Below are 66,377 nucleotides of genomic sequence, written 5' to 3' on the forward strand. Positions count from 1 at the left end.
AGGATTCGTGAAGTTAACGGAAAACACATAGAAAAAGGGGTTGAATGTGTGTGAACGAAGGAGTTTTAAAAACATTTTGCAAAGAGACTATTTCTTTTTGTCTAATGAAAATATTGCTTTGAACACTTGAAACTGTGCACGGTTGGCTCAGAAAAGGATTTTTTAGTTTGATGGTTTATTGTCTGCTTAAAAAGGAGATTTCTTATTGGTAAAAATGTTTTTCTAAGTAATGAGTTGAACAAATGTATTTTTCGTCTAAAAATGGTATTTGTAAAAGGATTTAATTAGTAGACGAACTTTATAATGATATAGCAGTTAAATAAATTTTTGTCTGAACACAGATGAAGAGCGCACAAAGTTTTTATACTGGTTCACTCGACCTAAGCTACGTCCAGTCTCCTTCAACTGAAGAGTTCCACTAATAACAACGGATTACAAGTATTCTTAACAACTTCTGGTTCGTCAACTTTACTCGTCGACACTAGTATTCTTAAACCACTTCTATTTTTCTGAGTATTCTTAACCACTCCTGGTTCGTCAACTTCACTTGTCGACACTAGTATTCTTAAACCATTTCTGGTTCTCCAAGTATTCTTTCACTAGCCTCTTCAGGCTTTTCAAACAATGGATGTTTTGAGTGTGTATGCGACTCTCATAGAGAGGATAATATGGTTTCTACACTCACTAAGGTACACAACCTTAGTTTTACAAGAATATTTGTTTATAGTGTGTATGTGACTCTCGTGGAGAGGATAGGATAATTTCTACACTCACTATGATAAACTATCTTAGTTTTACACAGGTATATAAACTTGAATAAGAAGAGATGTAGGTTTGGTTTGACACTTTCTTTTGCTTATTGTCCGTTGCTTCTCTTTTCTTCTTCTTCTCTTCTCAGGTCTTGATATTTATAGCCTTGTGATAAATCTGGTTGTTGATTGAATTTGAATGTGTCCGTTGAGGCAAAGCTTCCCGTTGGTGCAGATAATCGTTCATTCATGGCTACACAAGTCTTTTTCATTTAATGCATTTGATCTTGCATTAAATGCTTGCTTGCTGAATCTGTGTTACGTGAAGTCCTTTGCGTAATTTGTTCCCTTTTATTTTTGACTTCAATCATGACCTAGGTATGTTTGTCCTTTTTCCGTCATTGTAGTTGTGGAGGCGTTGCTTTTTTCTAAAAAGTAGATATACTTGCCCTAACACACACAACTTTGACTTGTGGATTTGCGCTCTTCTATTTTTCTTCTTTCATATCACATTCTTGATGACTTCATGTACTCTTCTTGTGAATGTGGACGATATGGGATGTTCCTCGTTGTGAATAGTCGACTTCAAATTCTTTTCAACATTCTTCGTTTACGTTTAGAATTTGAGTCTCCGTCTAAGAGATAGACTTTGACTTTTTTATCTCGTCTGATCAGTCGTGAAGATGGATGACTTTTATTCCGTCTAGAGTATTTCTTTGTCTTGTGTTATCCAACGACTGATGCTTGTTTTGTTGACCTTTGTGTAGTTGACCATTGAGCTTTATCTGATGCTTATTTGGTGCTGAGCCAACTTTTTCTTGGTCTAGTTTTGCTCTTTGGTTGATATTTGTTTTGGCCTTGCGTCTGATTTCTTATGTTGCGCTCTGGGTTGTCCTTGACACATCTTCGTTTGATATTTGTTATCGCCTGGCACTGATTTGGCTTTGTTTGATCCTTGTTTTGTTCGTCCATGCTTTAGTTTTGCATGTTTCTTATATTTATCTGAAACAATGACACAGATTAATGTTAACAATATGTATTATATTTGTCATGTTCAAAATCCTCACTGGGAATGGCTTCGTCTGACTCAATAATTCCTCCAACCTGGATTGTACCTGTTGCTGGACAAATCATAACTCTACTGATGAACAGGGGATCTGTTGTAAATATTTGCAATGTAGGCCTCTGGATGTTCATTTACTCTAGATTGCTGCAGAGAAGGGCAAAGATTTGTGTGATGATCAGTTAAAGAACAAATGTCGCAGACCCTTGCTACAAATGTGGATTTTTTATCAGATGCCTGGCTTCAGTTGGGGTCATGTCACCAAGTGCTCTACCACTTGCAGCATCTATCATACTTCTTTCCATGTTATTCAGCCCCTCATAAAAATATTGCAGCAACAACTACTAAAAAGTTTGGTGGTGAGGACAGCTTGCACACAATTTCTTGAATCTTTCCCAGTACTCATACAAGCTTTTTCCATCAAGTTGCCTGATCCCTGATATATCCTTTCTAATTGTAGTGGTTCTTAAGGTTAGGAAGAATTTTTCTAGAAACATTCTTTTCAGATCATCCTAGCTAGTGATGGACCTGGGAGCCAAATAGTACAGCCAGTCTTTAGCAACTCCCTCCAGAGAATGTGGAAATGCCTTCAAGTAAATGTGGTCCTCTTGAACATCAGGAGGCTTCATGGTAGAATAGACAATATGGAACTCCTTCAGATGTTTATGCGGATCCTCACTTGCATGACCATGAAACTTGGGCAACAAATGGATTAGTCCAGTTTTAATCACAAAAGGAACATCCTCCTCAGGATATTGAATGCACAAACTCTCATACATAAAATCAGGTGCCACCATCTCCCTAAGTGTCCTCTCACGGGGTCCATTATGAGGTTGTTAACTAATGTTTTCTGTTTGAAGGCATGTCATGGACACCTAGATCGATAATCAAAAGGCAGTCTAGATACCCTGTCAAAGAACTAGAGTCCTCCAAGGAATCCACTAGAGTTTGAAGTATGCAATCTGAGGCAACTAGGAGGATGATTTCTTTAAAGCTTTTGATTTTAATAAAGATATCATTTCTATTCATTTCTCTTGCTAAAATGATGTGTTTTGTTAATGATTAAGCGAAAATGAAACAAGTCCAAATAAAGGGAAAAAATAAAAAAAAACAAACAATCCCACGTGAGCTCCTAACAAGCAAAAGAGATGAGAAATGCACTAGAGAGTAAAAAATAAAGCTCAACCTAACCTGCGAGGGAAAAGTTGAAAGCACCTTCTAGAGATGACGAATGAATATATATAGATATCCGAGAATGCAAATTACTTATGCAGAACACGCAAGTCGCACACTTTAGAAAAACTCTTTCTACACCAAGGGGGAATTTTCTAAAAATTAAAACACATGAAAATTTAAGCATTCTTTAGCAAAGCATGCATCTATTATTTTCCCAACAAACAAGAAAGAGTCAGAACAAGTCAAAATGGAAAATGCAAGAAAAAGGCAAAGTTCCTACAACAGAAAACCCAAAGCTAAATGAATAAAATAAAATAAAAATAACAACAACAAAAGCAAGACATAGAAAAACCCTCAGCACAAGAGATTCATCCACAAGCAAGGGACAGAGCCTCCCTCCAGCAAGCCATCACACCCAACGATCAAGCCCAATAAGATCAGAAATATCCACATGTCAACCATGGCATCCCCAAGCCATATCAACATTCCACACTGATGAGTCATTATTTTTCCTTATTTATTTATCTTTCTATACTTAATTTAATTGTTGATTTGGGCTTAATCGCTTATTAATTGTACAGTTTTACTGTTTGGGCTTCATTGGGCCAGTAATTTGAATTTTAATTAATTCTTATTCACTTGGTCTAATTTTTGTTTATCAATTATTTTCAGGTTAATTGTGGAGCATTTTTGGGCTTGGATATTAATTTTGGACTTCAAGAGATAAATGCCACGTCAGCACCACTTCACCATATCAACGCCACATCAGCACTTTGTTTTATTTTATTTCATTGTAAATTTGGGTCAGACTTGGATTGGGGGCCCGTTTTGACTTTTATACGGTTTTTAGGACATAGAGTAGTGCATGCAACCACCATATCTGATGTGACCACGTTCAGCTCATTTTGGCCTCTTTTGGTTTTACGTTTTTCTTTGCTCTCTATTCTGGTATCTGGAGTTTTACATTTTGCTTCTTCTCCAGTGACGTTTTTGTTTGCTTTCTCTTCTTTGGTTGTAGAAACTAAACATTTACATTTGAAGAATACAGATTACTCATTTCTTGTTCTCCTTCTTGCCCTTGTATTTTTGTTTCTGTTTTCGTTTCTGTTTTTGTTACTGTTTTGGTTTTAATGGAAGGCTAAAACTCTTGGGGTTGGCTCTTTGAGCAGCTTGTAATCTCTATTTGAGGTTTTATTCGTATATGTATCTGTGTTCTACTTTCTTCTTCTTCATTGAACCTCTGTGTTAAAAAATTTTCAACACCTGTTCATGCTTAGTGAATCAGGTTGCTACACCAAAGTCACAGGTTGCTTAAACTTGTGGAGGTTTAATATTGTATACGTTTGCTTAATTCGTGTAGGAAAATCTTGAGTTAATCTTCGCTTAGTTGGGTAACTCGGATGGAACAAGGATTAAGTTATGAACAGAGAAATCTTTTGAGAACCAAGGATAAGAGAGTTGTAATCTGAACAAGGAGCCAATCCATTTTTCTTGTTGTGCTACTTTGCATTTTATTGTGTTTTAACCTTGATTCTGAACCAAACCACCCCCCTTTTTTTCGTGTTTGATCCTTTGACAGAAAAGAGTTGTCCTTGGGAGACGACCTAGGACAGCTTTCTAGTACTGCATTTAATTGTTTTATTTGACCGGATACGGCTTCGATCAAATTTGGCACCGTTGACGGGGACCATTGGTTTCTGTAAAAGGCTATGTGGCTGTGTGTTATTTGTTTTTGTTGTGTTTTGTTGTGTGTTTTGTGTTTTAGAGTCTCTGTTAAGTTTTGTGTGTTTTGAGTTTATCAGTTTCAGTGTATTAGTTGATGCTTGCATTTTCATGTCATACTGCATGTTATGTTGTGTAATTGTGTTTGTTATTAGTCCTTACAGGTCTAACAAGTTTTTTAGTTGAAGAATTCATGTTGTTGAGTTTCATGCAATTAGAGAACCAATGCAACAGTAACTCAATGGAATAGTAACTCGAGTCTGGTTTTTTTTGGTGCATTTCTTGCCATGTGTTTGTGACAACTAATCTTTATTGCATTCCATAGCTCATTGACAATTATATTGATTCCATTTGGTGTGCTAAATCATTGTTGTGTTGTGTTGAGTTTCAATTATTGCAAGGTCCATAAGTGTAGAATCAGAAAAATCAGCTGAAAAGGATTTCTACTAGATGAATAGTAACTATTTTTTCCAATTAATTGTAATCAGCTAGACTTGTTATTTTTGCCTCAAATTTTGTGTGGTAACTTCTTTCAACTTATATTTTGTGTGAAAAAAACCAGAGGCCCAAAAGGTGGTCTAGTTTTGAAGATACAAAAATTTGTGAAGCTATATTTTTCCAAAACTTCAAACGGCCATAACTTTTGCTCTGGTTATCAGGATTGGGAAAACTTTTTTATCAAATTGTGTAGAAAAATGAGATCTATCAAACCCAGAAGAGGTCTGAGATTGATTCAAGTCAAACAGAAAACATGGGCGAACAACCTTATAATGGACCTCGTGAGAGGACTCTTAGGGAGATGGTTGCACCTGATTTTACTTATGAGAGTTTGTGCATTCAATATCCTGAAGAAGATGTTCCTTTTGTGCTTAAAACTGGACTAATCCATTTGTTGCCCAAGTTTCATGGTCATGCAGATGAGGATCCACATAAATATCTGAAGGAGTTCCATATTGTTTGTTATGCCATGAAGCCTCCTGATGTTAAAGAGGACCATATTTACTTGAAGGCATTTCCACACTCATTGGAGGGGGTTGCTAAAGACTGGCTATATTATTTGGCTCCCAGGTCCATACCAGTTGGGATGATGTTAAAAGAATGTTTCTGGGGAAATTCTTCCCTGCCTCAAGTACCACTACAATAAGAAAAGATATATCAGGGATCAGGAAACTTGGTGGAGAAAGCTTGTATGAGTACTGGGAGAGATTCAAGAAATTGTGTGCAAGCTGTCCTTACCACCAGATTTCTGAGCAGTTGTTGTTGCAATATTTCTATAAGGGGTTGAATAACATGGAAATGAGTATGATAGATGTTGCAAGTGGTGGAGCACTTGGTGACATGAGCCCAGCTGAAGCCAGGCACTTGATAGAAAAGATGGCCTCGAAATCTCAACAATTTAGTACTCGAAACGACAATGCAATTGTCATCAAAGGAGTTCATGATGTGGCCACTGATGCAGATAAAAAAATGGAGAGTAAACTTGATGCATTGGTCAACCTGGTGACTCCACTTGCTGCAAATCAAAAAATCTACATCTGTAGCAAGGGTCTGTGACATCTGTACTTCAATTAATCATCCAACAGATGCGTGTCCCTCCTTGCAAGACTCTTCTGCAGGTTCTGAGGCGCCCCAAGCATATGCTACCAACATTTACAATAATAGACCTCAACACTAGTAACAACAGAATTACGACCTATATTCCAATAGATACAATCCTGGTTGGGGGAATCATCCCAACTTGAGGTGGGGAAACTCTCAGCAGCAGTAAAATCAAGCACCTTTCCAGAACCATCCCTCAAGTTCTTCATACCAGCCCCCTCAACAGAGACCTCCTCCTCCTACAGCTACACCTCCACCAGCTCAACCTTCTACTTCTTCTGAGCCTTCATTGGAGGATTTGGTGAGGCAAATGACCATTCAGAACATCCAATTCCAACAAGAGACCAGAGCCTCCATTTAGAGTTTGACAAATCAGATGGGGCAGATGGCTACTCAACTCAATCAGGCACAGTCTCAAAATTCAGATAAGTTGCCTTCACAGACTGTGCAGAATCCAAAGAATGTGAATGCCATCACCTTGAGGTCTGGAAAACAGATTGACGCACCAGTACCAGCACCAATACTAGCAATAGTACATGTCCTTGCAATTGAGCCTACACTTGAGGTCCCTGTAGGTACTGGCAGAAAATTTCATACAGGTGGACCTTTTTCCAGTGCACACAGTGGTGACTTGAAGCCTCCTATCCCTCTTCTATTTCCACCAAAATCAATTCCAAGCAAAAAGATGGAAGAGGTGGATAAGGAGATATTGGAGACCTTCAGGATGGTGGAGGTGAACATACCTCTACTGGATGCCATCAAGCAAATTCCTAGATATGCTAAGTTTTTGAAGGAGTTGTGCACCCATAAGAGGAAGCTGAAGGGCAATGAGCGAATCAACATGGGAAAAAATGTCTCAACACTCATAGGTAAATCCGTTCCACACATTCCTAAAAAATGTAAGGACCTAGGTACATTTTGTATACCTTGCATTATTGGTAACAATAAATTTGAAAATTCCATGCTTGATTTAGGAGCTTCAATTAATGTCATGTCTCTTTCCATTTTTAAATCTATGTCTCTTGGACTTTTACAACCTACAGGTGTGGTCATTCAGTTGGCCAATAGGAGTGTTTCCCACCCTACAGGTTTTGTAGAAGATGTCTTGGTTTAGGTTGGTGAACTTATTTTCCCTGCAGATTTTTATGTTCTTAATATGGAGAAGGGATTCTCCCATGTTTCTGCCCCAATCATTTTGGGTAGACCATTTTTGAAAACAGCTCGGACCAAGATTGATGTTTATGTTGGCACCCTGTCTATGGAATTTGGTGATATTATTGTTCATTTCAATATTTTGGATGCCATGAAATTTCCTTCTGAAGATCATTCTCATTCTACTTTTCGTGCTGGATTAATTGATGATATAGTTGATGAGCACATTCATGATTTAGATTCTTTTCATGTTAAGAAACATTCATTTTTATCTGAATTGTATAACTGTCTTTCATGCATTGAATCTGAATCTAAATTTTGGAGTGATCTTGATTGTGATGATGCATCTAAATTTGATACTTTGGGTGTTGTACCTCTTGGTCCTGAATTTATAGAGTCAGAATGCATTAACCATGTTGTAGGAAGTACAAAAGAATCTGACTTGCAGGTTAAGGTACAGGCTGCGGAACCCCTTCTCCCTTCTTTGGTTCCTTTTGATGTTCAACCAGCACCCACACTAGAGTTGAAGCCTCTTCTAGAGAACCTAATGTACGCTTACTTGGAGGATGATGAGATTTCCTGTGATCATTTCTACATCCCTTGATGTTGATAAAGAGGATAGGTTGTTGCATGTGCTCCGGAAGCACAAGAAGGCAATTGGTTGGACCCTGGCAGACATTCTTGGCATTAGCCCATCCACGTGCATGCATAGGATACTATTGGAGGATGGTGCTAAACCAGTGAGATAGCCTCAGAGGAGACTTAACCCGATGATTTTGGATGTTGTAAAGAAAGAGGTGACCAAGCTTCTGCAGGCTGGGATCATCTATCCTATTTCAGACAATCAGTGGGTCAGTCCAGTCCAAGTGGTCCCCAAGAAGACAGGCCTCACTGTTGTTAAGAATGAGAGGGATGAGCTCATACCACTAGAGTGTCAAACAGTTAGAGAGTTTGTATTGACTACCGAAGGCTCAACGAAGCAACAAGGAAGGATCATTTTCCTCTGCCCTTCATTGATCAAATACTTGAGCGTCTGGAAGGTAAATTCATTACTATTTTCTTGATGGTTTCTCTGGTTATTTTTAGATTCATATTGCTCCTGAGGATCAGGAAAAGACCACATCCACCTACCCTTTTGGCACTTTTTCCTACAGGAGGATGCCTTTTGGCCTATGCAATGCCGCTGGCACATTCCAGTGGTGCATGCTCAGTATTTTTAGTGATTTTCTTGAAAATTGCATAGAGGTGTTTATGGATGATTTTACTGTTTATGGATCCTCTTTTGGTGCATGTTTGGATAGTTTGGATCGAGTTCTGAATAGATGCATTGAGACTAACCTTGTTCTTAATTTTGAGAAATGTCATTTCATGGTTGAGCAGGGTATAGTCCTAGGTCATATCATTTCTAGTAGGGGCATTGAGGTAGACCCCGCAAAGATATCTGTTATTGCACAATTGTCTTACCCATCTTGCGTGCGAGAGGTGCGATCTTTTCTTGGCCATGCAAGTTTCTACAGGTGTTTCATTAAGGACTTCAACAAGAAAGCCCTCCCACTATCCAACTTGCTACAGAAGGATATTCATTTTAATTTTGATGACAGGTGTAAGGAGGCGTTTGATTGCCTCAAGAAAGCCTTGACCACCACCCTTATCATTCAGGCACCAGACTGGATAGTTCCCTTTAAGCTGATGTGTGATGCCTCAAATTATGCACTGGGGGCTATCTTAGCACAGAGGGTTGACAAATTTCCTAGGGTGATATATTACGTTTCTCGGACATTAGATGTTGCTCAAGCAAATTACATGACCATGGAAAAGGAACTTTTAGCTATTATTTTTGCACTTGATAAATTTCGATCATATTTGCTTGGTTCTCGTGTCATTTTTTTTACAGATCATGCAGCTCTAAAGTACCTTTTGAAGAAGGCTGACTCAAAGCCTAGGCTGATCAGATGGATGCTCTAGCTTCAAGATTTTGACTTGGACATTCGTGACAGAAGCGGAGCACAAAACCTGGTGGCAGACCATCTCAACAGGATTGAGAGAGCTGAGGATGAGGACAATTTGCCCATTCAAGATGATTTTCCTGATGAACATTTGTTAACTATTTCTGTTCCTTCCCCCACCCCTTGGTTTGCAAACATTATAAATTATTTCGTTGCTTCTGTTTTTCCTCCTTTGGCATCTAGAGCTCAAATTGATAAACTTAAGAGTGATGCTAAACATTATGTTTGGGATGACCCCTATTTGTGGAAGTTGTGCAGTGATTAGGTAATCAGGAGATGCTTGCCAGATCATGAGATTGATTCGGTCCTGCATTTCTGTCATTCTTCTGCAAATGGTGGTCATCTTGGCATTTAGAGGAAAGCTCGTAAGGTGCTTGATTGTGGTTTCTACTGGCCCACAATCTTCAAGGATGCGTAGAAGATTTACAACACCTATGAGCAGTGTTAGAGAGTAGAAAGATCCCTTTCGTGGAGACAGTAGATGCCTCAGCAACCCATCTTGTTCTGTGAGGTCTTTGATGTCTGGGGTATAGATTTCATGGGTCATTTTCCTGTTTCTTTTGGTTTTTCATATATTTTCTTGGTTTTTGATTATGTTTCAAAATGGGTGGAAGCCAAAGCCACTAGAACTAATGATGCTCGGGTTGTTGTGGATTTTGTCAGATCTAACATATTTTGCAGGTTTGGAGTACCTAGAGCTATTGTTAGTGATCAGGGCACCCATTTTTGTAACAGATCCATGCAGGCCTTGCTCAGGAAGTATGGGGTTGTTCATATAATTTCTACACCCTACCACCCCCAGACTAATGGGCAAGTTGAGATTTCAAATAGGCAGATCAAGAGGATCTTGGAGAAGATTGTGCAGCCCAACAGGAAAGATTGGAGCAGCAGGCTAAAGGATGCTCTCTGGGCACATAGGACTGCTTACAAAGCACCCATAAGGATGTCTCCTTATCGGGTTTTCTTTGGCAAAGCATGTCATCTTCCTATGGAGATAGAGCACCAAGCCTATTGGGCTATGAAGACCTGCAACTTCTCTATTGATCAGGCTGGAAAGGAAAGAAAGTTGCAACTAAGTGAGCTTGATGAGATCCGCCCGGAAGCCTATAAGAACTCTATGTTCTACAAGGAGAAAACTAAGAAGTTCCATGATAGTTTGATAGCTAGAAAGGACTTCATGGTGGGGCAAAAAGTTTTACTGTATAATTCAAGGCTTGGTCTCATGGGTGGTAAGTTGCGTTCTAAGTGAATTGGACCTTTTGTTGTTACTAATATTTTTCCTTATGGTACAGTTGAGATCAAAAGTGAATCCACAGACAAGATCTTCAAGGTTAACGAGCACCGTCTGAAACCTTTCCTCAGCAATCCTTCCCTGTTGAACGCATTTGTAGAGGAGATGTCTCTACTCGACCCCACTTCTCTCCCACTGCCATGACTTAGGGAGTTTTCTTTCCCCTTCTCCTTCTTTACTTTTATTACACATGTCCAATTCTATTGATTGTTCTAATTGCTCTGATCTTATGTGTGTGCCACATTGGGACAATGTGTGATTTAAGTGTGGGGGGAAACTGTTTTGGTTATATGCTTATAGGGTTTATTTGTTATTTTTGGTTTAGGCCTTATGTTTAGGTGTTATGTACAGTTTTGCATGTTTCTCTTTGATTTCTGGGTTTTGATAGTTTGTAGACACTTGCTTCACTCTTGGATATGAGTTACTTGATATTCTATAGATTGAAATCCTTGGCTTTCTCTGCTTGGCAAGTTGATTATGAGGTTTAAGAGGTTGAATTGAATGTGACAGATTTACCCTGTGTGAGGTTTTGACCCTTTCTCTATTCTTTCTTGTGTGTTTTTCCTCTCGATTGCTTGCACAATATCCTTGGCTTGACTCTGTTTGATATTTATTGGTCCACATGCATGTTTGGAAAGGATTAAGGCATTTTGATTCTGATAAGCTTCTAGGCAAATAAGCCTACCTTGAATTAACTCCTATGATAACCCCTGCTGAGCCTATTTCCCCTTCTTTGTTTGAAGATCATTACAACCCTTAAGTGAAAAACCATGATTACCTTAACCTTAGGGAGTTTTGGAGCTTTGGAATTGTTTTGGGAATAAGTTCTTGAATAAGTGTGGGGGTGTGTGTATGTTTCATTGGATGATATATATTGACTAATTGGTTCCTCATGTTGTACATTTTACTTCTCTGCGCATCTTTTCTTATCTTATCTCATCTCAAAATTTTGTGTGTACTGTTCACAATTTCAAAAAAAATAATAATAAAAAAAAAGTTGTTTGAGGCAAAGGAAAGAGGATTGATTATCATAAAGGTCATTAGAGGTTTCTGGGTTTTCTTCTTATGCTTATTCTTGACTTATTCCCCATTGCTCCTCTGGTTCCTCTGGTTTGTAGTTACTTACCCCATATATTATCCTCTACCCTGTCCTTAACATCATTACAACCCTAAAAGTACCTTTTGATCCTTATGTGCTTGTGTGTTGGGTGTTGATTTTAGAGGCTTGCCAAGTCTATCTATTGCTTGTTTTTCATGAGTGCTCCGAGAGTATAGAGTAGCCTCGACACTTGAGAGATACAGTGATACAGTGCATATCTTGTGAGGCTCTGTTGCTTTTGAGTCACCTCTTGAACTGACTGATTTTCTTGCCATGTTTGGAAATACTTGGATGATGTTCATAGACATCTAGTTTCTTTGGATCTTTGTGTGTTGCATGGTGTTTATTCCCCTCCTTTCTCAGGATTCAATGAGGAGTATGTAACTTTGTCTGTTTGTGTGTTGCTATTTTTGTTTTGTCCTTCTCCATGTGGATTTCTTTGTTGTTCTGGATTTATCCATTGCTCTGCTTCATGATTTTGCCCAGGAGTGCAAAAAGCTAAGTGTGGGGGAATTTTATGAGTCATTATTTTCCCTTATTTATTTATCTTTCTGTACTTATTTTAATTGTTAATTTGGGCTTAATCGCTTATTAATTGTACAGTTTTACTATTTGGGCTTCATTGGGCCAGTAATTTGAATTTTAATTAATTCTGATTCACTTGGTCTAATTTTTGTTTATCAATTATTTTCAGGTTAATTGTGGAGCATTTTTGGGCTTGGATATTAATTTTGGACTTCAAGAGATAAATTCCACATCAGCACCACATCAGCGCCACATCAGCACTTTGTTTTATTTTATTTTTCATTTTATTTCATTGTAAATTCGAGTCAGACTTGGATTGGGGGCCCGTTTTGACTTTTCTAGGGTTTTTAGGACCTAGAGTAGTGCATGCAGCCACCATATCTGATGTGACCATGTTCAGCTCATTTTGGCCTCTTTTGGTTTTACGTTTTTCTTTGCTCTCTGTTCTGGTATCTGGAGTTTTACGTTTTGTTTCTTCTCTAGTGACGTTTTTGATGTGAACCCAGAGGGATGGATTCGTTTTACAGATCTATCTAGGTTGGAAAGCTCATAATTAAGAAATTAAAAGAAAAAAAATATGGATTGAGGTAAGAAATGAAAGAACAACGCCACAATCCCTAAAGATTGATAAGTTGAGGAATATTTGCCACTTTGAATTAGGAAATTCAAGGATAAGAATCAAAAGTAGTTCCTAAGAACCTAGAGAGAGAAAATCCTCTCAATTGGAAAATATCCAAATTCTAAATAATTCATTCTTCTCTGTCCAACATTTTTACAAAAGAATCCTATTTATAAGCTTAGATGGGTAAGATGACATAAATTCCCACTAACACTTAATATCCAGTAGAATTGACTTATCACTAGCCCACTAACTCATTAAATTCCACTAAGAAGCCTAAAACACTAAATGCTGGCCTAGGTAACTTGGAAAGTCATCTGACTTATTTAATAAAATTAGTAAAATAAAAATTACATTAAAAAAATAAGTTAATGGATTTATTTAATTATTCACCCCCAAACTACAAAAATTCCAGCCCATTAATCATTCTTCTTTATCATATGACTTTGGGCTTGTTAGTCTTCAATTTTACCCGGTTGGATTCACATCAGTTTTTGTTTGCTTTCTTTTCTTTGGTTTTAGAAACTGAACATTTACATTTGAAGAATACAGATTACTCATTTCTTGTTCTCCTTCTTCCCCTTGTATTTTCGTTTCTGTTTTTGTTTCTATTTTTCTTTCTGTTTTCGTTTTAATGGAAGGCTAAAACCCTTGGGGTTGGCTCTTTGAGCAGCTTGTAATCTCTATTTGAGGTTTTATTCGTATATGTATCTGTGTTCTACTTTCTTCTTCTTCATTGAACCTCTGTGTTAAAATGTTTTCAACGCTTGTTAATTAATCAGGTTGTTGCACCAAAGTCACAGGCTGCTTAAACTTGTGGAGGTTTAATGTTGAATACGTTTGCTTAATTCGTGTAGGGAAATATTGAGTTAATCTTTGCTTAGTTGGGTAACTCGGACGGAACAAGGATTAAGTTATGAACAGAGAAATCTTTTGAGAACCAGGGATAAGAGAGTTGCAATCTGAACAAGGAGCCAATCCATTTTTCTTGTTGTGCTACTTTGCATTTTATTGTGTTTTAACCTTGATTCTGAACCAAACCACCCCCCCTTTTTTTCGTGTTTGATCCTTTGACAGAAGAGAGTTGTCCTTGGGAGACGACCTAGGACAGCTTCCTAGTATTACATTTAATTGTTTTATTTGACCGGATACGGCCCTGTGCTCACAATGTCACCACAATGAGCACTACTCGAGGCAACACTTTGACAACACATCCACACTGAATCCACTTCAACGATTAACAATCATCAACCAAGAAAACTCAATAGTCAACAAATATCCACCATAACTCCAACATCCATGACAGATGCCTAGAGAGGCATCATAATACTCACCCCGCAGGAGCAACACTAGATTCATGCCAACCAATCACCAGTTAGAAGAATCCCCAGAAGACGCCTAGAGAGGCATCATAATACTCGTACGGTAGGAACAACACCAAAATCCCTACCACATATTTCCTCCCCCAATGGAGACACCTGGAGAGGCATCACAATACTCACATGGTAGGAACAACACCAGAATCCCTACCATCCACTCCTTAGTGATAATGCCTGGAGAGACATCATAATACTCACACAGTAGGAATAACATAATGTTTTTGCTAAATATTAAGCAAACAAACGAGGAGACCACTAGATTCCTCAAAGTACATTATCACGATAGATGACCTGGAGAGGCCGACACAAAAATACTTGTCTTCCAAACTAGTACACAACAAAGCCATATGGGAAAAGTCTAGAGAGAAGATACTCACATCATGAGTTGAGTCGACTAAAGCCATAAATATCAGTCCATCCTGGAGAGGTTAAGCTCAAAGAATACACATTTCCCCCACTAGTATATGACAAAGCCATAAGGGAAAAATTCTGGCGAGACAGTACTCACATCACCATTTGGGTCGGCTAAAGCCCTAATATCAGCCCAGCCTAGAGAGGCCAAGCTCAAAGGATAGTCATCTCCCCTACTGGTATACAACAAAGCCATAAGGAGAAGTCTAGAGAGGAGGTACTCACATCATGACTTGGCCCGCCTAGAAGCTCTAATACTATTCCTACTTGGAGAGGCTAAGCTCAGAACATACTCACTCCGTAATGAAATAAAAAAGACCTTCACCTCACCATCACAAGGCAAACAGAAATAGAACAGGGCATCCATATGAAGATTGAAAGTTTAGATGGTATATTTTGTCATCCTTGTTCCCCAACTTAGTACGCAACCCGACACTTAATTACTCCGAAAGGCAAGGATACAAGTAAAACCATCTACCCGGAGGAAGCAATGTGGAAGCACCTACATTATGAAGCAAAAGAAAAGATTCAGACGAAATGTCTACATCTTTACTTTACTTTTGGAAAAACAACACATAGCTATCTAAAGGACAAGTAAAAAGGGGGATCTGTAGACACCTAATTTCCTCCTAGACATGCAAACATGGAAATAGGCCTTTAGTACAAGACAAAGAATTCTCGAAGACTCGAGTACGACATCAAAATGGACTAGGATGACATCAAAAGGCTCGAAAGCCCAAAAGGATGAATTCAAAGCCCGAAACGAGCCATTCCCAATCTATAACGGGTCGTTCCAAACTTCTAAACTGGCCTAGAAAGCCTAGGTCAAAAGAGAGCGTTCCTAATAAAAAAAAATGAGGCATTTTGACCTAGGTTATTATGAGTTAACTTCAAATTCGGAACGGGCCGTTTCATATTCAAAAATTGCTCATAATGACTATTTTAGAATGCCCCGTTCCGGTGACCGAAATGGCCCGTTTCGTTAATGTCTGACGTCTGTATATATGAGCCTCATGTACAGTGTTTGGGGTCAAAAAAATTGCCTACTAGAGCCCCATATAGCTCGAATTATTCTTTCTCCCGCTCTTTGTATTTCTTGAGGTTTGTGAGGTAAACTGTAGTGCGTAAGGCAGCCAAAAAGCGCCTCAAGTCAACCATATTGGAAGCATATTTTATAAAATCTCGCTCAAGAGGTATTCCCATCAATTTCCTTCTTTATCATTTACTATTTCTATCATAAATTTTGTTGTAAATAAAAGCAACTATGTAGACGTCTTAGGTTTGATCGTGTAATTTTAAGATTAAGCATGTAAATAATCATTAATAAAGGGGACCAAATATGTGAATTTTTACTCTCTATCTCGTTAATTTCATCATAGGGTACCGATATAGGGCATTTTAGGGTGCCTAACACCTTTCCTACACGTAATTGACCCCCGAACCCAATTCTGGTTGTGAAGGCCATTTTGGTAATTTTAAAATTCTTTTCTTTTTCTGATGTTTTGAGTAAAACATAGGTGGCAACTCCTTCGAACTCTTTTTTTCTAAAACCATTGATAAGGGATTAGTATGGTGTCCAGACATCTCTTAACCAATGAGATTTTCAAAACAGAAGTTCAAACCATCTATGGGCAAGATCAGAATTTTTTGGGTTCCGATATTGAGACACCTTATCTCAAGAGATATACCATACAAAACGAAAATACAGTTTAAAAGATCATAAAGATATCACCTAATTTGTGTAGACATTGATCTTTCATAATTGAATTCGCTTCTTGAATTTCTTCCTTCAAGAACACATGTTCATTATTTGCAGTTCTTAGTATTTTAGAAAATGTTTCTTTGATCAACCTTTGATTCTTGTTTCTGAAAGTATTATTTTTCTCTAATGTTGTTTTTCAAAATGGTTCTCTATTAATATCATAAAATATAGGTATTTAAAGTGCAAGACGTAATTCAGTTATAAAGAGTCATAACGCAAGTAATCTATTACCTGATATGGTAATTGATTACCAGTTCATCTAAAAACTAAATTTTGAACGTAAAGTGTCGGGGTAATCAATTATGGGACTTGGTAATCTATTATATCGAGCTTCTCAGAACCCAGAATTGTATTTCATTATGTGGTAATCGATTATCTCCTTTGGTAATCAATTATCCCAATGAAAATTGAGACCCAAGTTGAAAATTTGATGAAGAAGAGATGGGTTCAAAAGAGCCTAAGCCCTTGTCTTGTAGAGGCGTTAATAATATTAATGTAAAATATAGGCATCCAATCCCTAGACTAGATGACATGTTAGATAAGTTGCATGGAGCACTCATATTTTCTAAAATTGATCTTAAGAGTGGTTATCACTGAATAAGGATTAAAGAAGGAGATGAATGAAAAATCGTTTTTAAGACCAAGTTTGGATTATAAGAGTGGTTAGTCAAGTCTTTTGGCTTGACCAATGCGCCTAACACATTTATGAGATTGATGAATCATGTCTTAAGGGATTGTATAGGTAGGTTTGTAGTTGTTTATTTAATTTGATGATATTCTTATTTATAGTAAAAGCCTTAAGGACCATTTAGGACACCTTAGAGATGTCTTACTCATTCTCAGGGATAACCATCTCTATGCTAACTTAGAGAAGTGCAGCTTTTGCCAAGAAAATGTGAACTTCTTAGGTTTTATAGTTGGCAAAGACATGGTTAAGGTTGAGCCCGAAAAAGTCAAGGTCATTCAAGAGTGGCCTACCCTAAGAGTGTGGGAGACATTAAGAGTTTTCATGGCTTAGCAAGCTTCTATAGGAGGTTTGTTAAGGACTTCTCCACCATTGCATCTCTTCTTAATGAGTTGGTCAAGAAGGATGTGCCTTTTATAGGGGGAGAAGAAAGAAAAGGCTTTTCATAATTTAAAGGACCAACTCATACATGCATTCATTCTAGCTCTTCCAAACTTTTCTCAAACTTTTGAGCTAGAATGTGATGCAAATGGCATAGACATAGGTGCAGTTTTACTACAAGGTGACCACCCCATTGCATACTTTAGTGAAAAACTTAGTGGTCCCACCTTGAATTATCCCACCTATGATAAAGAGCTTTATGCTCTAATTAGGGCCTCAAAACTTGGGAACATTACTTAGTTACTAAAGATTTTATCATACACACCGATCATGAGTCACTTAAGTATTTGAAGGGCCAAGGTAAGTTAAACAAAAGGCATGCTAAGTGGGTAGAATACTTAGAGCAATTCCCATATGTTATTAAATACAAGAAAGGGAAAAGTAATGTGGTGGCTGATGCACTTTCTAAAAGATACACATTACTTACAACTTTAAGTTCCCAAATTCTTAGATTTGATAACATTAAGGAATTGTATAGGCAAGATCTAGATTTTCAATCCACTTATGAACAATGTCTTAAGAAAGCCTTTGATGGATTCTATATTAGTGATGGGTATCTATTTAAGATGGGTAAGGTATGCATACCCAAAGGATCCATTCGAAAGCTTTTAATTAAGCAAAGTCATGAAGGAGGTCTCATGGGCCATTTTGGAGTTGATAAAACTCTAAGTTTTATAAAAGAAAGATTTTATTGGTCACACATGAGAGTAGATGTTCAAAGGTATTGTTCCAAATGCATAGCTTATTTACAAGCTAAATCTAAAGTTATGCCTCATGGACTCTACACACCTCTACCCATAACTAGCACCCCTTGGGTTAACATAAGTATGGATTTTATACTTGGTCTCCCAAGAACCCAAAGGGGACATGATTCTATCTTTGTAGTAATGGATCGATTTTCAAAACTAGATCAATTTATTCCATGCCACAAGGTAGATGATGTTAGCCATATCTCAAGACTCTTCTTTAAAGAAGTTGCTAGATTACATGAATCCCTAAAAATATATTGAATACAACAACAAAGGGAAAAAGAAACTTATTTTTGAGGAAGGAGACTTAGTTTGGCTTTATTTAAGAAAAGAAATATTTCCTACACAAAGGAAGTCCAAACTAATTCCAAGAGGAGATGGTTCATTCCAAGTTCTCCAAAGGATTAATGATAATGCATATAAGTTAGATTTACCTTCTGATTATGGTGTTAGAAATACATTTAATGTTTGTGATCTTATGTCTTTTACAGGAAATGCTAACACTGATGATGAGGAAGTAGATCCGAGGACAGATCCTTTCCAAGAAGGAGGGTATGATGGAAGACCATCCAAGGAAGCTACACACTTGAAGGTCATTGGACCTTTAACTAGGTCCATGGTTAGGAGGCTAGAGGAGGCTTCTACAAAGGAGGTGCTTCTTAGACCTTTGCTCTTCATGAGCATCGAGTATGATTCCTCTTATTAGTCTCTTAGTCTCCATTGTATATACATTGTATGATACTTGTACGTAGTAGTTGCTTGTATAGGTGTATTTTGTCTTTGTATTTGTGAGACACTTTCTTTCTTTTATTTTAGGTTATCCTTTAGGAATTTAGGGTATGTTACTTGGATACTTTTGCTCCATTTGACCTTGTATTAAGGGTCATTCATTTTTTATTTTTCAATAGTAGAAGTGGGGTGACAAATAGCAAGGTGGGTAGGTACAACTAGTAATTGGGCCAAAATTAAGCCTAGGCCAAATTTTACATATTGGGCTTGTTTTGCTCCATATTTTCCAAAGAATTGATTTAGCTAGGTCTCACCATCATTTGGTGAACCTAACTACACCAACTCCAAGTTTTTGGATTGGATTAAATATGGGAAAAACAAGTGGGCCGCCTAGCTTGGTTCTTTGGCCGAATTGCTTAGCTTGTCTTGCACACTTGGGAAGCTTGTGCTACAAGCTTCTAACTTAGTTCCTAAGCTTCTAAGTTAGAAGTTTTCTCCACAAGGTTCCTAAGCCAACTAGACCGGTCAAGCTAAGCTAACAATGATTCTCTTGAACTATAATTAGCCTAGCTTGCACCATAAGTTTCCCCCACTCTATATAAACCTTTTTCTTACCTTTGTAATCACTTTTGATGATATATTTGAGTGAGTTCAAAAAATTTTCAGAACATTCTCTCTTTCAAAAGTCTCTAACCTCTTTCATATTCATCCAATTCTCTTATACTCTCAAAGAAGAGTGTGGTGAGGATTGAAGGGGCTTATCTCCTCCAAGGATTGGCACCTCTTGAAGAGTGTTCTACACCAAAGCATTGGTGGAATCCGAAGTTTCTCATCCATTAAAGGCTTTAGAAAGCTTAATGAGAATCAAGGAGCTGAAGGTCTAGGGAGGAACTTGAAGAGGAATCAACATCAATCCAGTTCCAAAGCAAGTTTCCTTTAGCGTGAGTATACGTTATTATACATGGGTATGCATGAATTATCCCTTAATTAACTTTTTATTTTTTACTTTAAACTAAATTTTAATAATAATATATTGAGTTTTTTTTCATCTTGCAAATTAAAAATACAATTGATAACTTAATTAAAATTAAATCTATTGACTTATTTAATGTTATTTATGCAAAATGAACTTTTAAATAGACTAATTACAAAATAAGATTTTAAATAGACTAATAAGTCATGTCAGACTTTAACAACAGTCGAACCTAGAAAAAGAAATTTATAATACATAATAGGTCAAACTTAAACATTAGTTTTATATAATAAACCTAAAATATTTTAAAGTCTGGCCAAACTTGACTTATTCTCATCCCTAGTAAAAGCCTCCACTTTCGACCTACCTATCACCTTTGTTGTTCTTGCCATGGAAACACCCTCGGTATCAGCTACACTCCATGCTTTAAAGTTAGAAAAATTGCTGATGCTAAACCTAATTCCTTTGGAGCTTAGATGGACTCCAAATTCGACCAACTCATTGTCATGATCCAACAATTAACCAAGAAGAACTGACCTCCCGAACAATGATGGCAATTCTCTATCAATCTTGCTGTTTTTGATAACAAAAGGGGGGAAGAAAAAGAAAAATCATCGGTGCCTTCTCTATATTTGTTGTGAATATCCCTCATGTTTATTCTTTTTGCTATGATACATTTTTCTCTCGTCAATACATTAAGATTACATTGCATGCTCTTATACGTATGAAATGCTTTGATACATGTTTTTATTCTCTGATACTCTAACTCTTATCATTCTTATATGACGTATTGACTTGGCGGGGAGTCTTTATGTAAAATGTATGAGTAGAATTTCATAAGCATATGATCGGATATCATGATGTTATGTATGATATCTATTGTAATATCTGTGATACAAATGTATGACAAAACATATTTCTTTCTTACAATAAATCAAGTCACAAGTTTTTCATCAACAAAAATGGAAAGATTGTTAAACCAAACATGATAATGTGTCTAATTTTGATGATAACAAAGTGATGACCTTGTTAAACTAATATTTTTTGATCAATTCATTTCAAGAATCATGCATCAAACCATATGAAAGGAATGAACAAGAGAATTTTTATAATTAACGTCTTCTACAAATACGTAAAGTTGATTAAGTAATGATTTACATTACTGAAACATGAAATTTATTTTGGTCTCAAACCGGAAAAATTGAGCACGTGTTTTTGACTTTGCAGTTTCTCAGTCTACAGATAAATATTTCACGACAACGTTTTACATTCATCAAAAAAAAAAATTCCCTCATTTAAAATTCACCATCCAAGCACTTTCAAAACTCAGAAAACTGCAAAAGAGTAAAAATCACGTGCATGAGACGTAATAATGCTTTTTCCGTCCTGCAAGGGACTGTTCAACCTTCAACCCACACTCAACCTTTCTCGTAGAGTATCCAAGATAGCATAGTTAGCAAGCATCTGATTATCAAAATCATTTATATGGAATTTAAAGCCAAATGCAAATTCAACCTCCTAATGATGGAAAATTGTCAGGATTTCATGAATTCAGGAAAATTCTGCACTCCAGCAAGGAAAATTACAAGGCCTGACCAAGTGAAAGAGAGCTAGTTTGTACTTTATATCACTATAATTTAATCTCCCATTCTCAGGGCACTTGCTGCTGCACTGCAGCAGATTTTTTTCTCATTGTCCAAAACGCAGCAAAGTAATGATTCTGCAAAGAGGATCATAAACCCTTTTAGTAAATTCAATAAAAGCTTTCAGTAGATTCAGCAGCGTTAATGATTTGCTATAAAACACGAGAATGTCAAAATAATGAATTTTGTTTGTTGTAATTGATCATCTCGCCCAAATCAACCATTACATGTTCATTAATATGAAACTACCAAATGAAACTTTATTGGTCTCAACAGTTTGACCAAAATCTATGAAACACGCATACACACAAAGCATTAGTACGTTCAATAATCAATTTAATTAAGAAGTTATATTTGTGTAAAGCAGTTTGGAATTTCTGAATTAAAACAACCAACTATAAACTTATGACACAAGTATGCTAGCGATTTGAGAAAAGCTAGAACTGTAAATGAATGCGCAAACAAATGAAAAAGAAGCAGATGAGCACTTGTGGGCAGTTAGAAGCTTACTTGCATCATTGATCTAGGATTTGTGGTGTAAGTTGTCTCAATAATCCTTTCTTTCTGCAACCCATGACCAGAAAATGCAAATATGATTAGTCACTTCACTTGCATAAATAGAAAGGGGTATTATCCAAAATAGAAGAGATTACCTCTAATTCAAATCCATAATGAAATGCTACCCTTTTAACATCTTCCAAACTCAATTCAATGGACATTTCCTACAGACAAATTTCAGAGTACGATAATACACAACAAGCATGTGATGTGATATAGTAAGTGGAAAGAAAAGAAGTCTTACATCTTCCTGTCCATACATATCTGCAAAGTGATAAAGTAAAGGTCCCAAATTTATCCAAACCTGTCAGGATATCTATGTCACACAGTATGTACTATGAAATACAATATTGAAATGAAAATCGAAACAAGCACCGGGTACAGACGGACAGGAAAGAAAGCAGTAGATGCATTATATCTATTTAAAGGTATGGATTCAGGAACTTACTCCCCCATCTTTCAAAATTTTTGAAATTATTTCGATGTACTCAACAACATTATGTGCAGTATCTATAAAGAAACAAGTCACAACTGCATCCCATGCACCTGCATGGCCATTTTTATTCTCGTTAGAAATTATTATGCTAGGGGCAACGTGCTATACATCACATTTAGTACATAAAATTAAATATAGATGACCAAGCAGGAATTATAATGTCAAGCTCAGTTTTTGCAAGATAAATTAACTTTGAACAGTATCTCAAAACAGCAACCGAGTTATCCATGTGTCATACTACCTCTGCTACATGTAAAAATTTAATGCCTAACAAATAGGACTCTTGTTTTCTGTTATTGCTAAAGATTGTTATAACTGACTAACAAATCAGTTATAACAACCAGTCATGAGCCTATCTCTCTATTATAAATAGGAGTCTTGTACAGAGAGTAGGCACCAATTATACATTCTGTATTTTCAGCAATATATCCAGTATTGGAACACCAAATATATGAAGCAGTAGAGATTAACTCAGGCCAGCATACACTAAAAAGTGGCCATAACAGTGTATATATATATTGCCAACATAGATTAAAAGTTCAAAATATATTATTAGATTTCATCAAACCAGATCCAAGTTACAAGTTCAAGCATTTGTAAAAGTTCATTTTCTAACCACTGTAGCAAAGCAACACTCCATAATTCAAAATCTGCAATGTCCGTGTTTTGTTTTTTTTCACATGATGAATCAACAAAAGCATAAAGCAGACATACAAGTAATAGACCGGAACACTCTAAATACTTTTAGTTAGTCTTTTAGAACCTCTGACATAATATTGCCAATTAAAAAAAATATAGCAGTAGATAATTTCCCCTACCAATTTGGCTCGAATCACTGTAGACTTCAACAAAGTCACCTCCGCACATAGAAAAGCCTTCAGTAATTCCTGCACTGCTCCAGTACATTGTAACCAAGAATATTATGATTATAAGATTTGCCATACCATAAGATCTATTGACATTTTAGTGTTTCTACGAGCTTCTAATATTCTCCATTTACTGTATTTGATAACAGGAACATATTTGAAGTTTTGAACAGGTCTTACTTTATGAATCTAATAGAACAAGATAATCAAATACTTTAAACAGAAATTTTTGTGTCGTTATAACTAAGAATCCCACTAGCTTAAAATGTTAGGTGAATAAGCATGAATGAATTTGTGTTACATCTCTAAGAGAGCCCCTCAGGCATCAGTCAGTCTGGAAGAGTGGATAATGCACAAACCCACCTACCTTGTGTAGAAATTCAACTTTTTATAGAATAATGGAGCTGCAATGTTGGGACAATGGGAAAGGGGGAGTTAGTTAGGATAGTTAGAATATTAATGAGTTATTTAGTTAATTAGAGAGCTTAATTGGATACAAATAAGGGAGGAAAGATGGAAGGGTTCATTCGCATGTATTGTCACATGAATGGTTGTTATACTCGAGTTTAGGTACCCAAAACAAATCGACTCGGATGCAAACTCGTGATAGTGTCTGTTAAGAAATTCTATAAGATATAGTTTAGATATACTAGTTTATCCTCTCCTAATTTCTAGTTTAGTTTCCTTAGTCAGTTTTATCTAAATCCCTAAACTTTAGGGATTGATTATGTTTTATGCCTATTTATTTTATTGTATCCATCAATTCAATAACATGAAAATTATTCAGATTCAAGTTGGTACCAGAGCATTCTGGTCCTGGTTTGGAAATCCTAACCCAGCCACCACCAAGGCATCTAGGGTTTTTCAAATTTTGTCAGCGACTGTCGGAGTTGATGCCGCCTGAGTGTTCAGAGGTCGCCGATCAGCCTTTCCGTCGCGAGCTGCCTCCAGAACGGTGTCTCACGCGCAGTTTTTGTCAGAAAAGCTCGTCGGCGCGTGGGGTCCACGCGCCGCCCTCCAGGCCTCCGTTTGCGACGCCGTTTGCACCGTTAGACTCGCCGGCCCTCCCTCTTCTTGTTTTGACCCTTTTTAGGTTGTGGGTCACACTGTAGGTGGTCGTTTGGTTGCTGCTTGGATTTTCGTGGTTGTTTGGGTGCTGCCACGGAATTTCGAGACTGTTTGGTTGTTGTCTCGGATGTCTTTCGAGATTGTTTGGAGGTGTTTTTTTGCTGTTCTTCTCCTTTTTCTCTTCATGGCAGAGATTTCCAAGAATGGCACACCCTCTTCTTTTATCCCTAGTTCAACTGACCATGGAAGTCGAGGGCGTGGTCAAGGTCGTGTTCATGGTAAAGGGGGTAGAGGAAACCTCCATTGTACCTACTGCCAAAGAGATGGGCATACACGAGACAAGTGTTATTCCTTGCATGGCTTTCCGAGCAAGACAGCTAAAGTGGCTCAATCTCTGACTTCGGCTCTAGAAGTCAAGATTGAACCCAAGAGCAATCATCCAATCACATTATCTGCCGATGATTACAAAGAGTATATTCAACTAAAGGCGACTAAACAGGCCCCTTCCTCCATCACTATAGCTCATACTAGTAATTCTACAGTCTGTCTCTCTCATTCTACGTCTATTGGACCTTGAGTTTTGGACTCCGGTGCTTCTGATCACCTAACTGGTAATGTCTCCCTTTTCCGTAACCTATCATCACCTAAAACTCCACATCATATCACTCTTGCAGATGGGTCAAAAGTCCAAGCCACTGGTATTGGTCAAATATCACCTCTTCCATCACTACCATTAAAATCTGTTTTACTAGTTCCTGGATGTCCCTTTAATTTGATTTCTATAAGTAAGTTGACTCGGTCACTAAACTGTGTCATAACCTTCACTTCTGATTCTTTCTTGATACAAGACCAGAGTACAGGACAGACGATTGGAGCCGGATCTGAATCACATGGTCTCTACTACCTTCAGCTTTCTACCTCTACCATATGTGCATCTATTGAGTCTCCTGGTTTAATCCACCGTCGCCTGGGTCATCCAAGCTTGAATAAATTAAAGAAAATGTACCTCATCTCTCACGGTTAGAGTCTTTAGAGTGTGAGTCGTGTCAATTAGGAAAGCATGTTAGAGCTTCTTTTCCTAATAGTGTTAATACTCGAGCTATGTCTCCTTTTGATGTTATTCATTCTGATGTTTGGGGTCCTAGTCGTGTTCCTTCTCTTTTGGGGCATAGGTATTATGTCACCTTTATTGATGATTTTTCTAGATGTACTTGGATATTTTTGATGAAAAATCGTTCTGAGTTATTCAATATTTTCCTAAGTTTCTATTCAGAGATCAAAACTCAATTTGGTAAAATAATTCGGATTTTATGAAGCAATAATGCTAAAGAATATTTTTCAGATTGCTTCAAATCATTTATGACTTCTCATGGCATTCTACATCAATCTAGTTGCCCTCATACACCTCAACAAAATGGTGTAGCTGAGCGAAAACATAGACATATTGTGAACACTGCTCGTACTCTTTTATTGAATGCCAATGCACCCCCAAAGTTGTGGGGCGATGCTATCCTCACTATAGGGTATCTAATAAATCGAATGCCATCGTCTGTCTTGAATGATCAAGTACCTCATTCCCTATTATACCCATTGGAACCCCTTTACTCTGTTCATCCTCGTGTCTTTAGTTGTACTTGTTTTGTCCATGATCTTTTCTCAGGACGTGATAAGTTGTCTGCTCGGGCCATCAAATGTGTGTTCTTAGGATACTCCCGTGTCCAAAAGGGGTACCGTTGTTACTCTCCTGCTACGCATCGATTTTACACCAGTGCAGATGTCACTTTCTTTGAAGATACACCATATTTTATTGCCACAGATGTCTCTCCGATCTCAGGTATTGCCTATTCCTCATTTTGATCATAGTGTGCCTCCTACCACACCTGCTACTTTAGAGGCACCAGATCCTCCCACACTACCAGGATCTGACAATCCTCTACACCGATTTGGATAACCTATGAGCGTCGATCACATACTGTTGTTCCTCCCAATGATTCTACAATTGAGCCATGTGATTCTACTCCTGCTTCAGTCTCCTCACCTACTCCGGCCCCACCTACGTCAGTTGACTTGCCCATTGCTCTTCGTAAAGGTAGTCGTTCTACTTGTAATCCTCATCCTATTTATAACTTTCTTTCATATCATCGTTTGTCTCCTACCTATTATGCTTTTGTCTCTATTATTTCCTCTATTACCATTCCCAAGATAGTACAGGAGGCCTTAACCCATCCAGGATGGCGACAAGCAATGATTGATGAGATGACAGCTTTAGACTCCAACCACACTTGGGTACTTGTCCCACCTCCACCTAGAAAATCTGTTGTTGGTTGTCGGTGGGTATTTAATGTTAAAGTGGGCCCTGATGGACAAGTGGATAGATTGAAAGCTCGTCTTGTGGCTAAAGGATACACGCAAGTATATGGTTTGGATTACAACGACACTTTCTCTCCAGTTGCAAAGATGGCCTCAGTTCGTCTCTTCCTAGCCATGGATGCTATGAGGCATTGGCCTTTGTTTCAATTAGACATCAAAAATGTCTTCTTACATGGTGATTTGGAAGAGGAGATTTATATGGATCAACCTCCCGGGTTTGTTGCTAAAGGGGGGTCTGGTCTTGTATGTAAATTACAAAAGTCCTTGTATGGCCTCAAACAATCACCTCGTGCTTGGTTTGGTCGGTTTAGCAAAGTTATACAGGAATTTGGAATGATCCGCTGCGAGGCAAACCACTCTGTCTTCTTTAGACGCTCATTGACACATAGATTTATCTATCTTCTTGTTTATGTAGATGATATTGTGATTACAGGTGATGATCAGGAGGGCATCAAGGCTCTGAAGCAACATTTATTTAAACACTTTCAAACTAAGGATTTAGGTCCCATACGTTATTTCCTTGGGATTGAGGTCGCTCAGTCAAAGTCCGGTATTACTATTTCTCAGAGAAAATATGCCCTTGATATTCTAGAAGAGATCGGACTTACAGATTGTAAGCCAGTTGACACTCCCATGGATCCCAATGTGAAGCTTATGCCTAATCAGGGGGAGCCTTATCCTGACCCAGGGAGATATCGGAGATTAGTGAAAAAATTGAATTATCTCACCATGACCAGACCTGATATATCTTTTCCTGTGAGTGTTGTAAGTCAGTTTCTTAACTCTCCCTGTGAGAGTCATTGGCTTGCAGTTGTTCGAATCCTTAGATACATCAAAAGATCTCCAGGAAAAGGACTTGTTTACAATGATAGAGGACATACAGACATTGTTGGATATTCAGATGCAGATTGGGCAGGTGATGCAAGTGATAGACAATCAACATCAGGCTATTGTGTCTTCATGGGTGGTAATCTTGTCTCATGGAAGAGTAAAAAGCAAAGTGTTGTTGCACGATCAAGTACAGAAGCAGAATACCGTGCTATGGCTCACACCACATGTGAGCTCTTGTGGCTAAAATTCTTAATTCAAGAGTTGCAGTTTTGCAAGGTTGGTCATATGGAACTAGTTTGTGATAACCAGTCATCTTTATACCTCTCCTCTAATCCAGGTTTTCATGAGAGAACAAAGCATATAGAGGTTGACTGCCATTTCATCAGAGTAAAGATCCTCTCCGGTATCATCAAGACCTCCTCAGTTTGCTCCAAGGATCAACTTGCAAATATCTTTACTAAATCTTTATGAGGTCCTAGGATAACATATATATGTAACAAGCTAGATGCATATGATATATATGCTCCAGCTTGAGGGGGAGTGTTAAGATAATTCTATAAGATATAGTTTAGATATACTAGTTTATCCTCTCCTAATTTCTAGTTTAGTTTCCTTAGTCAGTTTTATCTAAATCCCTAAATTTTAGGAATTGATTATGTTTTATGCCTATTTATTTTATTGTATCCATCAATTCAATAACATGAAAATTATTCAGATTCAAGTGTGTCAAATCAGATAAGCTCGGTGAACTTGGTGACAAACTCACTAAATTTGCAAGGTCATGTGCAGTTTTGCGATTTTAGAAAAATTTTATAAGTTACTGACCCCATCCCTAAACCACATCATACTAAATTGATTTAAACCCCTTTATCACTTAAGCCATCCTCTCCTCTAGCCTAAAAAGGTATTACATTTTCTAATGCCCTTGTTAGCACCAAACAAAATTCTAAAGCTCTATGGATCATTGATTCTGTAGCTACTGACCACATGACAAATTGTTCAAAATTGTTCTCCACATAGTCCTTGTGTAGGTCATAAAAAAATTAGAATTGCAAATGGTACATTTTCTACTACAACTAGTGTTAGTTCCATTCCTATATCTAAATCTTTAACCCTTCACAATGTCCTCCATGTCCCAAATTTGTCATGTAACCTTTTGTCCATTAGTAAACTGACACATGATCAAAATTGTTTGGCTATTTTTGACTCCTCTACTAGCAAATTTCAGGAATTGTGTTCGGGGAGGATGATTGGCAATGCTAAGGAGGTTGATGGACTTTATCTCTTTAAGGATGAAGCTAATTTTAAAGAAAAAACTCAGGGAAACTGTCTTAATTCAGTTTATGTTCCTGAAAATGAAAAAATAATGCTATGGAATTGTAGGCTAGGTCGGTCACCCAAATGTTTTGTACTTAAAGCATTTATTTCCCAAACTTTTTAAAAATAAAAATCCAAATATGTTTTCTTGTGACGTTTGTCAACTTGCAAAGCATCACCGTTCCTCTTATTCTCCTCATTCATTCTTATAAAAAATATAATCCATTCACTTTGATTCATAGCGATGTATGGGGACCTAGTTGAGACCTTACACCAAATGAAAAAAGATGGTTTGTCTCATTTATAGATGATCATACAAGATTAACATGTATTTACTTGATGAAAACAAAATCTGAACTTGAGAACATTTTCAAAAAAATTTCCATATGATACAAACTCAATTTCATGAAAAAAAATTAAAGTATTTCGTAGTGATAATGAAGGGAGTATTTTAACAAATGCCCAAATGATTTTTTTTCTTGAAAATGGCATTATTCATCAAAGCTCTTGTTACTTCACAACAAAATGGAGTGACTGAAAGGAAAAATAAGCATACTTGAAGTTGCTCAAGCTTTATTATTTCAAAGTATGGTACCAAAATATCTTTGGGGTGAAACAATCTTAACTGGAACATTTATTATCAATAGGATGCATAACAAAGTTTTGAACTTCAAAACTACTTTTGATGTTTTCACAACTTCTTTTCCAAATAATTAACCCTTTATTACTTTACCCCTAAGAATATTTGGGTGTACTACTTTTGTGCATACTCATGAGCCAAATCAAAGTAAACTTGAACCTAAAGCAAAAAAGTGTTTATTGGCTATGCTCCCAACCAAAAAGGATACAAATGCTTTGATACTGTTTCCAAGAAAACCTTTGTTTCTATGAATGTTACTTTTTTTGAAAAGAATCATTTTTTCCAAAATCATCTTCAGGGGGATGAAAGGAGGAAGATGTTGTCCAATATTTTCAAACCCCAGATTTTCCTATCTTGCAAACTTTACAAAATTTAGATCTATTAACTTTTGATTTCATATATAATAGAGGAAGTTTAGAGGCTCAAAACAAGGGTGAACCAAGTTAGCATAATACATACAGCCTTTTTAGAAACTGAAATTTCATATTTATAAGCTGTGTCAAGTCCTAGAATGATTGAAACTGAGCAAAATGAGACAGTTGAAATGGTAATAAAGGTGTAGAAACCTTTGATCTTCTTTATTCTAGAAAGAAAAAACCTCAAAGAATAGAGCCAAATGACCCTCATGACTTCCATGAATCCAATGAACCATCAGGCAACAATTATTCTAATTCTGCCCAACCTGGTCAAACTATAGTTGAATCTGTCCTTGATGATTCTGACCTCCCTATTGTTATTAGAAAGGGTATTAGATCATGTACAAAGCATCCTATCTCAAATTTTGTCTCATGAAAACTTATCACCCTCATTTCGGGCTTTTATTTCACAACTAACAAAAACAGAAATCCCAAAGGATATACAGGCTACTCTGAGGGTTCCTGAGTGAAAGGAAGCTGTCTTGGAGGAGATGAAAGCCCTAGAGAAGAATCAGAGTTGAAAAAATGTGGACTTGCCTAGAGGAAAGACAAGTATCAGGTGTAAATGAGTGTTTACCATCAAGTATAAGGCATATGGATCTATTGAGAGATAAAAAGCCAAGTTAGTTGCTAAAGGTTTTACTCAGACTTAAACCTTAGCTCCTATTGCAAAGTTAAACATCGTCAAAGTTCTTTTGTCATTAGCTGCAAATTTAGATTGACCATTGAAACAACTAGATGTAAAAATTTCCTTTTTAAATGGTAACTTAGAAAAAGAAGTTTATATGGATGCACCTCCAAGTTTTGAATCACATTTTAATCAAAAAGTACGTAGACTTTTGAAGTCTCTATGGATTGAAACAATCACCTATAGCTTGATTTGAGAAATTTGCCCAATTTGTTGTGAAGCAAAGATTTGTTCAATGCCAAAAGTGACCATACAATGTTTATAAAACATTCTTTTACAGGAATAATGGTTGTTCTAATTGTTTATGTGGATGACATTGTGATGGAGGACCACCCTTAGAGCTTCATGTGGGATCCATTACTAGGTCTATGGCTAAGAGAGTGGAGGAGGATAGAGGAGACACCATGCCTAGAGCTATGCTCATCATGTGTTTATAGTATTGACCCTCTCCTAAGTCCATTTTGAGTAGTATAGGATTTATTGCTTTTATTCCCATTTTACCGTTCTATTTTGGGGTGCCTTAGATGATAAGATTTTATTTTGTATTTTCATTTAGCCTTTGTATTATGGAGCAAGTTAGTTTAGGATTTATTTTTGGGCTTAAACCTTAAACCTTGACTTGTGAGGTCAAAGTCCACTTTTTTCTATTTTTAGGTCAAAGGGTATTTTAGTCTTTTTAGGAGGAAAGGAACCCACACCACATTTAGGGTTTATTTAGGGTTCATTTGACATGCATTTATCGGCCAAGCACCTCCAAATGCAACCCTAGATGCTTTCGTTCCCCTGTATATACCCTTGGCCTCCCACCTTGTGCACACTTTAGAATATATGATATTAAGTGAGCATTATTTTGCCTCAACATCCTTCCTTAGTCATCTAGGGTTTCTTCGGCCTAAACCTCTCCTCTCAACTTAGAGTTAGTGTTAGGTTTTCATTGAGTGGCCTTCATCCATCCTTGGTGAAGTGTGCCAACCTAGAAAACCAAACACCTTCCACCTCCCATTCATCTTCTTCGCCCACCATCATCATCTTCACACCCAGCCTTGTTCTTTCTTCACCCTTGGAGAAACATCCAACCCCTTGACTTCCTTTTAGTTCGTGGAGAAGAGGGACCTTCCTCCTTGGAAGCCATTGATCTCACCATGGAGAGAAGCAGCCCATCACATTGTGATTACTAGATATGATTTTAATGAAATAAATGAGTTGAAAGCTTCTCGTGCAGCTGAGTTTGGGATTAAAGACCTTGGATCCTTAAAATATATTTTGGGGATAGAGGTAGCAAGATCAAAGAAAGGAATTGCATCATAGAGAAAATATATTCTAGATCTTCTAAAAGAAACTAGGATGATGGGTTGTAGGCCAACTGAAACTCTTATAGATCCTAATAAAAAACTTGGAAGTGAAGAGCAAGGTGATCCAGTAGATAAAGCTCAATACCAAGATTAGTGGGAAAATTGATTTATCTATCTCATCCTCGACCAGATATAGCCTTTGTAGTAAGTTTAGTGAGTCAATTCATGCACTCACCACTTGAAGAACACCTTGAGACAATTTATAGGATCTTCAGGTATTTAAAAATTGCTCTAGGAAGAGGATTATTTTTTAAGAAAACTGGGCAACAAGAAATAGAAGTGTTCACTCATGCGGATTGGGTTGGATCCATTGCTGATCGAAAGTCAACATCTAGCTATTGTACATTTGTTTGGGGAAATTTGGTTACTTGGAGGAGCAAAAAATAGAATGTTGTGACTAGAAGTAGTGCAGAGGTTGAATATAGGGCAATTACACAAGAGGTTTGTGAAATTTTATGGATTAAAAGAATTCTAGAAGAGTTGCAACTTCCTATGACTTCACCCATGAAGTTGTATTGTGACAAGGCTACAATTAGTATTTCCCAAAATCCAATTCAACATGATCAAATCACGCATGTAGAAATTGACAGACATTTTATATCAATGAGAAGGTGGATGCAAGCCAAATTATGTCATTTGTTCCTTCTTCATGGCAAGTGGCAAACATTCTTGCAAAATGACTATTTAGACCTAATTTTGAATTCTTTGCTAGCAAGTTGGGCATGTTAGACATCTATGGACCAATTTGAGGGGGGTGTTGACAATCGAATATACTTTTATTTAATTGTAAATTTGGGTAGTTAAGATCAAAATCAGACTTACTCTGATTTTATTTTATTCTCTTTCATTATAGGAGATTTAGTTAGATGGGATCAATATCAGATTATTCAAATCTGATTTGATTCTCCTTTATTTTATTCTCTTTATCTTAGCTTCATTTATTTTGTAATCGGGGCTTAACATTTCTTCGAATCAACTTTTTCTATATAATCCCCTCATGTAATTCTGATCAATGTACAAAACTAAAGATCTTTTTCATCTCTAAATTACAAACATAATATCCCCTATTCACACCTATCTCATGTATTTTTCCTATTTAATAAACTTCCACTGTGTAGTTGAGACACATATGTCTGCATTTCCCATCTCTTTTTCAACACAATATTTATAGCCTAATTAAGACACCAAACAAATCCATAATAACCAAAAGACCCAATGTCAATAGTGAGAAGAAAAAAAATTAAGGCACACCAAGTTCCTTTTTAGTATGCCCTTTCTAGCTATTTTTTTGGCCACTTGCATTGTCCTCGCCACCACTCCGACAACCTTTCCAACTACGAAGACCACCATCAACCTCGTCGTCTGTTGATTTACATGGCGTTGTTGACAACATAGTGATAAAAGATCTCATGCACATTTGCTTCGCTAGCCAAACAACCTCTTTGCTTACATGTGGTAGTGTTTGTGAACGTTGTTTGGCTTGGGATTTTCAACAGAGGTTTCCCTTCCTTGGGTAACATAACATGAGCCCTCTATAACTATTTGGAGAAGTTGTCAAGGCTTGCCCCTTCCTCTCTCATCATTATCGGTGTTGGTTCCTCAAATTTTTTATCATGCTCACTGCTCATTCAAATCCTATTAAGCCCGACCCTGCTATACTCTCAAATCTGCCAACATAAACAAAGAAATTGGACAAGTCAAATTACACCATGTGGGCCTCTGATGGGTTAGGGGCCAAGGACACAAAGACCACCCTACCAACATTATCGCGTACCTATCAGCCCTTGATTGAGCCAAGTGGGGTTAGATTAATGCCCAATTATGCAGTGTCATCAAGTCTACTCGTCCCTTTACCAAACCTATCTTCCGACCACATTACGTGTGAAATGGTATGTGAGGCTCATGCTCTTTATACAAATGACACTCAACGACTATATGATGTGTGCTTAATCTTAGAATAGTAGATTTAAGCCTAACTCAACCCTACAAAACCGGCTTGTAAGATGAGGATTGCTTTCCACTTATATACTATTCAATTGCCTAATCTCTAGTCGATGTGAGACTTGGATTTTTTCCAATACACCCCCTCACGTCCAACACTATCGAGCTTGGTACGTGGATAAATAGTGGGTGGCCCTTTTAATGATCTAGGATTGGAAGGACTTGGGTTTTTCCCAATACACCCCCTCACGCCCAACATTATTGGGCTTGGTACGTGGATAAATGGTGGGTGACTCATTTTTAAGAATCTAGGATAGCTTTGATACCATCTTAGAATAGTGGATTTAAGCCTAACTCAACCCTACAAAACCGGCTTGTAAGATGAAGATTGCTTTCCACTTATATACTATTCAATTGCCTAATCTCTAGTCAATGTGGGACTTGGATTTTTCCCAATACTTAATGACCCTCATTGCTCCTCATAAATTTGATGGCCAATTATTGATATATCTAGGAAGAGTTCATACCGCCTTTCATGACTTTAATGAACTTTTACCCCCCTATTGCTACTACTTCAACAAAATACAAAATGGAACTTGAGAATAGGAGTACTTTTTCATGTCGCTAGCTCTTTAAGGGTTGTCCCCAAAATATTCCACAAAATGTGACCAGATTTTTAGTTTCTTGGTGATTCTTAATATGACCACTACATCATTTACCTTTCTTTGGATCTTGCAAAAGATACACTATAAAACCTCTTAGCAAACCCCTGTTAATATTTCTACTCTTGCACCTCAAAATCATAGCTCAAGTAGGTCTTATGGTGGGTTATCCCACTCTAACACTCAACCCAAATGTGAGCACTACAATTGACTTGGTTACTATTGACCAGTGTTGGAAGTTAAATGGTAAACCATGTGTGCTACCAATGTCGCCCAAGCACCTCCCCCTGGTGAAACATCATAGTCCATTGAGCCTTCCAGAACCACACCAGCAATCATTGATGATTTCTTCAAGTGGTATGAAAGTTGCCAAAACCCTGGCACTACTCTTCAGTTGCACACAAGTAATTATTTTGCTCACCTATCTACAACCCTTCTCTTAGACCTTGCGTTATTGACTTTGGTGCCTACCATCACATATCTGGTAATCATTTTTTTATTTTCATCTCTTTATACAAATAGACATTTACTAAGAATTAACTTTACCAAAATGATACCCAAACTCAATCTCAAGGGATTGGTACTACTCACTTGTTACCCTCTCTAACTATACTTTGTCCTTTATATACCTAATTCTCCATTTAACCTTCTTTTTGTCTCTCGTCTAACCAAATTCCATAATTGTTCAATCATTTTTAACAAAGATATTGTTATTTTGTGAGACTAGAGTTCAAATTGGCACCAAAGGATACTCAAATATACTGAAGGTACTCTGAGAAAGGATTACTATATGAAGACAAAGGTCATGCTCAAATAATTTGATACATAGATGTTGACTAGGCAGGCTCACCTAGTGATAGATGATCCACTTTTGGATATTGTGTACTTGTTGGAGGAAAACTAGCATCCTAGATAAGTAAGGAGAAAGCATCACTAGTTTTGATTTTAGTGGTGATCAACTGGCAGATGTCTTTACAAAATCTTTGAGTGGACCAAGAATTGATTATATTTGTAACAAGTTGGGTACTTATGTATATTCTCCAGCTTGAGGGGGAGTAATGAAAATCAGGAAAGGATATCTTTTATTTATCATAGAATAGGAAAATATCTTGTAATTAAGGGAAACATAACATTCCCTATTCATACCTCTCATGTATTTCTCCTACTTAATAAACTTTCGTTGTGTAGTTGAGACACACAGATTCAGTCTATTATGTCTCTATTTTTCATCTCTTTCAACAAGAATTAATGTATATACCTGGCTGGATGAATATCTGGTATTGAAACAGGACAAAGTTGATCATTGTCTGATAATGAATTGCAATTGCTGTGAATCCATGGATAAATTGTCCACTCACCAAAAGTTTGGGATCTTAAATGTTCCATCAAGCCAATTGATTGAGAACCCAAACGAGAAAAGACCCAAAAATCAGAATAGCAATTATCACTTTGTGATTTCAAAACAAATAAGTATGCTGCAACATCAACAAGATCAACATGAAAAGACAGCCTTATTCTTACTGGTTCAGAATAAAACTTGAGCATATCATCATGTAGTATGAAAATTCATTTCCTTGACTAATAAATCCTACATCATAATATGATGTATTAGTTATTACATAAGCATACTAAACATAATTCTTATGTAAGCCCAACAATACATACGCACCAAGACATGAAATCTCCAAGGCCAGCCGACCAAGTCCAGCACCGGGAACTAAACATGTAGGGGGACTGTTTAAAAAATTCCATGCTTTTAGTGAAAAAAACAAATTGGGCAAACAATCTCCAACCCAAATAAGAAATTTCTGCAAGTATCACTAACAAGAGTGTAAAATTATACCTCTCTTTACTGCGATTAGGGAATAACATATTAAGCTCTTCAAGTATTGGGGTGTAGCACTGATCTCGTTCTCTTTTACCCTATTACAGTAAATTCACAGAAGCAAAAAAGTGGATGACAGACCAAGCTTTTCATATGATAACCAAAATTAATTTTTTTATTAGAAAAACAAAGAAACAAATTAACGAGCAGTACCTCTGTTGCCCAGTCCCTAACTATGTTCCTTATTATACATCTCACCTGAGGTAAAGGCAGTATAAAAATAAATATAAGCAATGAAACCATATAAAATCATCACTTCACCAGAATTCTTTTACCAAGGGAAAATTGCAAATTACAGTGTCATAAGAGGTTAAGTTAAACAGCAGTAAGCCAGTAATGCCTTCTCATGATAGAAGACAGATTTATAAATTATTTTCTATTTGGATAAATTTCGACAGAAACACTTATAAGAGAAATAGGAAGAAAATTGAAACAAGCTTCCACACAAGCTAAAACTAGCTTATGCTTAACTTAAAAATAAGAAATTGAAGAAGCTAATAGAAGAGAGTTTCTACAAATTAGCTTATGCATAAGCTAATTTCAACTTAAGGAGAAACTTATTTCATTTTTTCTTCCTATTTTCTCTCCTACAAGTGCATATGGAGAAGTTTACCCAAACAGACTCTTGCTACAACAAGCTACTTCTTGAGAAAATGGATTATAAGTCTAACTCAACATCACAAAATTGGCTTATGAGGTAAGAATTGTTCCCCGCTTATATAAATTTTTATGGCCTTATGTTATCACTAGTTAATGTGGAATTTCCAACGCACCTTCCTCACGCCAAGGATTAGACATCTCATAGCGTGAAGTTTGCAGAACTCGACATCTGCAGATGGTTCTGCAAATGGCCTAATAGCAGCTTGATAGCAGGTGACATGATAGGCCAAACAACAACCAATAATCGCTAGGATATAGACTCTAATACTTATTTAAGAAAGTAGATTATGGGTCTAACTCAACCTTACAAAATCAACTTGTAAAGTGAGAATTAATTTCCACTTGTATACATTATTATGGTCTTATAATTAGTCGATGTGAGACCTTTAATACTACTCTGATGCAACCAAATGCAAAACAATAGTGTCAAGTTTATTTTCTCTCATCTTACCTATTTCTTTAACTTTCATAACTGCCCAAATCATAGTAGTCAATAGCGGCCGGAGCGGCCGCTATCGCGGCGCTCCGGAGCGGAGCGGCCTCACCCCGCAATCTGGCTGCTGGAGCGGAGCGGATTTGTGTAGCGGCTGGAGCGGCCGCGTCGGAGGCGGAGCGGAGCGGCCCAAATCGCGGAATCGCGGCGCGATTTCAGACTTACCCTTCATTAAGGGTAAGTCGGTCTTTTCAATGGGGTTTTTTTGCCCTAATCCTCCCTTTCCCTCTCGCGATTTCAGACTCATCCAAACCAAACCCCTCCTTTCGTCTCTCCCTTTCTTCTTCTCTGGCTATCGTGCGTGCAGCGTGCAGCTCCGACGAACTCCGGCTCCGACGCACCTCCATCGTCGACGCGCCTCCAGCTCCGACGCACCTCGGACTCCGACGCACCTCGGACTCCGACGCGCCTCCAGGTCCGACGCAGCTCCGACGTGGCCGCAAGCTCCGACGCGCGTTTGTCTTCTATTCTCCTTCTATTCTCCTTCGAGGATGCCTTTCATGCAACATGCAACATATTTTTTTTTAATTATTTATTAAATTATTTCAACTGATTTTTTTTAATTTCTGATTTAATTTAATTGAACAAATTTTATTTTTAAACTCTGATTAAATTTAATTCAACAAATTTTATTTTTAAATTCTGATTAAATTTAATTCAGCAAATTTAATTTTTAATTTCTAATTAAATTTAATTCAGAAAAATTTATTTTTAATTTCTGATTAAATTTAATTCAGAAAATTTTATTTTTAATTTCTGATTAAATTTAATTCAGCAAATTTTATTTTTAATTTCTGATTAAATTTAATTCAGAAAATTTTATTTTTAATTTCAGAAAATTCTATTTCTATTTCCAAGAAAGATAAAGGAAAAAAAGTGATGGAAGTACTAGAAGACGAGGATGATGATGTAGAGGAAGAAGAAGAATATAATTCTAATGCTAGTGGGAGTGATGAATTTGAGGGAGAGGAAGACTTTAATCTTGATGAGGAAGAAGATTAAACTATAATGTTTAATTTTTTACTTACTTAGAGCTTTAACACTTTGTTTTGGAGACATTTTATATTATGTATTGTTTGAGTACTATGAACTTTTAATTATTAAAAATGTTTAATGCATGAATTTAGAGTTATTTTTTTGTTTTTTTAGCTTTTATATATATATTATTAATTATTTAATATATATAAATTAATATTTAAATAGCGGTTATCCCGCTCATCGTCATCCCGCTATCCCAGTTTTAGGGTCGGCCGCTCCGCGCCGCTATCCGGGATTGACTACTATGGCCCAAATTAGGATTTATTATGGGCAACATTAAGGATTTATTCAAGAAAATGACCCAAAATCCCTCAAACCCCATACTATAAATTCATAGGTGTTGTCCAACCACCATCTATGTTGTACTATTGATTGATCCAAGAAAACCTCTACCCTTTAAAACCCAAACCCTTTCATTATCCTGCATTGGAACAAGTAACAATTGAAAAGAATGACGCTGGAAACATAAATATACCTTATCTACATCAACTAATGGAACATTCAATTGAAGAGATGGATCCAGCCATTGTTGCTGTGATGAGGCGTCCGGCACCTGAAATAAAGATGTCAAAAAGGGGTGTAGACAAATATGGATGAAAAAAACATTTTTAGTATATACAAAATATTATTTCTATTAGAAGACAATCTACAAATCTATGGATTGCCATGAAATTTGAAATTGACATAGAATTAACACACTAAAAGGACACTGAATGAATTCTTTCTTTACAATTCAAATGTCCATCCAGAATTATACCTTGTACTTACATTTCCCATAAAGTACAAGAAAATGACAGATGAATCAAATGAGAATTGAAAGCTAGTTATTACTGTCTACAGGCAACATGACTCAGTTGTCATTGACTTAATTGTTATGCATATACTTTTGATTTTGCAGAGATATATCTGAGAGAGAGAAGGTTTGTACGGTGAAAGAGAAGTGTCAACATATGAAGTTTTGGTTTTACTCTGTTACTTTGAAATGTATGAAGATTTTTTTCAAAAATATCATAGCATTAGCATCAATTAACCTCAAGTTATTTGCACAACAAACAAACCACTTAGATGGTGATTCTAAAAATTTAAAAATTACAACATTAAAACTGACTAGGAATTACATTGCCATTGGAACCAGAAATAGGACCTCCACAACATTCACTAGTCTCTTTAGTATGTATCAAGCTTGGAGAATGGCTCCCAGTATTTGACTGGTGGCAACTCTCAACATCCACCTCCTGTTGTTATCTACAGAGTCAAATTTCTAAATGAAAAATACAATGATAGAACCAATGAAACACCATAGTTCTTATCTAATATCTACTGGAATAAAAAGGATCATGGAATCATAAATGCCGCAGAAACCTCATTGGGATGTGCCAGTGCATGTGATCTGCATGCATGATTGCTACCTTCCACACAACCATGTTGATCAGCTACAGAACATGTTATTCTCAGAGGGGCTGACTCACATGAATAGGCATTAATCCCTTCAGAATCTAAATGATCTTTTTGAGCCAATTCAGGATGTGGATCTTCACTAAATTCTACGTCCTGGCTCATATCTAGTGGAGGTTCGAATGCCTACAATGTTTATTATACCAACATCAAGTTTGACCATAACACAAAAGGAATTAACCACAAAAGAGTTGAGTTGATTCTAACCTGAAGCATGCTGAATATGAAACGAGAATTCATTGAGATACACCTGCACCAACAGAAAGCACGACAAACCACAACATTCTGAGATTTGAAACTTTAAATTGAATTTTCAGTCATACCTGCCTTTACATTATAACCTGCTGGAACATGTTATGACATCCATATGCATTCTTTTCATGTCCATTAATCACTTTTAGCAATTATAATTCACAATGAACATGAAATGAAAACTGTATGACACAGCAGATGGACACACATCTCCAAAAATAAAAGACCCTCTCTATTTTTCTACCTCCACTTCGAATTGTGCTTGTTAAAATTCTAAATTTCATTGGAACATTTTTTCAATCCAATTGAGCTCTTTATTAAAAGGGTATTTAAAATGGTAATTGATTTCAAGAAAACTTCCATGTTTAGCAAAAAATATACCAAAGATATCAAAGATTATCATGGTAAAAGAATTCTAAGATTAAGCAATGCATTTGAAACATGATAATCAGTTCTGACAAAGCATAGACAACACATCCACCAAAACCAGTATATGCCTCATTTTTTAAAAGGATATAACATCTTTGTTTACTTCTATTGTGATTTTTTTTCTTCTAAAAGAAAAGATGCTTTGTTTTCATAATTAAACAGAGTCCAGGACAAAATTATTCAAATGTCATATTTGTATTACTTATTGCTTAGAAATAGAAAAGAGAATCATATAAAAATATAATTATGCATAAAAAAAATAATGGTTTTCTTTTCTTAATTGATCTCAAAAACATGGTAGTAAGTATCCCACAAAATTAATTCATATCGTACGATGCGATACGATTCTGAGGACCAGCAATTTGAAATGCACGTTGTCTTGTTTTTGTTCAAAAATCGTATGCAAATCATATGTATCATGGCTTGAATCAGAAAAATCGCAATTCAGAACAGTACCGCACAATTTGGAACGGAAGGTTGTGCCCCCACACTAGGTCGGGTCATGCGCAACACAATTTGAAAATGCATCTATGGTAATGCATTACCATTTAATTTAGTAAGGAGTCCTCTTACTCCAATGTCAAAGGTTGTGGGAGAATATGGAAGAGGTTTGAAGCCACCAACTTATCATGAGGTGAGGGTTTCTTTTTTGAAGAAAGCGGTAGACAACATCCAACAAATTCTAGAGAAATATACAAGTGATTGGGAGAAATGGAGATGCACCTTGATGGGTGATGGTTGGACTGATGGGAAAGGAAGATCACTCACTAATTTTCTTGCTAATAGTCCAAGTGGGACTTTTTTATTTAAATCATTGATACTAGTGACGTGATAAAGGATGGGAAAAAAATGTTTGAATTGTTGGACAGCATTTTCAAAGAATTTGGGGAGGAGCAAGTAGTCCAAGTTGTGACAAACAGGGCTTCTAATCTTGTGGCAGCTGGACAATTGTTAATGGAGAAGAGAACCAAATTATTTTGGTCTCCATGTGCAGCCCATTGCCTTGATCCAGTCCTTGAGGACATTGTAGAGCTTCCAATATTATATAATACCATTGCCAATGCAAATAAGATTACTACCAACATATATAGGCTTACATGGGTCCTTAATTTGTATAGAAAATATTCCAAGGGAAGGGAATTGGCAAGACTGGCTGTGACATTTGCAACTTCTTATCTTACACTAAATTGCATTAAACAACAAAAGAATGCTCTTAGATCTATGTTTGCATCGGAGGAATGGGCTACTAGTCCACATGGTAGTAAAAGTGAGGTTAAGCAAGTTATAAACCTAGTGCTAAGTGATGATAGATTTTGGATATCAATCACAAATTTCCAAAAGTGTGTGATTCTACTCGTAAAAGTGTTAAGGCTTGTAGATGGTGATTCGAAACTAGTCATGCCATATTTTTATGAAGCAATGGACAGGGCTAAAGAGAAAATTGCTGAAAATTTTCAAATGCAAGAATCAAGATATAAAATAGTGTGGAAGATTATTGATAGTAGGAGGAATTTGCAACTTCATAGGCATCTTCATGCAGCTGCCTATTATCTCAATCCTAAGTAAGTTATTTAAAACTAACTTTCATTTTAAGTACTACTATTTTATTTGTGTCTAGTAGCTTATTTATTTCTATTTGGTTAGATATCATATGACAAGAACTTCAATCAGGATAGTGAGGTGTTGATTGGTTTATATGAAACTTTTCAAAGAATGGTTCCAGATACAAGGACGAAAGTTATAATGGAACAACAACTAGAAAAGTTCAGTGGGGCTAAGGAGATGTTTGGATTGAACATGGCAATAGCTACTAGAGATAAGAAACATTGGGTATCCCTTTAATTTTTACTGTTTATAATTACCATAAAGACAATAATTAATAATAACTAACTTTGTAAACTAACTACACTTTTTTGGTTTTGATAGCTCTTTGGTGGGAGAGTTATGGTGGAAGCGGTAAAGAGTTACAAAAGGTGGCCATGGGAATTTTGAGTCTCACATAGTGCCACAAGATGTAAGAGGAATTGGAGTACATTTGACCAAGTGCATAATAAGACAATAAATCAATTGGAGCAACAAAGATTAAATGCACTTGTATATGTCAAATATAATCTTCAACTTGAGATGAGGCAAAATAGTAGAGAATAGAATGGGGTTACCTATGATCTCATCTTCTTGTCGAATATTGAATCTGATGATGAATGGATCACCGAAAAGGAGAATCCTTGCTTGCCTATTGATGCCTTATGGATGGATGTACATGAGTGCTTTGGTGTTGACGAGGGATTCCAAACAAGAAAAGGAAGAAAGGTAATTATTTATATTTAGAAGTTAGTTTAGAACTTGGAAGTTGGAATTAGAGCTAGACTTTAATATTTTCTTTTGATTATATAGGTCCAAGAAACTTGAAGGCCAAGACTGATAAGAAGAGAAAATAAAAAATAAAATAAAAAATAGAAGATGAGGATGAAATTGAAGATGATGGTGGGGGAGAAATTTTGATTTTGGAAGATGAAGATGACTTGAGTGATGTAGATCTTGGGGTTGGGGATGATGAATGATCTTGGATAGGGGCATTTTGTGTTTATTTTTTGAGGTTGTATGACTGAATTTGTGTGGCAGCAGCACCAGTGTTTGCTGAGTTTATGCAGCAACAACACTAATATTTTTTTGGGTGGCTATATTGCTGAATCAGAGCAGCAAATAGCCACTGTTATATGCATTTATGCAGCAACAACAATGGTTCTTTTGGAGGCACAGTTACTTAATTGTGCAGCCACTTTATTTGGCCTTTGTGATTGTTATTATTTATATATTTGTCTGTACTGAAGCTTATATGCTACTATATATTTATGAATGATTTCATTTTCATGTTTCTTTATGTTAAAATGTGCCTAGAGTGCTTTTATATGTCTTGTGTGTGTGTGTATTGGGTGTGTGTGTATATATATATATATATATATGCACTATGTTTTTATTGATCATGAATCTTACGACTTGCGATTCAAAAAATAGGCTTTCCAATACACTATTTGTATCCCAATTCAACTACTATGCTCAAAAACTAAAATTATTTAATCCTCCCGAAATGCCTTTTCTGATAGGAAACAAAAATCATCTATGAAACTAGTGATGCAGGAAGTTCAAATTATCCCTTGCTCCACATATAAAGCGCCATTAGCATCAAAATAGAAGTCTCAATATTTTTTTTTTCATTGTAAGTTTATAAAAAGAGAGAAATTATAAAAGCAAAGAAAAAAGAGAAAGTAAAATGTACCAGCGTAATCTTTGGAACTTTTGAGGATAGTGGGATAACAAAGCCTACAGATACACCCACAAAAAAAAAAAAAAGGTTTCAGCAAACATGGGCATATAAGAATGAAAGAAATTGCTAGAAGAAATTATAAGACAACAACTAAAGAACTGTGGAAACTCTGAATTATACTGTTTGACACTGTACAGTCAATCAGTGCTCTAATTTAGGAAGTAGATTAAGATCTATAATGTCTGTAATAAATACAGCATAAAGAATAAATTTACACAGTTTTAGGTTGATAAGTCACACAATTCTGTCCATATTAGCTCTATTGCACAAAAGAAAGAAAGCAGGATTCAACCAGTCTCATTCCCTGAGTGTCAATAACCAGCCATATTGAAATTTGGACTGAATCAAAACCAAGTGGCAACCCATCCAAGAAGGGATCCATCAAGTGTTTGTCTTGTTGTTTCTCTTTTACATACATATTGTTGTGTGATATAATTAGGGGATATTTCTTCCTTAATTAGTGCTGTTTTATTTTTAAAACAGATTTGACTCGTAAAGCTTTAATTCCCTTTGTTATTTCCTTAATTTGGCAATAGGAAGTCTACATATGCGTACTGGGGCTCCCAATCAATTAGAATGAGAATAATATTCAGTTTCTTTTTCAAGTTGGTATCAGGCCTCCCAATCCTGGGGCTCTTCTTCTACATTTAACTGTCTAAAGTGCCGCCCTTCTTGGCAGCCTTCATTGATGCAATTATTCATTTTTCGTGCCCAGTCACCACTGCTGCTGTCCATCCGCAGTTCGCACCACTGCTACCCCAAACTGGTGGTAAAAATGAATACAATAAGGAACATTCTTTCCTCAGAAGCACACTTTGTTTGGGAGATGCATCAATTTGATGTTAAAAATGCATCCTTACATGGAAGCTTGGAGGAGGAATCATACATGGAGATTCCACCTGGAGGGAATAAGGTTTGCAGACTAAAAAAGGCCCTGTATGGACCCAAACAGTCTCCCCATGCTTAGTTTGGAAGGTTCACTTAGGCTATGGTAACCTTGGGATACAGGCAAAGTCAAGATGACCATACTCTCTTTATAAAACATGCTCAAGATGGAAAACTTACACTACTTTTGGTATATGTAGATGATATAATTATTGCAAGAGATATGAGCTTGAAAACAGATTCTAAGGGAGAGTTTGGCTGCTTGATTTGAAAGGAAGGATTTAGGGAAGCTAAAGTATTTTCTTGAGATTGAAACTACCTACTCAAAGCAAGGTATCTTTATCTCTCAAAGGAAACATATCCTTGATATCCTCAAAGTAAGATGGGTTGTAAGACTCCTGGAGCGCCCATAGAGAAAAATCACAAGATTGGGAATGATGTGGAGAACCCAAAGGTGGAGAAGGCTCAACTATTCATCCCACACAAGGCCTAACATAGCATATGCAATTAGTGTGGTTAGTTAATTCATGCATGATCCTAGACTAGAGACAAGCTCAACAAACTCTAACCATGCAGTCTAAATTAGCCAAAGAGTACCATCTTGCTGAAGCTTAGGAAGAAGCAATCTTAAGAAAGTGAATAAGGAGTCTAACTCAACCTTACAAAATCGGCTAATAACATAAGAATTGTTTCCCACTTATATACACTAGTTTATCTTTATTTTTAGTTGATATAAGATCTCCAACACACATCTCTCACATCGAAGACTAAACATCTTAAACGTGAAGTTTGCATGACTAAACATTTGCAAGTGATCCGATAGTGAGTGGCACAATATGCCAAGCAAAAATCAATAATTACTAGGATATAGGCTTTGATACATCTTAAGAAAGTGGATTAGAAGCGTAACTCAACATTAAAAAACTGGGTAGTAAGGTGAGGATTGATCTCCACTTATATACACTATTATGATCTTATCTTTAGTTGATGTGCGTTGTGCGATCTTCAACACGAAACAAGTCAAACATAACAATGTTATACCGAGGTAATAACACTACTCTAGGAAAAAACTTAGATTCAATTCTTTAGATGTTTCTAGCACTATTCTCCCGTTAGAATTATAGTTCCACCTCATTCAGCAATCCACATAATAAATGTTAGCATAATAGGTTGAGCATAATTTACAAAGATGAAACACCAATTCCAATTGAAAAACTAACACCAAAAACACTAAAGGAATTGCATCCAAGTTTTATCCTATTCTGTGAGGCCTTAGAGACTGGTGCCACAGTTCAAAACAAGTCTGATAGTGCCGCCAGAAACAAGAAACAGTGCACCATCAACCCATAAGAAACTGAACAATCAAACATCAAAGTCGTGCCTACCAGAATACAAAGCAAAAGCGGAGGACAAAAATACCTGATGGGCAGGTGGAAGCTTCCTATAAGACCTCTCATATCTTCTAACATCCTCTTCTGCAGCATCCGGATAGCTGTATCAGAACAAGTAAGTGAAAGATTAGGCTCTAGTATTACTAGGGACATAATTTTTAAAGATAATATTATGATAGAAACAAAAAGTTATATATATTATCACACAAAAATTTAATAAACAAACAAAATATAACAACCTTTACGAATACATTTAAAAAGTTCAACAGTATTTTGGACACTTATGGCTGTATGTGCATTTGAATTTCAAATAAGAAGCGTTACTTTAATTTGATGCAATAACATTAGCAATAGCAGCCAGAAAACTTACAAAACCAAATAAAACAACGACAAAATTTAAAAGCAAAAGTGAAAAATAAAAGCTTTGTTTCCTCCAAACCAGAGAATTAATAATTGCACAACGATTTATCGCGCCCTATGTTGTATAATTCATAAAATTATATAAATAAATAATAAATAAAGACTTTGCAACAAAACAAACGGTTTCTTGCTATGGGTTTAGATGATCAGGGTCGACTATGCAGTGAAACCGTTCCAATCAACTACATGTTTATTTTCACTTGACACACGAAAATAAAACCAAACGGTGAAGTAGAAAAATAAATAAATAAAAACTCCTTCACTTGTTTTTTCTTTGGGGAACATTTTGCGGTTGCTATTAAATCTTTTATTGAAAAATAAAATAAAATAAAAAGTAACAGTGTATTTTGGCTAAGATGGTTGAATGGGCATTTTAAAAACCGAAGGGAAGGAGCAATACTTGAGGTAAGCACTAATGATGCGTCTGAGGGATTGGATTTCAAGGGCCTCTTCGAGCTTTAAACGACGACGTTGCTCCTCCTCTGCCTCTTCCATCACTGTTTCTTCCTTCCTCGGTCTTTCAACACTATACTCCATACCCAGCACAGCAGAGGAAGAATATAACAAAATAATAATAAAATAGCAGCTCATGTAGGATATAGGGTCCAACTAATTGGGCTTCACTCGAGCAGTGAAGGCCCAACCCACTGCCTTCATAAAATAAATTAAATATTATAAATAAATAAATAAAATCTACCTCAACGGCTCAACCCCACACTGCAATAGCTTTGTTCCTAAAATCGTATATAGCAAATCTCTATAATTTAATTTATCTGCTTCAATATTTGGGGATTGTGATTAAAATTTCTCCCTCCAAATTTCAGCGTATGTTCAAAAATTTGCTTTAGGAGTTTTATTTATAATTTTCTTTAGGACTTTTATTTATATTTTTTTCATTAATACTTATAATAATAATTGAACCAAAATGGAGCGCAAAGACATGTGTCTCTCAGCTCCCACATAATAACCTTTACGTTGATTTAGTGACAAATTCAAAAATTTTAAGTAGTGAAAATAATATTTAAATACATAAATTTATGGTGTTTAAAATATAAAATAAAATTTTTATAAAGACATATACATTTCATAATTATTTTTTGTGGGTTTTCATAACTTAAAAACATTAAATGATTTGTTCATTTTTAATACTACCAAAAATCTCTCTCTCTATGTAAGTAACTAAACAATCATTTAATCATTCATCTCTATTTCGCATCTAATTCTTGATGATATTCGTAACAGAAAACACTCTTTCAACTGATATAGTTGTCATTGGTAGTATCAAGGTTAACTTTAAAAGTAAATACACCAACGGATATACAACATATTTTCTTGTCTCCACAAGCTTCATAAAAAAATCATCAATCCCTTCTAATTTTGAAAAAACACCATCAAAACATATAGTTGTGAAATAATTTTCAAATTGGTTATCCAATCACAAAAGTTCAATAGGAGAAAAATTCAAAACAATAAGATTGAGCAAAATGAATCAACTTCTCTTTGTCAAATGTACAAAATAAATCTCTTGGATTTAAGCATGCTACACAAAGAAGCAACTCAATATTTACTTCTGTTAAATGGTTGTTTAACTCTTGGAGTTGTCGATCAATCACTTAAAAAAATAATTGAACTTGAAAATGGTGTAGATTAGAAACTTGTTCTACTTTGAGCCTTGACCTTCCTTGTGTTTCAAAAGTTTCATTCATATTTAGAACCACAATGTTAAGTTTTTTACAAAATGATGAAACATTATTGAGCAAAGAAGACCAACCATCATCTCTCATTGCTTGTAATCTTTGTTTGGATACTAAAACTAATTTCATAGCACTTACAATATATTGATCACTTCTTTGCAATGCATGAGATAACTCATGAGTAATCCCTAAAATATTTTCCATCAAGTGCAAGGTGAAAATAAATTCAAAAGTTTGCATAGAATTCAATAAAGCACATGTTTCACCCTTTTGCTCTAAACTTATGCCATCTTCCTCAACTATTTCAAGCACATCAATCATAGAAGGGAACAAGGAAAGTAGACTAAGTAATGTACCATAATGTGAGGTCCATCTAGCATCTCCCACCTTCTTGATTGTAGTTTCATGATTCAAGCCACATCCACTAGAGTTTCTCCGCTCTGCAATGTCTTTTTCACCTTTGCAATTTGACTTTCTTGAATAATATCTCAACACCTACATATGCTCCAACAACATTAAAAATATTAGCAACCAAGTTAAAAAATAATGCAACTCAACATATTTTTTTTGCCACTGTAACAAGAGTTAATTGAAGTTGATGAACAAAACAATGAATATAAAATGCAAAACAGTTCTTTTTTAATATCAAGCTCTTGAGACCATTAAATTCACCTTGCATATTACTTGCTCCATCATATCCTTGTCCACGCAACCTTGATAAATTTAATCCATATTTTGAAAACAATGACTCCAAAGCTATTTTTAATGATAAAGCATTAGTATTAGAAACATGAACAATATCAAGTATAGATTTAGTAGTTTCACTAACAGCAAATCTAACAATATCTTTTTGTATTGTAAGAGCTATCAATTTTAGATTTCCATGAGCATTTTTTATCACTTTATGAATAACTTCGTTGTGGTCAACAAGAAATCTAAAAGTTCAAGAAAATTTTCCTTATTACTTGATAACATTGACTCATCATTACCATGAAAAGCTAATCCTTGACATAATAAGAATCGAATATAATCAACAATTGCAATCAAATGAATTTGATATTCCTTTTTAGTTTGATCATACTACTTACACATTGTAACTTCAATATGTTGTTTTTGTTTCATCAAAGATGGACAATTCCTTCATGCTTGATTATGAAAATTATTTGGACCTCCAACATGAATTTGAAACCTCTCACTTTTTTTTTCCAATTTGTAAAACCTTCTGTTATGAATACATCACCACTATCTTTATGTTCCCCCAACATGTGATCTCAAAAGATAATAATATGAACAATATGTTGCATCCTCTTTTTGGCTATATTCTAACCAACTTCCATATTTTAAATACCAATCTGGATTAAATTTACTAATGGTATCTCCAAATTGTCTTTGTGAAAAATTTATTTCTTTTGGTTGTCAAGGGCCCTTTTACAGATAATATCTTCCAACTTCATCTCTATCACTTGGAAGATAATTTGAAATTTTTTGCCTTAGACAAGGATGGTCAAGAAGTTTTTCCAAATCACATTCTAAAAATCTTTTCTTGGTAGATGGACCCAATTTGACTTCTTTTTAACATGTATTTGAGGAGAAGACGATTGCTCTGAAAATGATTTTCTTTTAAAATACATTTCCATTACTACAACTAAAATCAATATAATTTTAATTAATGTAATGTTCATAACATAATGTTTCTTCTAAACATAAAAATAAAATGAGTAGATAAAAATTAAAATATTGAATTTGTCATTGAAAATTAAAAATAATTCTCATAAATTAATATAAAAACAATAACTTTAAATATACTAACCTCAAAGATCACTTTAAATATATAGTTTAGCTATTGAAACATGAAGGACTAGAGATGGAAGAAGAAGTTTTTTTTTTTTCCAATTTCACTCTTCCACACTTTAAAATATATTAGAGGTAAAGTGAAACCTCAAAATATGAATAGAACTAGAAAAAGTAAAAATATAAAATGTAAAATATTCAAAAAGAAGTTAGTAACAACTTACGTTTTTTTCTTGATTTACTTGAAATACATACATTATTATTTTTTAATTTTTTTATCTTATTTAAAATTTAAATGCATAATAACTTTTTTTATTCTGAAACAAATATTTTGTAGTTAACTTTTATCACATATTCCTGTGAGAGCTTTCTCTCTCTTCGTTCATGAGAGTCTTGTCCTCCTGTGTGAGCAATTAAACTCGTAGTCACTTCTCTGATTTCTCTCTCATAATCATTTCTTCTTCCCGTAATTGTTGTAGGATTTTTTTTCACCTCTTTTTCATCATGATTGATTTTACGTATCTTTTTGTACGTTTCTCATTATTTTTTGCTACTTGTATGCGTTTCTTGTAGTTTCTTTACGTAGTCCTACATGCATTACATATTAAATATCTCTCATTTTATTTGATTTCTTTTTTGACAATTTTTGCATGAACTTTCTCTTCCTACTTTTGAATCTTTCAAGATCTTTTATCATTTCACCGTTTCTTTCTTTTTTTCATTCTTTTCTCTTTCCGGACTTTTGTTAAGATTTTCGTTGACATTAGTTTCTGTCTTTGTTATAAATCATTTTTTTATTCTATCAACGGACTCAAACACGACAAGTATACCGGTTGTTCAAGTAGTAAATTTAAATCATATCCACATGGACTAGTAGGTAAAATAAGCACTTAATGACTATTTGTGACTAAAAAATAATTCCAATTTTCCATAGGTTGTCATGTAATTCAAATAAAGGTTATGACTATTGGAATGTTAAAACCTATAAAACTATTTGTATGTGTGTGTGGAAGGGATAGAAATGATATTGTGATTTTGTAAAATTGTGGGGTTAGATAAAACCAAACTTCACACTAATGAATCTTTGTTCTCTTGTTACATTCATTACCTAGTCAACCCATAAGTTTACTCAAACCTAATCCCTTAGAGCAAGAGCCTAGGTGTAGATAGTGAATATCAATTCCTTGAGTATCCAATACCTACACTCGCATTACGAGTTAGGGTTTAAGACTACTAATGGGCCAAACTCCATTCCTAGATACATTTCCCACTAGGTATTTGTTTCAGAGCTAGTTCAAAAGGCTATTTTCTAATACCCAATAGACTCTATATCAAGCAAAGGAGGATCAATCCAAAGCAAGCATTAACAATAGAAACATAACACAACAATGAATGAAACAACATATATATCATTAATAAAGTGAAGATTACAAGAGATTTTCCTTGGTTACATCTAACCCCACAAAATAATGGGTAGAACCGCTCAAAACAATGAAGGTAAAACAAAAATAGAGATGGAAGAACCGAAGGAAAGACCCACACACGAACGGTCCCAAGCACTGAGAATCCCTTCCACAGCTCTTAGAAGTCGCCCAATGTGTGAATGAGGGGAGAATCCTCGAAGATTTGATCAAATACGAGCTGAGTGAGACAAGATAGGGTTTACACGCCCAGCGCGTTATACCTTGCGCCCGGCGCAGGGGTCTTCTAGAGAGGTAATTGCTCTTTGTCTCCCATCACACCCGACGTGGATATTTCGTGCTCGACTCAAGGTCTTCCAGAGAGCTCTCTATCTCGATTGGTGCCCGGCTCAGGCACTATTATGCCAGGTGCGTGTCTTCCAGAGAGTTCAAGTACTCTCTGTCGTGAGCTACACCCGACGCGGATGTTCTTGCGCCCGACGCCCTACTAAAATACAAAGTGAGTTGCTCTCTGTGTTGTACATACCCGGCTCGGGTAGTCTTGCGCCTGGCGTGAATACTCTTCTCCTGCTCCTTAGCTCCTTAGATTTCCAATCCCATGGGTCTTCAACCTCACTCTTCAACTCAATACCTGCACAAAGAATGAGGTGCATCAAGGTAGTGTCAAATGATTTTTGGGTTAGCTATATTTGCACAAAATTGAATCAAAAGAGAACATTTGTATTACAAGAGTGCATGGAGCGAGTGAAATTGTTCAATAATCCCTATCTAAAAAGAAGTGTAATTGAGACTTAACAACTTCCCCAAACTTAGAACCTTGCTTGCCCCTAAGCAATAGGTAATTGATTTGGTAGATACCGAGCAATGCATGTATGTCAAATTCTTAAATTCTAGCTTACTTGGATTTTCTTTTCGAAAGCACAACCTTAGATGAACTTTTAGTCACAATTATTGCAATAGAACATGACAAGGTGCAAACAAAAGTTTCCAAAGAGATCAAAGGGCTAATGAAAGTTAATGATCATCTATGAATGCATCCTCACTAGGGAGGTGTTTCTCTATGTGCACACTGGTGTATCGGGGTGAGTGTTTCTCTCAAATCTACTACTCACGCCACATAATTCAACTTTGTTCTCCGTTTCCAAATGGAACTAATGGTAATGCAAATGCAGGCACTTATCACAAAGTCTTTATTAGGGCAGTTTGGGTCAAGCAATATCAATCTCATGGTTTGTCAAGGATTAAAAGTTCTATGGCTTAAGAGAGCAATTGATATTTTTACAATGATATCCCTCTCCCTAACCCAATACAACATTTTAGAACATGCCCTTAACCGGACCCAAGCCACTAGCCTTTATGTGATGCATATTTACACTTTTGCATCCTTATATTTTTGTTTTGTTTTCTCTTTGTTTTTTTTTTGAAACAATGACCATATACTTTCTTTTTCCCAGAAACCCTCATCCTTCAACTCCCCCAAACTTTTTTCGTGTCATCAATTACTCTTTTAACCAAAGCAAGGGTTATGGTTAATTTCTCACAATTTGGGATAAGTAGGTGTGGTGTTTAGGTTTAGGAAGTTATGAGTCAAGTGAAATGTGGAGGTGGCCTTTTGGCTTAGATGGTTACCAAAACAAGGAAATATGAAAGCCTTGATCGTATAAATGCACAACATTAGCAAACCACCAGGGAAACTCAAGCAAAGCCTATCATGCAACTTAAGCGTAGTTCACTCATCAGCATTCAGGGGCTCAAAACCCCACCCGGCTATACATCTAAAGATTATCAAACTTGGCTCAGTACTATGATCAACATTGAAATCCGTATGCAATTAGTCATGAACTAAAGTTCTAACGTGAACCGAAAATGTCTAAAGTACGTGCACCACAAACATCAAGCTAACCAAAATCCAGAATTGGCCACAACACAGCAAGTACCAACAAGATCAATAACCGTGCTATAAGTAGAATAGTCACAAAAAGTAAACCAACAAGAATAATCACAAAAACACTAAATCTAACCACAAAGTTTGAAACAAGAACAACTAAATCAAAGCTACATCACTGAAAATAAAAGACATAAAAATAAACTGCAATAGACATAAAGGTGAACTAAGGTAGACTCCATTTGCATCTGTCTATGGAGCCTGGTCATCATCATCTCTGGCGTCTGCTTCACCCTCCTCCGCACCATCAGCATCATCAACAACAGCTCCACCCCCCAAAGAAAAGGGCATGGTCCCTATGCCAACCAGTATACGCATGATAATCCGCAGTAGAAGGGAACTGGTAGTCGAGAGCGATCACGGAGTGTAGATTGAAACTCTGGAAGGCATCTAGAAGGAAGAGCTGGTTGTAGTGGAGGGACTCCTATTGTAGCATGAAAGTGTCTAACTGACCCTCAAGAGCGTCAAAATGCTGATGGAAAGTGAGTGGAGGGTCCGGTGCAGGAGCATCGTCCATGGGCATGTCCTCCTGGGGTCCAGCAACATGAATGGGCTTCGGTGTAGCAGCAGGCGACAGACGATCCTAGCAATAAGTAGAGATGTAACGACTATCAATTGCTCGGCCAAGACCCTCAAATGGTGGTGCATGGACATCCACACCAGCAAGATGACATAACTAAGTGATCAAGGAGGGATGTACAAGGGCTGCGGAGGGTGGTGCATTGGCTCAGTCAAAAATCTCCACGTAGATAATGGAGCCAATGTCCACGGTCTGCCCAATCATATTGTAGTGCATCAGCATAGCCCGACTCCAATGGAGGTCAGAGACATGCAAGCAAGGGAGGATGTTGGCATGGATCAGCGCTAACCAAATCCTCCCCATAGGGAGCATTTCATGGCACTTCACGTGCAGGGGTTGCTGAGCCCGATTCCTGTGAAAGTTGGTACCCGACATGCACATCGTAGCCTCTACCACCTTGCCCGCTATCGCCCCGCCTTCAAATTGCCCATACTCACACTGCTCATCAGGTCGTAGTGTAGTCCCCAAGAATTCATTAATCGTGTGGGCAGCAAAGGGGACTCGCACACCCCGCACATAGCTGGAATAGGGAACAATGCCCTCCTCTGGTCATAGGGCATTGGCATAAAACTCCTTGACCACAACAATGTTGGCCGGAAGGGGGTAGGAGCCAAGCTTGTCCCAGTGGCGCCTGGTTAGCGCATTCTAGAATTCAGGGGCCTCATCATCCTCTAATTCAACTCGCCTCTCCAAGATGAACTTTCTACTGCTCACCGTAGCAAAATAAGTCTCGTTGTGCTTGGTGAGGAATTGGCGGGAGTAGGGTCAACTAGGCTTTTGGGGAGGCGGACCAGGTTGATCCGAGCGAGGATGCTTGCTTGAAGATGCCATCTGTATAGCATAAGATAAGAGATCCCAGACAGAAAAGGTGAGCACAACACGGTTGTAGACCCCTAAAATTGTCCGGGTCGGAAATAAAGCTTGAAGACTCTCGAAGACCAAAGGAAAGTCAGCCGGAAGGACTCTTGGAAGACCCTGGAAGACCCTAGGATGACAATCTGTAGGTTTAGAGGTCTTAGAGTAGCAAAAAATAAGAAAGTGGAGGGAATGAAGCCCAATACGGCCTCCCAAAAGTTCAGTACGGCCGTATTGAACATTTTAAACTACAATACGGCCGCACTGAACTCAATACGGCCGTATTGAAGTTTCTGAACTTCAATACGGCTGCACTGAACTCAATACGGCTGCACTGAACTTCAATACGGCTGCACTGAACTCAATACGGCCGTATTGAGGTTTTTTGAACTTCAATACGGCCGTACTGAATTCAATACGGCCGTATTGTAGTTCAAAACTTCAATACGGACCGTATTGACTCCCAGAGGCCGTATTGCGCCTCATCCCTATAAATATGACGTCAATTGGACGTCATTCTACACTTTTACACTGAGTTTTAACCCTCTTCTTGAGTATTCTGGGTTTTTTTGAGCAGTGCTCTGCCTAGAAATCACTCGGAGAGTTGATCCGACAAAGTTCTCGAGTTCTGAGCTTTTGCTTAAGTCTCGAACTGAGTCGAAGGGAAATCCTCCGGATTTCCATAGTTAAAATTTTCTAGGAGGGAGCGAGCGGGCTTGTAGAGCGAGGGAACGCCAAAAAGCTTCCCAGTTTTACTTGAATATAAAAGCACGCTTCAAAGGTTTCTTCTTAAAGTCCTTCCTTTTACTGCTTTCTGTGTGTATATTTAACTGTCATCATGTAGATAGTTAAGTTATAATTGTTTAGAATAAATAGGGGTAATTTAGTAATTTTGCACTATTATTTTTAGAAATAATCTGTCATAGGGAACCCGAAAGGGGCGCTGTGGGGTGCTAACACTTTCCCCACGCGTAACCGACTCCCTTACCCGACTCTGGTTGTCATGGCCGAAGTCGATTTTTGAATCGATTGCCTTAAACTTCTTTTTCCAATGTTTTGAGTAAAACATTGGTGGCGACTCCATGAACCCTTCCTTTTTATAAAAACCGCTAATCCATGGAGGGTCCCGCTTGGGATTAACATGGATTGGTGAGCCTTTTAATAAAATTGCTCGTTTGACAAGGTCTCAGTTTGAGAATAAGTCATTCTAGCAATCCATATTTTTAAACAAATAAAAGAGTCCAACCATCCTTCGCGAATGCCGAAAGCCCGTTTCGGGCTGGTGGCGACAGATGGCGACTCTGCTGGGGAAGCCTCGAGAGTCAGTCCCATTTAGTGACAGATTATTTTTAACAAATAATAGTTAAAATTACTTCATTACCCCTTGCTTGTATGATAACATACTTTATTTATTTGGCTTTAATAACTGTTGTTTGTTTAATTTTCTGCAATTGTTTGAAATATAAATTGCACACAAACCTTTGCACACAACAGTTCCCTCTATACCCGGGGGCATGAGTGGTAAGCCATAGGGAGTGGATGTTAGTACGGCCGGTTGTCGAATGGGTCTATAGGTGCCCGTAGACCGTTGTCGGAAAGCATCACTCAAGGTGATAACCATGAACTCGAGTCCGACAGTGCGTTGGAGCTTTCCATCGGCTTACGACGAGAGGAATTGGGTCCCTATAATGGGGGCACCTTGGGGGCCTCAGACCGGTGAGAACAGTTAGAACCACCTTGAATATGCACTTTTCTGCAGGATACCCCTACCTCGTGATTCGCTCGTGACTGTTCGTGGATGAGTGAATTGTTTGTGTAAATGCTTATGTGCAATTGTTTGTGCATTAATAAATAACCTCGTGATAAGGTCTAAGAATAAATCCCCATGCATGAAAATGCCATGACATGAGGGAAAAGACCGTGTGTGAAAATATAATAAAAAGCGAGGAGCATGTACATCATTGCCAATAAGACCTCATGCATCCTCATCAATTATTCATTTTAGGATCACCAATACCCTCTCGATGTGAGTAAAAGGGACCCATGACTATTGAGATTCTCCGTTGGGGAGAGATCATAGGCTAGGGAGGGTGATAAACCTTCATCTTAAAAAGGCAGCGCCTTAAAGATGGAGTCTTATCAAGCTCACATCGAGAGTGTATTCATACCATGAATAAACTAATTAGAATAAAACATTCATTTTAGAAAGTGGCTGGTCATCTCTCTGTCCTCACACGCGCGCAGAAAATCAAGAAAATGGAAGCATTGGAGGAGCAAAATAAGAAGCTCACAACCGAGCTTTCACAGCTTAAAGAGCAGATGGCGCAAATGATGGAACTCATGCGTCAACATAACTTCCATGGATCAAGCCACAGTGACCATGGGTCCCATCATGAGGAAGAGGAGGTGCATGAAGAAGAGCCTCCGCACGCCATACCTATTGGGGCTGGAATTATGATTAAAGAGCCCGAAGTTTCAAAGGAACAATTCCACGCCCTAGAGGATCGGCTAAGGGCTATGGAGGGGCATAACTTCGATATTAAAGATGCCGCCGACATGTGTTTAGTGAGGGACATCCAATTCCCTCCTAAATTTAAAGTGCCGGATTTCCCAAAGTACGTGGGATCGACTTGCCCTAAGAGTCATCTCACCATGTACTGTCGCAAAATGGCTGCATATGCCACAAACGAAAAGCTCTTGATCCACTGCTTCCAAGAGAGCTTGGCTGATACCGCGCTCAACTGGTATATGCAGCTAGATGGAAATCTAGTACACACATGGAGGCAGTTGGCCGACGCCTTTCTCAAGCGCTACAAATACAACATCGACCTAACACCCGATAGGTCAGATCTTCAAGCCTTGAGTAAGAAAAATGATGAATCTTTCAAGGCGTACGCCCAACGATGGAGGGAGTTGGCGGCACAGATAGAGCCCCCGCTGTCGGATAAGGAGACGGTGTCCTTATTCATCAACTCGTTGACTGGTCCCTATTACGATAAAATGATAGGGAACACAACGACACTCTTCTCGGACATCATCACCATTGGGGAGAGAGTGGAACAAGGACTTAAAAGTGGGAAGCTGGCTAAGCCTTCCCAATCATATGAAGCTAAGAAGGTCTTCGGGAAGAAGAAAGAGGGAGGAGTCAATGCTATAACCATACCCTCGGCTACTTCCACTTCGAAGTCGGGAAGATCGCAATTCACCCCTGTGAAGAAGTTTGATAAACTTCCGACCACTTATAGCGATCTCCTGCCGAAGCTAGTAGAAGCCAAACTTATAGCTTATGTTCCACCAAGGAAGATCGACCCACCTTACCCCGATTGGTACAAGCCACAAGACAAATGTTTATACCATTCGGGGGCACCAGGGCATTCAACAGAGAACTGCCTAGCTCTCAAATACAAGGTCCAAAACCTTATTGATGCCGGCTGGGTCACCTTCGATTCGACAGCGCCCGACGTGAGCAAGAATCCTCTGCCAAAGCAGGAGTAGAGAGAAGAACAAGCCACGATAGGGCCCCTTCATATTTCTCTTTTAGGGACTCATGATCAGTACCCGAGATCATGAGAACCTTTTCATGTAAATAAGGGTTTTACAGTTTTTTTAAATATCAATAAAGAGGCATTTTTCACACATTATTCTCTCATTTAGTTCTTTTCTCTCTCTCTCATTAACATTAATAATTCTAAACCTAAACAGAACCAATAAAATAATTATGTCTGTAATTGTTCGCTCTGACCGGGATCCGAAAGTTGAGGATAAATGGGTTGAGTTGGACAGTGATGAGGAGACCATTTCTCCGGATCTGCAAAGATTGCTAGATCAAGAAGCTCGTCAAGAGAAATTGGAGACTGTGAATTTGGGGCATGGCCGAGAGATATAAGAGGTCAACATTGGGACCCATATCAGTGATGAAATAAGGACACATGTTTCCGCTATGATTATAATAAAATCATTCTTCATTGCTTCTTTTCTTGCTTATAATAAAATTCTAAACCACATTATTTTTAACCCTGTTTGAATAAACATGAATGAGGTTAAAATCATCTTAATAATAATAAACCCGCATCATTTTTTATGTGGAAGTGTGTGTGACAACTTGGAGCACCTTCCCTTGGCCTCGACAAGTGCCATCATGGATAAAAATAAATCCTTTAAAATAAAAGAAGCTCGGCAGAAAACCCAAAAAGGGGGATGCGCAAAAATAAGACCAAAGAACCCGCTAGGAATCCCACGAAAGGGTGACCTAGGCAAAAATTAGGGTTGCAAAATAAACAAAAAACAAAAGTCCGCTAAAACACCACAAAAGGGTGTTTCAGGCAAAAATAAGGGCAATCAAAAAAAAAAAAAACAAAAGAAATCCATGATGGTACCATGAGCCGAATTCAAGAAAGGTTCAAGGGAAGCTATCTAAGTTGTCAAATCACAACGTCAATAAACAAAGATTTTCTTAACTTCATAAGTGTTTAATCAAACAAGCCTAAACACATAAGCCTACCTTGGCCATCCATTCTTACAAAAACCATTTTTGAAAAATAAATCCCCTCTAAAAACACAAACTTCAGAACAAAAAATATCTTTCCTTTCTTTTCTCTCTTGTCCCAAAAGATTTTAGAATAATCTAGTGGAAGCATGGAGAAATAAATCATCACTGAAAATGGATCTAATCTGAATAATAAAATGGTGGAAGAACTGTGCCAAGAATTCAAGATCCAACACCGCAACTCTTCCCCATATCGGCCAAAGATGAATGGGGCAGTCGAGGCAACCAATAAGAACATCAAGAAAATAGGGCAAATGATGGTTGCCTCATTTAAAGACTGGCACGAGATGTTACCCTTCGCTCTTCATGGTTATAGGACTTCAGTACGCACATCTACAGGAGCTACTCCATTCTCCCTCGTCTATGGGATGGAGGCAGTTCTACCCGTCGAAGTCAAGATACCTTCTCTAAGGGTAATTATGGAAGCAAAACTTTCCGAGGCAGAGCGGGTTCAAAGCCGATATGATCAATTGAACCTCATCGAAGAAAAACGGCTGAACGCCATATGCCATGGTCAAGCCTATCAGAGGAAGATCAAAAAGGCTTTTGACAAGAAAGTCCACCTCGAGTCTACCATGAGGGAGAGTTGGTAATGAAGAAATTGCTACCAACTCAAAAGGACAAAATCGGAAAGTGTGCCCCAAATCACGGAGGACCATACATGGAAAAACGAGCCTTCTCAGGAGGAGCATTGATCCTCACAGACATGGATGGAAAAGAACTTCGATACCCAGTCAACGCTGACGTGGTAAAGAAGTACTATGCTTGAAGACGTTGCTTGCATAGGCCCGCTAGGATGAAAACCCAAAAAGGGCGTCCTAGGCAAAAGTTAGGGCAAAATAAAAAGCTCGCCAGTACAAGGGTACTAGGCAAAACAAAGGCGAATTTATCCCCGCTAGGATACGTCCTAGACAAAAATTAGGGGCAAAAGAATAAGATGCAAAAACAAAGCAAGCAACGATCACTTGAATCGAAAACCGAAAGGCGGATCAAGTGATTATCTTCTAGAAGCAAGCGTCTTGCAGCATCTACACTCCTGGCACAGGCATCTCACCCGAAGCAATTAGGGGAGCGTAAAGAGCAACAATTACAAATATAATTGTTAAGCCCAATGTATATAGCCTACCCTGGCCAGCCATTCTTCAGAAATTCCTTCTGTATATCTTTCTGTAAAAAACACTTGTGAATATCAATAAAATATCTATTCATTTTCTCTTCTCTCTTGACCATGTGATTATGCCTCTAAAATTGGTATTTCATAAAATTGTACGAAATTCCTTTAATAATCGGTCAATAAAGAAAATTGGAGGGGTTCCTATAAAATCTGTAATCTCCTGCATAAAAGGCTCACAAAAATCCTCCCTCGCGTCTATGACAGAAACTCCTCCAAAGAAGAAGAGGATAGGGAGAGCCATTCATTTTCTATAAAAAAAAAATCAACAAAATTAACTTGCATTTTTGTGCATCACACACACATTAGTTGCACATTCAAAGACCTTATCATGAGGCAATTGCATAAAATAAAAAAATAGAAAAATTGCTTGTGTATGACAGCAGTCAACAAAAGCCGAAAAACGACAAAAAAGGCAAAAATACAGAAAAAGTCAAAATTCGACAAAAAAGGCAAAGATTCCGCATCATACAGAATAACTGAGCCTGGAGAGGCTTGCCGAAACAATACTCATACAGAATAACTGAGCCTGGAGAGGCTCGCCGAAATAATACTCTCTCAGAATAATTAAGCCTGGAGAGGCTTGCAGAAACAATACTCTCTCACCATATAGAATAACCGAGCCTGGAGAGGCTTGCCGAAATAATACTCTCTCAGAATAACTGAGCCTGGAGAGGCTTGCTGAAATAATACTCTCTCAGAATAACTGAGCCTGGAGAGGCTCGCCGAAATAATACTCTCTCAGAATAATCGAGCCTGGAGAGGCTTGCCGAAATAATACTCTCTCTCAGAATAACTGAGCCTGGAGAGGCTCGCAGAAATAATACTCCCCAGAGAAACCTCAGCTTAAGCTCATGGAACAAATCCCCAGCGAGAGCTACCAAAGCAAGATCGTCAAAATCCCCAATGGAAGCGCGATCATCCAAAGCAAAATATTCAGTCAAAGGACTTGAAACTTCCTCAGTGGAAGATAGCTCTCTGACTCAAGCGCTGAGTGAGGCTAAGCCTGCAGAGGCTTCCTAAATAATACTCTGGGATACATAATATCCCCAAATCCCCAGTCGCCTACTCAAGAGGCATCCCTACAAAAGGAGAAAAATAAAAAATATATATATATTCCCCAAGCGGAATTCGGCATCCAGCCAAACACCGAACATCAAGATGATTTGCCTAACAGAAGAGGCCAGTCAAGAATTGAACGACAGAATCCCTTAGTGGATAACAGCCTACGCAGAGGCAACAAAACCAGAAAAACAAAAAGAGTCACCCGAATAAGGATAACCGGGATACTCCACCATCGTCGAAAGGACGTCAGCCAATCATAAGGCACCGCTCATCTCAGAAAGAGCATCTTCGTGTCTACACCCCAGGGAAACAGAAATTCCTCAATGGGCACCAACTATGCAAAGGAAAGTTGGGATACAAGAACCTATGAGTAACTGCACATCCCCTAGACGGATCCCTGCGTTATCCAGCCCTCAGTGGCACAAAAATCAAAAACAATCGTCAAAGCAGCATCGTGGACTGTGGAGACAAAATCAAAATCAACATCCAGAATCCCCCAGTGGATAATAGCCTACACAGAGGCTACAAAATCAGAAAATCAAAGAGAGACACCCGAATAAGGATAACCGGGATACTCCACCAACGTCAAAGGACGTCAGCCAAACATAAGGCATCGCTCAATTCAAGAAGAGCATCTGTGTCTACACCCCAAGGAGTCAGAAATTTCCCATGGGTACCAATTATGCAAATGCAAGTTGGGGCACAAGAACCTATGAATGACTGCACATCCCCTAGACGGATCCCTGCGTTATCCAGCCCTCAGTGGCACAAAATCAGAAAAAACCATCGAAGCAGCATAGTGGACTGTGGAGACAAAAAAATCATCTCAGATCCCTGGAGAGGGTAAACTCGCATTGCCGAAGTGATCAGAAGACACGGACGCAGACCCTGGAGAGGGCAAACTCAGTTGCCTAGGTCGTCAGAGACAACCGAAGCAAAGTCTGGAGAGACGGTACTCAAAGTCTGGAGAGACGGTACTCAGAGTCTGGAGAGACGGTACTCAGAGTCTGGAGAGACGGTACTCAGAGTCTGGAGAGACGGTACTCAGAGTCTGGAGAGACGGTACTCAAAGTCTGGAGAGACGGTACTCAAAGTCTGGAGAGACGGTACTCAAAGTCTGGAGAGACGGTACTCAGAGTCTGGAGAGACAGTACTCAACCATCAGCGTCGTCAGAGGCACGTTGGTGTTCAACTTCCGGCTCGGGCGTCGAGTGAAGTTGACCCTGGAGAGGGTAAACTTAGCTACCGAGGTTGTCAGAAGCGCCGAGGTATGCAAACAACCTGGAGAGGCTACTCAACAATTTTCCACCGGAAGACGCTACAAGTCAGAAGGTTGGCACATCACCCGGACAATTGGGTCAACTCCTTTACTTGTCAGCCGGTACACCAAAAGGCCGTCCGACTAAGTAAAGGGGGGGCAGCTGTAGACCCCTAAAATTGTCCGGGTCGGAAATAAAGCTTGAAGACTCTCGAAGACCAAAGGAAAGTCAGCCGGAAGGACTCCTGGAAGACCCTGGAAGACCCTAGGATGACAATCTGTAGGTTTAGAGGTCTTAGAGTAGCAAAAAATAAGAAAGTGGAGGGAATGAAGCCCAATACGGCCTCCCAAAAGTTCAGTACGGCCGTATTGAACATTTTAAACTACAATACGGCCGCACTGAACTCAATACGGCCGTATTGAAGTTTCTGAACTTCAATACGGCTGCACTGAACTCAATACGGCTGCACTGAACTTCAATACGGCTGCACTGAACTCAATACGGCCGTATTGAGGTTTTTTGAACTTCAATACGGCCGTACTGAATTCAATACGGCCGTATTGTAGTTCAAAACTTCAATACGGACCGTATTGACTCCCAGAGGCCGTATTGCGCCTCATCCCTATAAATATGACGTCAATTGGACGTCATTCTACACTTTTACACTGAGTTTTAACCCTCTTCTTGAGTATTCTGGGTTTTTTTGAGCAGTGCTCTGCCTAGAAATCACTCGGAGAGTTGATCCGACAAAGTTCTCGAGTTCTGAGCTTTTGCTTAAGTCTCGAACTGAGTCGAAGGGAAATCCTCCGGATTTCCATAATTAAAATTTTCTAGGAGGGAGCGAGCGGGCTTGTAGAGCGAGGGAACGCCAAAAAGCTTCCCAGTTTTACTTGAATATAAAAGCACGCTTCAAAGGTTTCTTCTTAAAGTCCTTCCTTTTACTGCTTTCTATGTGTATATTTAACTGTCATCATGTAGATAGTTAAGTTATAATTGTTTAGAATAAATAGGGGTAATTTAGTAATTTCGCACTATTATTTTTAGAAATAATCTGTCATAGGGAACCCGAAAGGGGCGTTGTGGGGTGCTAACACCTTCCCCACGCGTAACCGACTCCCTTACCCGACTCTGGTTGTCATGGCCGAAGTCGATTTTTGAATCGATTGCCTTAAACTTCTTTTTCCAATGTTTTGAGTAAAACATTGGTGGCGACTCCATGAACCCTTCCTTTTTATAAAAACCGCTAATCCATGGAGGGTCCCGCTTGGGATTAACATGGATTGGTGAGCCTTTTAATAAAATTGCTCGTTTGACAAGGTCTCAATTTGAGAATAAGTCATTCTAGCAATCCATATTTTTAAACAAATAAAAGAGTCCAACCATCCTTCGCGAATGCCGAAAGCCCGTTTCGGGCCGGTGGCGACAACGGTATGCAATGATGACTACTTACAATATGGAAAAATGAAGACTATCCTTAGACCAAAATTAAATATAACATAGAAGTAAAAGGCAACAGACTAGGACAATATAACATAAAACATAGAAAAAAAAGAAAAAAAAGATGAAATAGAGAAAAATTGGGTGTTAGAGGTGTAATGCACCGACGCAAAGCTTCATGCGTTGGGCGTAGAGAGATCATTGAACTCTGGGTGAATTACGCTGGGTGCAAACAAGACTGCACCGGGCGTGAGCGAGAATAGGGTCTCTCTAGTGCTCATCATGTCAGGCGCAGTGAGCACACGCCGAGGGCAAATGGGAAGATCCAATGAAGAAAGCGTTGGGTGCATTTTTATCGCACCGAGAGCATGCTAGTTACAGAGCAGTCGCGCTGGGCATAGTTCTTCATGCCAAGTGCAGATTCATATGTAAAACAATTGAAAAACTAGCCTGTGCTGGGCGCAGTTCATCGCGCCTGGCGTGGGTGCATACAGGGGCGTAAAGAATTCATCTTTTTGGCCCTAAAACCCTAATGCAAGCCTTAGCCCCCATGCTAAACAACCAAAAACAAAGAAAAGACGAGACAAAGATGCACGAAAATGAAAATAATCAAGAAACGAGAACCTACTTGAGTATGGAATGCGGGGAAGGAGAAAGAAGCGCGAATGCGTGGCCTTTGGGAATGTTGGGTGATAGTTAGAGATGAGGGAGACTGAGTGGGGGATAGTTGAAGAGGGAAGGAAGAATAGAGAGTGGGAGGTAGGTTTTGGGAGGTTATGGGGAGTTGAGGAGTTGTGGACGTTGAGGAGAAAGAAAGAGAGTGGGGGGAGGTTTTGGCAGTTGTGGGATATGAGGGGTTTTACGCCAGGCTTAAAATGCGTGGGTCGAGCTTCATATCAGTAGAAGCCCAAGGGTTTAACCCCATCTGATATCGCGCCGGCCGCATTCGTGGCACGCTGGGCGTACTTAGGTTAGAGGCAAGTTACGCTTTCAATACGCCGAGCGTGACTGAGGCGTGCCCGGCGTGTTTAGGGTAGAGGCCCTCTAGAGATTAATTCATCGGGCGCATTCATGGGTGCGTCAGGCGTGTCTCCACCTGTAGCGTCCAGCTTTTAATGCGCCTGGCATGCCATAAATGCGTTGGGCATGGTGGTTCCAGGTGTCTCTATTTAATGCTTGGCCGGGCGCGAGAGAATTGCGCCCGACGCATCAACTACTGGGAGCCATGGGGATATTCACGCCGGGCTTGGCATTGAATGCGCCTGGCATGGTCTTGGCAGAGAGTAACCACAACCTATTGTGCCAGCCTTATGATAGATGCGCCCACCGTTATCAGGGCTATGAGGGGGTTGCCTAACTTGCACTCTTCATCCCACATTCACATGAATTTTCTTTTCCTCAT

The 66,377-nt window shown here is 37.7% G+C and overlaps 1 protein-coding gene and 1 long non-coding RNA gene across 7 annotated transcripts in view; one reads left to right on the forward strand and one right to left on the reverse strand.

Annotated features, from left to right (window-relative positions):
* Positions 1-4,054, forward strand: part of LOC109790498 (uncharacterized) — a 15,069-nt gene extending 11,015 nt beyond the window's left edge. For 2 of the 4 annotated variants that reach the window (XR_014434638.1, XR_014434637.1), the window contains 2 exons: positions 1,902-3,487; positions 3,661-4,054. This is a non-coding gene — a long non-coding RNA (uncharacterized LOC109790498). The remainder of the gene's footprint in view (positions 1-1,901; positions 3,488-3,660) is intronic. The other 2 variants (XR_014434640.1, XR_014434639.1) reach the window with 2 other exon arrangements.
* A 17,158-nt stretch (positions 4,055-21,212) lies between these two features.
* On the reverse strand, positions 21,213-47,776 carry LOC109790494 (uncharacterized). Of its 3 annotated transcripts, XM_020349658.3 has the most exons (18): positions 47,612-47,775; positions 46,820-46,892; positions 44,468-44,511; positions 40,717-40,759; positions 40,417-40,635; positions 40,173-40,289; positions 39,530-39,607; positions 37,017-37,061; positions 36,822-36,901; positions 36,648-36,712; positions 36,500-36,566; positions 36,237-36,350; positions 23,646-23,719; positions 22,780-22,877; positions 22,576-22,635; positions 22,427-22,495; positions 22,284-22,337; positions 21,213-21,850 (listed from the first exon to the last, which is right to left on the reverse strand). In XM_020349658.3, the coding sequence occupies exons 1-18, from the start codon at positions 47,746-47,748 to the stop codon at positions 21,782-21,784; spliced, it is 1,506 nt and encodes a 501-aa protein (XP_020205247.2). In that variant the 5' UTR covers positions 47,749-47,775; the 3' UTR covers positions 21,213-21,781. The 3 variants fall into 3 exon arrangements, with proteins under 3 accessions (XP_020205247.2, XP_029125511.2, XP_029125512.2); XM_029269678.2 differs by lacking the exon at positions 36,500-36,566 and having other exon boundaries at positions 36,237-36,453; positions 47,612-47,776; XM_029269679.2 differs by lacking the exons at positions 36,500-36,566; positions 40,173-40,289 and having other exon boundaries at positions 36,237-36,453; positions 47,612-47,776.
* Positions 47,777-66,377: the final 18,601 nt, after the last annotated feature.

This window comes from Cajanus cajan, chromosome 6, assembly GCF_000230855.2.
Source record: "Cajanus cajan strain Asha chromosome 6, NIPB_CcT2T_4, whole genome shotgun sequence".
NCBI lineage: Eukaryota > Viridiplantae > Streptophyta > Magnoliopsida > Fabales > Fabaceae > Cajanus > Cajanus cajan.

Excerpts from the sequence above, each read along its gene's own strand:
- LOC109790494 (XM_029269678.2), bottom strand. The coding sequence starts at position 47,748 with ATGGAGTATAGTGTTGAAAGACCGAGGAAGGAAGAAACAGTGATGGAA. Across the intron at positions 36,713-36,821 it reads CCTAATCGCAGTAAAGAGAG|TCCCCCTACATGTTTAGTTC; the intron begins GTATAATTTTAC and ends TTTTTTAAACAG. Across the intron at positions 22,496-22,575 it reads ATATGTATGGACAGGAAGAT|GAAATGTCCATTGAATTGAG; the intron begins GTAAGACTTCTT and ends ATTTGTCTGTAG.